The sequence below is a fragment of the Notechis scutatus genome, chromosome 1, assembly GCF_049901735.1.
Source record: "Notechis scutatus isolate UNSWTSFEM ecotype Mainland chromosome 1, rNotScu1.2, whole genome shotgun sequence".
Classification (NCBI taxonomy): Eukaryota; Metazoa; Chordata; class Lepidosauria; order Squamata; family Elapidae; genus Notechis; species Notechis scutatus.
This window is the reverse complement of record NC_142009.1, coordinates 302,666,163-302,738,251: the sequence shown is the minus strand read 5'-3', so window position 1 is coordinate 302,738,251 and position 72,089 is coordinate 302,666,163. Positions and strand designations below refer to the sequence as shown.

General features: G+C 37.7%; 1 protein-coding gene across 2 annotated transcripts; it reads right to left on the bottom strand.

The window, feature by feature from the left end:
* Window positions 1-16,350: 16,350 nt before the first annotated feature.
* TUNAR (transmembrane neural differentiation associated intracellular calcium regulator) lies at window positions 16,351-69,934 on the bottom strand. Of its 2 annotated transcripts, XM_087952136.1 has the most exons (3): window positions 69,342-69,923; window positions 58,603-58,880; window positions 16,351-18,431 (listed from the first exon to the last, which is right to left on the bottom strand). In XM_087952136.1, exons 2-3 carry the CDS (start codon window positions 58,639-58,641, stop codon window positions 18,246-18,248), a joined length of 225 nt encoding a protein of 74 aa, XP_087808262.1. In that variant the 5' UTR covers window positions 58,642-58,880; window positions 69,342-69,923; the 3' UTR covers window positions 16,351-18,245. The 2 variants fall into 2 exon arrangements, with proteins under 2 accessions (XP_087808262.1, XP_087808263.1); XM_087952137.1 differs by lacking the exon at window positions 58,603-58,880 and having other exon boundaries at window positions 69,342-69,934.
* Between the last annotated feature and the right edge of the window lie 2,155 nt (window positions 69,935-72,089).

The window sequence follows — 72,089 nt, the reverse complement described above, 5'->3', positions numbered from 1 at the left end:
GATACGTAGTGTGGGTTCCAGACTGATGAACTGTATTCGAGTATTGGTCTAGCAAATGTTTTGTATGCTCTGGTTAGTAGTGTGATATTACCAGAGAAAAAGCTACGTAGGATTAGGTTAACAACTCTTAATGCCTTTTTGGCTATGTAGTTGCAGTGTGCTCTAGCACTTAGATCATTAGAGGTGAGTATTCCAAGGTCCTTTACAGAGCTTGGGTCATCAACAAGATCTTGACTATTCAGCTTGTATTTTATTTTCTGATTTTTTTGCCAATATGTAAGACAGAGCATTTATTTGTTGAGATTTGAAGTTGCCATTTGTTTGACCATTCGGATACATAGTCAAGATCTTTTTGTAGGGTAGCAGTATTGTCTGTGGTATTGAACAGCTTTACATCATCAGCGAAGAGAACGCAATTGCTCTTAATATGATCACAGAGGTCGTTTATGTAGAGTATGAAGAGAGTTGGTCCTAGAACACTGCCTTGGGGAACACCACTAAATCATGTTTATATATTGTGGAGCATTCTACAAAACCCAAGTCAATAAAGAAACCATAGCTTAGTGTGATGTACAAACCCAGACTTAATGATAGACCACCAAAATTTAATCTTCCTTTTCATTACTCCACACTAGATCAGCTTCTGAATGTTCTGCATTCATAATAACCTCATTTATTTATGGTTTGAATTTTTCTAAACAGGACTTTGTAAAATTAGCAACAGATACATTTGCTTGAGGTATTTTTCCCCCTAGGAAAGTAAGACAGTGACCTGACACCTGCTCTACATTTGGTGAGAAACTCATGATAAATTGATGTAGTCTTAGCTAGCTAATAACTCCCCAAACAGGTGCAGTTAGATTAGTTCTAAATCACCTTGAGAACAATGGAAAACTGAACTCAGTAGCTAGCTAGCAAAAGAATCTCCTGGGAGGGTAACTCTTAAATTACTCAAAGTGACAGAATTGGAGGCATTGTTTGCAGTGCTCTCTGAAAGGAGATAGGAAAGATGGAAGTTTTCAATACATTTCCATTCTGGGAAAATAAGAGCAAAAGAGGATTTATAGGTTATGAAGGGTAAGGTATACACTAAAACAAAAATAACAACAGAGAATGAAAAAATCTCTATTGCACAGAGGAAAGCAAATGAGAAACATTCAAGGCAATCTTTTAGCTTTTGTCTGAGATTCCTGAACTATGATCTGAAATCTGAGATGTTGCCATGGAAGGAATAGAGAAACGAACCTGGATGCTAGCACACTGTCCAGCTATATTTTCCACTTCCACTTCCTCTTCCTCTTCCTCCTCCTCCTCCTCCTGATTTTTTTTTGAAGGATGCATTTTTAAATGTAAGTTTGTAAACTCTGAGTGAAACAAAGGTGCTCTTGAAAATAGATATATATCCAGTTGTCAGAAAGATGGGTGTGAATTATGGTTGCCTGAGCTGTGAGTAGTTGCCTACAGATTTAATAGTAAAGACATCTCCTAGTCACATTCAAGCCCTATAGATTGGTTATTGGTTTTGTTACTATCACATGCTCTGTAATAGCAGATTTGTGATGCACTTAGAAGGTAAAATTATTCATCATCTTGCTGATTTGAACCAAATATTGATACACTAAGGCCTCTCTTTTAGTCTACACTAAGGTCTCTCTCTTAGTCTAATCGTATGCAATCACCTTCAGTTTTTGTGGATATGGATTTCTCATATTTGTAGCTGTCTAGTCTATTATATGCTATCTTGATCCCTGTTCATCTTGACTACTCTGAGTTAGTAAATGAGGATGGATTCAGTGAATGAATTTATGATGAGGTAAGCACATTTTTGTATGATGGAAAGGTACCTCTGGTCTGAAGGGAAATGATCTGCCCACTCACTCCTGAACAAACTCTCCCTTAACAAAGACTTAAATTGCAAATATTGTCTAATCAAAAAGATGCTTGAGAGATATTGTTAATCCAGCTGCAGAACTTCATGGAGACCAATTTTCTACTTTTTTCAGCCTGGATTCTTGCCTAACTTTGGGACAGAAACAGGGAAAGTCATTTTGATGGATCACCTGCTGTAGGAGAGAAGCAATGAAAATGTAACTATTTTGATTCTGTTTGATTTCTCAGCAGCTTTTGATAAAAAATATCCACTTATAGTTTCCTCCTGGACTGTCTTCATGAATTGTGTTACAGTTGTTCTGCTCCCATGTGTTTGGATAGTCCCAGACATTTCTGCAGGCATCTCATCTTGCATTCCACTGAAGCTTGCTCAGCACAACTCTTCAAAAGTAGGGACCACCTTGCAGGATTTATAGTCTGGGTGGATTTTTTTTCTTTTTGATGCTGAAGAAGTCTTTTTGTGATACAAGGTAAAACCTACTGCAGCATCGATGTCCCTACACCTGGAATATCCCAATTAAAACTATGTAGAGAGAACTCCATTGAAACAGCCATTGAGAAATAGCCCTTGGGCCCAGGCTGCCAGTTTTTTCTAGCTACCTGGGAGAATAAAGTAATATAAAATAAAATTGTCATTTACTTCAGAGGTGTCCAACCTTGGCCAATTTGCAGACTTCAACTTCCAACATTACAGAATGCTGGCTGGGTGAATTCTGGGAGTTGAAATCCAGAAAATCATAGTTGTTAAGATTGGAACCCCTGATTTACTTCAGTTGCTTTGTTTTAACTCTACTATATTTTAATATGTGGGGCTTGAGGGAAATGCCAGGATGGGGATTAAGATGAAGAGGGGGAAAAAACGTGCCTTCCATTTTGAGAAACAACAGCTATAAATAAATTTGTAAGATTTCAGAACTAGTGTTTTTATGGTTACACGCATTTTAAATTTCAGTCACCCTAGAGCTGAGTGATGGAAAAATACTTGCTTATTGATTGCTTCTTTATTTAGTTTCTAGGCAGTGGAATCCCAGCACTAGGATTAATTGTTTCCAGTGAGTTGTAAAATTCTGAAGCTGAACAAAAGGCTAAGTGAATCTTCTAGAGACTGATTTTTACTAGAGGAAGAGAGATTGCATCTGAGGAACTGGCTCAGCAGACCTGGGACTTCATTTAGACTTGTTTTCCCACTATATTTACTTTGATTAATAAGTCATTATTTCTTTTCATCTGCCTTCCCCTTGCCACTTGATGTAGGTATGTTTGAATACAAAATACAATAAAACTTGTATAAAAATGCTTGAAATATTACCTAATTACTGATTTGAAGTCTTTCACTCAGTGGTGGGATTCAAAATTTTTCACTACTGGTTCTTGGTGGGCTTGGTGGACCTGGTGTGGCTTGGTGGGTGTGGTAGGGGAGGGATACTGCAAAGTCCCCATTCCCTCCCACCCCACCAACCTGCTTTCCAGCTCCATTCTCCTGTGCAGGGCAACAAAAGAAGACCCAGCCAATCAGCTGGGACTCAGGAGGCAGAGAATGGATAGGTGCAGGGGCAGTCAGAGATGGCATTTGCCGGTTCTCTGAACTACTCAAAATTTCTGCTACTGGTTCCCCAGAACTGGTCAGAACCTGCTGAATACCACCTCTGCTTTGACTCCCCCTCCTCAATCACATATTTATTCTGATTTTTTTTTTAAAAAAAGAATTGAAATGTTTTGGATCTGGAAAAAAAAATATTGGGTGAGTTTGTGATTATTGGACATCTTAGAAGGGACCCTCCCTAGTTTCTTTGTCTATAGAGGTGACAGGGGAGAAATGTACTTTCAGTCTGGCAAGATTCAGATATGGTAATGGTACAATGAAATAGAATTTGTTCATCTTGTCTGGACTACCTTGCAAGGCTGAGAGTATTACTGCTTGACCTATGTAGATATCCTCACATTAAACTGTGCTATCAAGGAAGAGTGTATTATTGGATGAAAATAAGTCAAGAGAGAGATTAATTATTGGAGGTTGGTGAGAAATAACGGATATGATTATCTCCATCTGATACTACTTTTTAATTTTTGTCACTTATTTATTTAGATTTTTTGTGGTCAAAGTACTGGAACTTTGGCCTGATCCAGGGAGACTATTGTGATCCTGTTCCACTATGTGTCAAGAGAGAAAAACCAGGCACCTTTAAACATATTTAATGGTATGGATCTCATCTGGGAGGGACTGCATTTTGATAACAGTGTTGAACCTAGAGAGGCTCTGGGAAAAGGCAAAATCCCAAAATCCCTAGCAGAATCCCAAAAACCAGGGAGCAAAGTCTGGCAATAAGGTCAAAAATAAAAAGTGACATGTGATGAATGGTGCTGGAGTGGGAACTAAAATAAGAATGGAATCAAGTTAGAACTTGACATTTATAAAAGGCTTCTTTGAGTGGGCAGGTTTTATTATGGTTTTAGGCTGAAATTTTCAATTCTCAAAGGTGATTTAGTGAAAAGATGGTTTTTGTGGATTACTGCAATGTACTTTATAAGGGGCTGCCCTTCACAAGCTACATGATACACCCGCACAAGCAATTATGGGTGCATCCTGCTATGTGCAAACATTATTTCTGGTATGAGAACTTCACTGTTATTAGTGACTTTCAAGGTTTTGGTATCTCCTATAAAGCCTTTCATGGCATAGGGCTTCTCTCAGCTGCCTCTGATCTCCTGAGCAGTTACTCAAAAAGCAACAGAACTCACACTTTGATGCAGTCACGTTTCTGCTTTATTTTGAGAACTCAGAATTAACAGCAGCAAGAACGGACACTCCATGAAAAGCCAGCGCTGAGAGCTAGATTCTCTCAGTGCTTTAACTATCTCTTCAGTAATCCATCATTAGGTTATCCAGCATCCGCCCAGAGTGGTTAAAGCCACACCCTCCTAATATCCGCCCACCATTCTGTCTCTCTTATCACCCCCCCAACTTTGCTTCCCTTATCACACCCCCATTTCTATAGCCAAAACCACCTATTCCACTCTATCTCTCTCCTATGCTATCCTGTCACCTCTGTGTTCCCCCGTGCATTCCAACCCCTGCATTCCTCGCAGCTGCCTTCATTAGTCCAGCCTGGCTCTCTCTCTCTCTCTCTCTCTCTCTGTGTGTGTGTGCCCTTCCATTTTGCAGCAGCTCTGATGGATTTCGTGACAGATCGACGAGTGCTGGATCGCCAGGTAATTGGTGCTTAGTCCCGGTCTTCTGGACAGCAGCAGCCTGCCGTCAGCAACCCCTCATGCCCCATTGATATGTCTGGCTCCAAATGGGTCAGAAAGCACCTGCAGCCTGACATACGCCCCCCTCTACCATGGATCCGTCTGGAAGACAAAAGGGACCAACATGAGATATATAGCCAAGACATTTCCCTCTCCCACCCGCCTTAGTGGGGTATGTTTTATAGAAACGGTGTTGTAATCATGGAGCTGCCATATGTTTGTGATCCACCCAGGATGCCTCATAACAGGATACTCTTTCCACTTAACTAGGTATTGAAGCCTGCCCCTCCGTCAGCGAGTATCAAGGATACTGTCTACCTCATAACGGTCATCCTGCACAGGCCCTGTGGTGTCTGTTTCTAAGTTCATCTCAGTAGCTGGTTTCAGCAAACTACTGTGGAACACTGGGTGGACTCATTTAAATCATGAGGGTAACTGTAACTGGATAGTCACCAGATTTATTACCCGTACTATTGGGAAAGGACCGACATATTTAGGGCCCAATTTTTTACATGGCAACCCCATGTTCAGATACTTCATTGATAGATATACACGATCCCTGATGTTGAACAGTGTGTGATCTGTCTTTTTTTATCAGCCTATGGGATCACTTCTCTTGCATCATTTCAGACCATGCCAAAAGATCCAGCAGTGTGGGTGTGTTTTATGTTCCATTCATTAAACAATGACATCTGACATTGGATGGTATGCAAATATTTTTACTACTGGTTCTGTGGGGTTTTTTGCCTCCTGGGCCTCAAGGAAGCTGCCTGTGTAAAGCAGAAAGACAGTGAGGAGGTTCCTGGCACAGCTGATCATCAGAACAGCTGATCATCAGGAGGAAAAAAAAAGAAATACTAGTTCGGCTGTTTTTTTACTACCAGTTAGGCCAAAAGGCAACAATTTTTAATACTGGTTTGCCCGAACCAGGCCAAACCAGTAGAATACCACCACTGATCTGACAGGACCTACAAAATATATGTTCTCTGTCATGGTATCTGCTGCTTGGAACAATACCATCCAGGACTTCTAGCTCACCCACTCTTGCACACTTTTAAATTGGTTTTGCAAATTAGGGTATTTTTTCATCAAGTTCTGGAATGAATTGATCCGGTTTGCCCATCTGGTGTATTGTATATGTTTCTGTTAAGATGTGCTTGTCTCCCTGTACCCCTCTCCAATTAGTTACTATTATGCTATTCTTTGTTTTTAAATATATATTTGCTTTTCATCTGGATACTCCCCAGAGTCATTATTAAACTGAGTGGCTGAATCAATCAATCAATCAATCGTCTTTCTCAAATTCCATATGTGAGGATAAAATGTGTCTCTAGAAAAGAGGATTAATAATATTACGAGCTTTGGGGCTATTTAATCTGTTGTCTAGGTGGTTGCTTGAGGTAGACAACAATGCCTTCTGGTGGTTCTTTATCTAACCCTAACTCTAATTCAAATGCATTAGGAGAGTGTCATCTTGTATAGTTTCCATACATTAAAATTTAGTTCTCATCTAAATTTTTAACATATTAGTGACACTATATGTTGGACAGGTCTGATTATACACAGACTAGACTGTCCTAGGAATGGCAGCCATAAGATATGTCAACAAAAACATAGATATTTGCTTGAGGCCGTATGCAAGATAGGAGTGATACAATGCAGCTTGATTGTAAGCTTAAACTGAATCTAGACTCTGCCATCTGCTTCGGGCTTCCAAAAAACCCCACATTTTAATATTGAAAAATGGGCTGGGTTTTAGGGATCCATATTTCAAAGATTTCAATTTACTGCAGAGTATTCAGATCTCCGCCCATCTGGGTGGGATCATTTGTTATAGCACATTTGCCAATTATTTGCTCAAAATTCCACTCCAATTTATGAGAAGTCTTGATTTGATTTTTCAGCCTCAGGCTTGTTCTTTCATTCTGTGTGTTTTCAATTTCTTCCTCTGCCTCCTGCTAGACACACAAACACACACACACACACACACACACACACACACACACACAAGTTTGTATGTATAAGCACACACAAAGAGAACTCCTTAAAATGGTGGAAAAGAGTCTCTTATTTCAGAATAAAAATAGAGGTTTCACACTGATTTCATCTTAAAAATATAGCTCCAATGAAGGTTAGCAGATAAAATTAAAATTAAAAGACACTGGGATTAATATTCAAGTGGTTTAAGATTTGTTGATTTGTTTTTCTTCTTGTTGTTGTACTTATTCGGTATCAGTAATACATAAATAGATGAGATACAAATGCACACAGAGTCCCAGACTACCTCTTACAATGAAGAACAAAAATTGAGATCAGGAAGCACAGAAAAAGTAGCATGCTATATTGTGACTAATATTGGTTAGATCTCAGCTGGAGATCAGACATGTTGGCTGAGAGAATTAGGGGCACACAGAGAAGTTCTCTTGCATTTTGTTCTACTGGCTTTTATTCAATTTACTAAACAGACTTTGTTTTTGGAAATTCATTCAAAGCATAAGAGAATTTTAATAAAATTAGTGTAGGTAAAGTATTGTGTGGTTATCCTTAGTATGTGATGAAGTGACCAAGGAGTGTCTTTCCTTTGGCATATTGTCATTTTTAGTTAGTTAGTTTGTATCCTACCTTTATTATTTTTACAAATAATTTAAGGAAGCTGTTATATTTGGAGAGTAATGGAGACCAGACATCTGACCAGTGACTTCAACTCTTTATTAACAGTAAATAGAACAGATGGTATGCAAATATTTTACTACCGGTTCTGTGGGGTTTTTGCCTCCTGGGCCTCAAGGAAGCTGCCTGTGTAAAGCAGAAAGACAGTGAGGAGGTTCCTGGCACAGCTGATCATCAGAACAGCTGATCATCAGGAGGAAAAAAAAGAAATACTAGTTCGGCTGTTTTTACTACCAGTTAGGCCAAAAGGCAACAATTTTTAATACTGGTTTGCCGAACCAGGCCAAACCAGTAGAATACCACCACTGATCTGACAGGACCTACAAAATATATGTTCTCTGTCATGGTATCTGCTGCTTGGAACAATACCATCCAGGACTTCTAGCTCACCCACTCTTGCACACTTTTAAATTGGTTTTGCAAATTAGGGTATTTTTTCATCAAGTTCTGGAATGAATTGATCCGGTTTGCCCATCTGGTGTATTGTATATGTTTCTGTTAAGATGTGCTTGTCTCCCTGTACCCCTCTCCAATTAGTTACTATTATGCTATTCTTTGTTTTTAAATATATATTTGCTTTTCATCTGGATACTCCCCAGAGTCATTATTAAACTGAGTGGCTGAATCAATCAATCAATCAATCAATCGTCTTTCTTAAATTCCATATGTGAGGATAAAATGTGTCTCTAGAAAAGAGGATTAATAATATTACGAGCTTTGGGGCTATTTAATCTGTTGTCTAGGTGGTTGCTTGAGGTAGACAACAATGCCTTCTGGTGGTTCTTTATCTAACCCTAACTCTAATTCAAATGCATTAGGAGAGTGTCATCTTGTATAGTTTCCATACATTAAAATTTAGTTCTCATCTAAATTTTTAACATATTAGTGACACTATATGTTGGACAGGTCTGATTATACACAGACTAGACTGTCCTAGGAATGGCAGCCATAAGATATGTCAACAAAAACATAGATATTTGCTTGAGGCCGTATGCAAGATAGGAGTGATACAATGCAGCTTGATTGTAAGCTTAAACTGAATCTAGACTCTGCCATCTGCTTCGGCTTCCAAAAACCCCACATTTTAATATTGAAAAATGGGCTGGGTTTTAGGATCCATATTTCAAAGATTTCAATTTACTGCAGAGTATTCAGTTCTCCACTCATCTGGGTGGGATCATTTGTTATAGCACATTTGCCAATTATTTGCTCAAAATTCCACTCCAATTTATGAGAAGTCTTGATTTGATTTTTCAGCCTCAGGCTTGTTCTTTCATTCTGTGTGTTTTCAATTTCTTCCTCTGCCTCCTGCTAGACACACAAACACAAACACACACACACACACACACAAGTTTGTATGTATAAGCACACACAAAGAGAACTCCTTAAAATGGTGGAAAAGAGTCTCTTATTTCAGAATAAAAAAGAGGTTTCACACTGATTTCAGCTTAAAAATATAGCTCCAATGAAGGTTAGCAGATAAAATTAAAATTAAAAGACACTGGGATTAATATTCAAGTGGTTTAAGATTTGTTGATTTGTTTTTCTTCTTGTTGTACTTATTCAGTATCAGTAATACATAAATAGATGAGATACAAATGCACACAGTCCCAGACTACCTCTTACAATGAAGAACAAAAATTGAGATCAGGAAGCACAGAAAAAGTAGCATGCTATATTGTGACTAATATTGGTTAGATCTCAGCTGGAGATCAGACATGTTGGCTGAGAGAATTAGGGGCACACAGAGAAGTTCTCTTGCATTTTGTTCTACTGGCTTTTATTCAATTTGGAAATTCATTCAAAGCATAAGAGAATTTTAATAAAATTAGTGTAGGTAAAGTATTGTGTGGTTATCCTTAGTATGTGATGAGGTGACCAAGGAGTGTCTTTCCTTTGGCATATTGTCATTTTTAGTTAGTTAGTTAGTTTGTATCCTACCTTTATTATTTTTACAAATAATTTAAGGAAGCAAACATATCTAACACCTCTTCCCCCTTTTATTTTCCCCCACAACCTTATGAGGTGGGTTGGGCTGAGAGCAAGTGACTGGCCTAAAGTCACACAACCATCTCACTAGCAGCCAGAGGTGGTATTCAGCAGATTCTGACCAGTTCTGGAGAACCGGTAGCGGAAATTTTGAGTAGTTCGGAGAACCAGCAAATACCACCTATGACTGGCCCTGCCCCCATCTATTCTCTGTCTTCTGACTCCCAGCTGATTGGCTGGGTCTTTCCCTGCACAGGAGAACGGAGCTGGAAAGCAGGTTAGTGGGGTGGGGAGCGAATGGGATTTTGCAGTAACCTTCCCCCAGGAGTGGGGAGGGAATGGGGATTTTGCAGTATTTTCCCCTGCCATGCCCACCAAGCCACGCCCATCAAATCATGCCCTCCAAGCCACACCATGCCCATCAAGCCATGCTCACAGAACCAGTAGTAAAAAAATTTGAATCCCGCCACTGCTAACAGCACAAAGTTTCCCTGGTTTTCTGCATTTTCCTAAAATTTCAAAGAAAGACATCAAGACAGAACTTCTCCCACTGGGCTTTTTCCACAGCATTTTCAATATAAAAGATTTCAGGGTGATTCCCCAAAGGAAAACTTCACAAGGGAGCTTCTCGTCAACATTTTCACCTAAGCCTGGAGAAGGTCCTCAGTCCAAGTAGTACAAAGTGATGATGAAGCTAAATAAAATTGCAAGTCTTTTCCCCCCTGAGGTTCCTGAGTTTTTACAAAATCATAAAGAAAGTAATGGAATAAAATCTATTGGTGTCACTTGACCTGTTTTGTTGGCAAATTTTGCTAGCTGTCTGAACAAACAGCACAATATTAGTATCTCACAGTTCACATCCCATTGCAACTCTATCTCTTATCACAGGTATATTACAAGACAAAAGATATGACAATATTATGATTTAGGAGAAGGGTTTTCAACATTTTTCTTTGCCTGGATATTTTGATGTTGACTGTATGTAAGGGAACTGGGAGAAAATATAGGCATGTTTTTCATATATGATTCCCATATATATGATTTGATTAGTCTCTGAAGAGTATATTACTGACAAAGCTGTGAATGGTTGTTTTCTTTTTTCTTTTGCAAATCAATAAAGTGACAATGGAAGACTCTTCCCTCCCTCCATTCTTTATTCATATTTTCCCCATTCAAAATATGTGGGGAAATTTGCAACATTATCTAGCTTGGCCTTTAAAATAATTTACCTTACCATGCTAAATTCCAGAAAGCTAAATTCCAAATAGTGCATATTAGCACTGGAAAGCTTTTTCTCTGTGAAGGAGCAACCTGCCCTCCCTTGCTTATCTGTTTGTGGGGCTATAACTGTAATAGTCCATTCATTGTGTGACAATGTGGCCTTCCCATGGTGAATGTACCAGTGCTAGTCCTTTTGTGGGGCAAAACTAGTTCCTTTTATATTATGTGTGGGAGAATCTGGGCTGGCTAAGATAGTTTTCCTTTGTCATGTTGTGCATCTTGCATTGCAGCATGCTTTGAATCACAGAATAGCAAACAAAGCCACACAGTCATCAGATTGTATCCTTTGATAGCTCCCCCATGCTTGGTTGGCAAAATGCTTTTTCAACATTAAGCTTCTTAGCACCCCATTGAGAAAAAGATGCATTCTTATCCAAAATGAAGAGAGGTTAACTGCCTTTCCCTTGGCATGCAGGGAACAAAAGGTAAACACAAACCAAATTATAATATTTTTTGTGGTTGCTTCTCAGCTCTAAAATGTAACCAAAGTTTGTACCTGTCAGACAGATCAAACAGATAATCAGAGTTGGAAGGGACCTTGTAGGTCATCTAGTCCAACCCCCCATCCAAGCGGGAGACAAATGACATTTCTGACAAATGGCAGTCCAATCTCTTCTTGAAAGTCTCAAGTGATGGCGCTCCCACAACTTCCAAGGGCAAGCTGTTCCATTGGTTGATTGTTCTCACTTTCAGAAAGTTTCTCCTCATTTCCAGGTTAAATATCTCCTTGTTCAGTTTCCATCCATTATTCCTTGTTTGGCCTACAGGTGCTTTGGAAAATAGCTTGACCCCTTCCTCCCTGTGGCAGCCCCTCAAATATTGGAAGACCGCTATCATGTCTCCCCTCTTCAATTTCCATTTGCCCATCTCTATATGACTATAAGCCCTAAACTGTCCATCAAATCAAAGAAAACATTTCTTATTCATGCAAATCTATTTATTCTGCATACCTTATTTATTTCTGCTTCTATATTCTTCTGAACCCAATCAATAAAACTTGCTATAGCTTTAACAACTGTTTCTGTATATCTTCACCAGACTCCTCTGGAATTGCTCTAAATCTCAAATAAAAATTGTTTTTTTCTCAATTCCAGTAATGCCAAATTATCTATTTTTATCTATTTCTCTTTCTAGCTCTCTGTCCATAATTTCTGTCTTACTCTCCAAAATTTCCACTTCATCATCAATTTGTCTTTCCTCATCCCCATTTTGTCTTCTTGTGTCCTTAACACTTCCATCTCAAAGGGCACACTGTAATCAGCATCACACTCTGGCTCTCATTAACTTTATCTTTTGTTTTATAAAATCCACCAATTGTCTTCATTCTTTAATAATAGACAGAAAACATTCCCACAAAGGTCAGGTTCATTTCTCTGTTTTAATTTCAATAGAAAGCATTCCTCCCCTCCAAAAAAGTTTCAGAATAATTATCCCCTTTATCCATTTTAAACTTCTCCCATTTACTCCTTCTTAAGCTTTTTGCCAAAAGTTTTTAAACCTTTAAACTTTTATTCCTTTCACTTACCAAGTGGAAGTCTCTTATCTTTCTGCACAAAAAATCTCTGCTTAGCTGTAATTTAATTGCATTCAAAAACATTTAAGAAAGTGATCCTTGTGTGACCGTTGTGTTCATACAGGTTGCATTACAGCTGTAAGCTTGACTGAAATCCTTCAGTTCTCAGCCACTCAACTCACAAGTCAACTGCAAAAACCAGAGTTAGATTTTCTCTATTTTACACGTCAAAAGTTCCTAATTCTGGCCAGGTCATCTTATCTCAGCAGTGAGCTGACAATAACATAGAGGCTCTGCTTTGATAATTAATACTGTCAAAATACTCTGTACTTTTGAGTTGGAGTAAAGGTGATGTACAGAAGAACATGAGCCTTGGTGGCACAGTGGTAAGAGTGCAGTACTGCAGGCTATTTCTGCTGACTGTCAGCTGCCTGCAATTTGGCAGTTCAAATCCCATCAAGCTCAAGGTTGACTCAGCCTTTCATCCTTCCAAGGTGGGTAAAAATGAGGAGCCAACATTGTTGGGGGCAATATGCTGACTCTAAACAACTTAGAAAGGGCTGTAAAGCACTATGAAGTGATATATAAATCCAAGTGCTATTGGTATGTTAGAACCTCATCCATTAGCTGAAATAGGAAGATATTTCTATTTGCATTGACTTGATACAAGGAATAAAGTTGAAATGTGTTCTTTCTTGGTAGAAGCTTTTCACTCTTGTTCTATGCTTCATGGAAGGCTCCCAAACTAAAGACAGTCATGAGAAGAAAGTAAATAGATACACCATAGGGCCAACTCTTGTATTTGTGGATTTTTCTAGCGTGCATATGATAGCCTTATTTCAGGCCCAACACTACATGCACAAAGCGTCAAACTCTTCACAGAGCATGATTAAGAAGCAAATAATACAAAGAATTTGATGAGGTGTTTTAATGCAAAAATTGTAGAGTACAAAATTTTGGAAACTATAGTAGAAATCTTTGGTGTTCATTTATTATTAAATTCATTAAGGCAGCAAGTGTTTGAGCATTTTAATACTCTTCTTCTCAAGGTTTTTGAAGTCCAGCTTCAGCTGTACTTGAGGTAAGTGCTATGAATTTATCTTCTATTTGCTGGTTGTTTAAATCTAATAGAAAGTAATGCTTCAATCTGCCTTCCATATCTAGGTCCACTTCAAAATTGTTAGATTTCAGTTCTCCGAATTCGTAGCCCCTTTGGTCTAAGACTTGGAGAGGGGTTATGGAACTTAAATGAAGAGCACAATGAAGAGAAGATCTGATGCCTTTCTTTTCTCCAGCTTGGACAGTCATCATCATCATCATCATTATTAACAACTGCACAGTCAGGCAGATGTTTAGACTGGAGTTGGCATTTTTATTCACCTATTAAGTCCTTCTCAAGGACCTAAGATAGGCAGATGTTGTTTGATGTGTTAAAGGTATTTCAGGATGTAAGCTACCACTACTACTATTATTATTAGGGTTAATCTTCAATTTGATTCACAGTCTGGGACTGGCAAAAACCTAACAGGTTAAGTACTAACCAATGACCTAAAAGCTGTTAAGGTAGCTTCTGAGTATATAGGCAGTTCTGACTAGGGTGGGTTTTTTTCAGTCATGATATTCAAGTCTAATAAGTTCAAAATATCCACGTATCTAGGCCAGGGATATCAAACTCAATTTTATTGAGGGCTCCATCAGAGTTGTGTTTGACCTTGTGGGTGTGTATGTGGCAGTGAGGCCCTCCTAAGCTCCATTTTCACTGGCAGAGGATTTCAGGAGGCTGTGGCAGCCGCACCATGGGCTGGTCTCTTGCTGTATCCAGGGTGTCCCTGTGGGCCAGATCTAAGCACCCCGCAGGCCGGATTTAGCCCCCAGGCCTTGAGTTTGATATCCCTAATCTAGGCAGCCCTTTTGGTACTGCTCCAAGGGCTCCTATTACTATTGGTACAACCATTGATTTATTCCTCCACAATCGCTCAACTTCAATTTGCAAATAATGACATTTGGTTATTTTTTCTAGTTCTTTCTCAATTTGTGCATTGATATTGCAACATCAATGGACCGGTCTTCTTTCTTTTCCACAATAGTGATATCAGATATATTGTAGGCCAGGTGTCTGTCTTTTTGCATTCAAAAGTCCCATTCAAAACCTATTGGCTACCTAATTCTAGTGGATTCTTTAATAGTATGATTAATTATTAACAATTTTTAATTTACTTATAGTTCACAGATGATGGTCTCAGGAAGAGCAAGCTCCTCGGTAACTTGGATGTTTTTTAGATGTAAGGACTTTTTATAGAAGATAGCAACACCACGTCCTCTACGAATTTCATGATCTGATTGGTAAACATGATAGTCTCTTAGTGTAGTAATGGAGTCAGGGAGAGATGCGTTGAGCCATGTTTCACAGACAAATATGATGTTGAATTTAGCCATATTTAGTAAGAGGAGAAATTCAGGTATTTTATTCACAAGGCTTCTTGCATTGAGTAGCTTGCATTTAAGGCCAGCAGTAGTTGGAATTGAGGTAGTTAGGGGCATGCGTTTCCCTAACTAGAGTACAGACAGGATATATTGGTTCTTTTAAAAACCTGAGGAAGGAACCTACTATATATACTTATAGATAAGCTTCCCTTGCCTTTACTTTCCAAAGAGCTGGGAAGAGTTCTTTCCAAGATGCTCTCTCCACCCACATTCTTTCTGTCAGCTGAAATATCTCTTGTCTGACTATTATCTATTCTGCAACTCCACCTCCTGTCTCCCAAGGCCATGCTAACACCCCATTACAGTGTCCTGAAAACTGTAGGGTAGTTATCAGAAATCAGTATGATTTCAAAATACTGGACAATCTCCTCTTTTGTCTTGTAACTACTTCAATGGATAAAGAGAAAGCCATAGATACAATATATCTTGATTTCAGTAAAACATTTGCAAGAGAACTCCATGCCATTTTGATTAGCAACTTAATTAAATGCTGGATAGATGGGTCTAGGACTAGGATTTTAGCAAGTTAATGACATGGCAACTCAATAATTTCAATGGTTACTTATCAATTTAAAGAACAGAATTGAATGAATGGGCTGCCACAAAGTTGAGTCTTCAATGTTTTTATTAAAGACTTGGATGAAGTGATGAAGGAAATGCTTATCAGATTTGCAGATGAAACAAAACTGATTGTGATATATACTGAACTCAAAATGATCTTGATGGAGTGAAGTTATATTTTGAATATAACAGGGTGAAATTTAATAGACGCAAATTCAAAGTTCAAAAACAATTAAATGAACAGGAATAATGTGGAGAATACTTGGCTTAACAATAGTGCTTCTGAAAAAGATAGAAATCAACATCATATAAATATGAGTCAGAACTGTGATGTAGTTGCAAAAAGAGCAAATGTTATTTAGGTAGTTTCAACAAAAAATATAGATTCACGATCAAAGGAAGTAATCATTTCACTGCATTCTGCATTGGTCAGCCTCAGACTATTGCATCCTATTCTAGGCATCACATTTGCAGAATGATTCAGAGAAACTGGAACAAGTTCAGTAAACCATAGTGAGAATAATCAGGAGACTATAAACTATTATTAAGAGACATTGAAGGAGCTAGATATACTCAACCCCAAGAAGATAAAACTGGCATGATGGCCCTGTTTCAAAGGCTGAAATGATGCCCCACAGATGAAAGAGAAACCACGCCCTCTATTTTTTGAGTGCAGAGGATGGATAAATAGATTTAAGTTAGGAAGGCAGATTCAAACTTTTTAATATTATGTTTGACAGTCTATTAAATAAGGGACATGGTGTTTTCTTGCTCATTAAATTTGTTCAAGCGATGGATAGAAATCCATCTTCTTGGATGCTTGAATAAGGTGATGGAACCAAACAGTGTTTTCAAGATGAGGTCAAAATAGGCAAGAGGAGGGACGTGGTGTTCAGATCCAAACCCAACTCCTTTTGAATGTGCAGGTTATCAGCATTCAGAAAAGCAGCAAGGCTTGGAGCACAATTTCACATTTAACATATTTCCTATCTGATTTCCTTACTGTGTGGACATCATTGGCTAGAGCTCAAGTAATCTAAATTTGCTATTTCAAATGTATAGTTCTATGGGTTTAATCTGTCTAAAACTGACTGTGAAAAAGCTCTAGTTTACAGACTTAGATAGCAAAGGTTAGGAAATTTGTCCTTTTCAGTCTCTGAAAAGCTATTATCATTTGGAAACACTAGTACTGAAAAAAGATTCTGAGATGAAAACCACTGAAAATCACAAAATGTCTTCTTAATCTCTTACCATTGGTTATGCTGGTGAAGATTGATGGGAACTGAACTTCAACAATCTCTGAATACTCAACTGATCATTTGAAGGGAATTTTGCATAACAGGTACAAAATATGATCATTTGGATGTGGTCATTTGCTTCAAGTGAGAATTCTGATTTGTTCTATGATCCATTTGCTTCCTTGGCTACCATTTCGTTTATTTATTTATAAAACTTATAGACCACCCATTTTACCTCAAGGTAACTCTGGATGGTTTACAATCATGAAAAATAATTTTAAAAATATATAAACTAAAAACATACATAAAAACATAAATAGGTTAGTACAAAATCCATGGTATTATCAGGAATTTTCTCCTACACCAAAGTTCAAAAATGTTAATATGCTTTTCATCTTACTTCTCCAAAATCCAACTTTTGCTTCCATAGAATGCCACAGGGAACATCGTTGCTTTCACGGTTCTGAACTTTGTAGATATAGACCCTCATGATATCTGGATATCTTTTGCAAGGCCTTCATGGCCACTCAATTGAGTGCTAGTCCACAGCATATTAAGTTAATTAATATGCTGTAGACTAGCATATTAACTCCTTGATTTCTGTTAACATTAGACAAAGGACATTACACATGCAGTTTTGAAAAATGTGTGGTGGAAGAGATGGCAGTTATTTCATGGGATAGAATTAGGTTGATCAAATAATGTAAGCATGGCCAATGAGTTTACTTCATGCTAAAAATATAGCACATTTATTAAAAATATATATTTATAAACATTGGTATGAATGGATACTGATGTCAAGATAATAAGAGAAAATGAAAAAGAAGTGATGCTACTTACTTTGTTCAAAATTTTATCTTTTGTTAGTAATAACTCAACAGAATCCATCTTTCCCCTCCTGCTTCTCATTTGTGATTGCACCATACAATTTGAATTTATAAGTTCACTTGAAGCTAAAAAGCCCACTTGCCACAACCTCACTAGAACCCCAAAGAGATGATATGACCTAATGAAACATGAAAGAAAGCTATCTAGCTATCTATGGTACAGATTTTGGCATAGAAATGCTATACATTTGTCACTATTATGATAGTGTCCAGTCTTTGGCTGAATTGAAATGCTGTTTCCCAAATCAGATATTTACATATTTGCAGACATTTCTCTAGAATGAATGAAAATAGAGAAAGAGAAAAAAAAGAAAGTTTCCATGTAACTATACGGAGCAAAAATCTGGCTCAGTTAATATGCTTCAGACTCCACTCTTTGCAAGCAATCCTTTTGCTATTATTTCATATACTAAGGAGTCAGTTCTCATTAAGTGCTTTGCCAGGGTCTCTTCTTAGATGTCATCAGCAGTTTGCCTCAGCAACTCACAATGTTGTATAAATGTACACAAAAATGATAACAATAAGGTTTAGAATTGTTCCAATAATCCCCAACAGGGCAAGAATGGATTCCTCCTTGCTCTCCTTCTCTTGATTTCCTTTTTCTTCTTCATTTCCATTAGTAATTACCATCTTGTTTGCCAGTTTCTCAAACGTTCTTCTCAGAGTAACCTACAGCATAAGGAAAGAGAGTAAAGGCTAATTGACAATTTGCAATCATAATTTAAACATTACAACACATTTCCCCACCCTGGTGTTTCCAGACAAACTAGGACCATACTCTTAGATCTGACTAAAATAGAATAGAATAGAAATAGCATGGCATAGAATTAGAATTAGAATTAGAATAGAATAGAATAGAATAGAATAGAATAGAATAGAATAGAATAGAATAGAATAGAATAGAATAGAATAGAATAGAATAGAATAGAATTCTTTATTGGCCAAGTGTGACTGGACACAAAAGGAATTTGTTTTGGGTGCATATGCTCTCAGTGTACATAAGAAAAATAAAAAATAAAAATACATTAATCAAGAATCATAAGATACAACACTGATAGTAATAGTTACTAATGAGGAATCAAATCATACTAGAAAACAAATAGAACAATATAAATTGTAAAGATACAAGCAACACAGTTATAGTCAAAAGTGGGAAGAGATAGGTACCGTATTTGCCAGCGTATAAGATGACTTTTTTGCCCTGAAAAACATGCCTCCAAGTGGGGGGGTATGGCGAGTATATAACAAAGGTCGTCTTATACGCCGGCAAATACGTTGTTGTCACTCGGTGCAAGAGTGACAGGGGCGGAGCTCCGCAACTTGCGAAGCCCCTTCAAGCCCAGCCGGAGTCTCTCTTCCTCCTCCTCCCCCCCCACCCACCCTCCACCCGGCTCAGGGCGCTTGCGGAGGCCAATCTGGAGGTGGAGTGGGGGTGGAGCAGGAGGGTCTCTGGCGGGGCCGCTTCGCCCAGCCAGCCCTGAGCCGCGTAATGGCCTGGGGAGTGGGTGGTGGGGGTGGACTGTGGCGCCCCTCCTTCTGGGCAGCAGGGCGGGGCCGGCAATTTGCTCCTCCCGCTTCTCCCTCCCTCTTTGAAAGACCGGGAGGGCTGTGCTTGGGGCGGGGGGGTGTCCTCGGGAAGTTCCTGATGGGACCCCGCTGGGCAGGGCCACCCGGCTCCCGAGCTGCTTTCCAGGGTCCCCTTGGGAAGAAAAGGGTCCGGTGGGCGGTGGAAGAAGGCGAGGGACCTCGTCCCGCCCCCTGTCCCATCCCGTCCCTCCTCTTGTCCCCTCCTCCCCTCCCCGCTTAAGAGAGAAAGATCTGCCTCCCCGGCACCGAGCTGCCACCCAGCGCCGCGTCTCCCGGCCAGTGTGCGCTTGCGACTTGGGAACCGGCCAAGCGACTTTAAAACCGAGCGGAGGCCAGAGATAGCCGGAATTACCCTCCACACCACACACACACAGAGAGAGAGAGAGAGAGAGAGAGAGAGAGTTGGCAGCTGTCCATCCCCCACCCTTGGAGTCCCAATGGCGCGCACGCGGGGGCTGCTTAAGGGAGGAGGCCTTTCACTTTCCCCTGGGGGGAGGGGGCAGGCGCGTCACTTTCACTTGCATGCCTCCAAGTGGGGGGGGGTCTTATACGGCGAGTATATAACAAACTCTATATTTTGAGTGGAAATGTTGGGGGCTCGTCTTATACGCCAAGTCGTCTTATACGCCGGCAAATACGGTACTAGGAAGGATGAGAGGAATAATAGTAATACAGTCTTAGTAAATAAGTTGACAATGTTGTGGGAATAAGTTGTTTAGCAGAGTGATGGCCTTCAGGGGAAAAACTGTCCTTGTTTCTAGTTGTTCTGGTGTGCGGTGCCCTATAGCGTCATTTTGAGGGTAGAAATTGAAACAATTTTTGTCCAGGATGTGAGGGATATTTTCACAGCCCTCTTTTTGACTCAAGAAGTATACAGGTCCTCAATGGAAGGCAGGTCTGGGTACAGAAGATAGCAAGACTATCTTTTGCACCCAGAATAAAAGCATTTCTTACTGATCATCTGAGTAAGCAACAAACTGTTCTTGTTACAGACTAGACCTAAATGCATGGAGAAGGCAGAAATTATACTCAGGGAGGCTTAAACCAGAACAGAGGCTCAGGTTATCTGCCCCTGTTTTAAATACAAATACTAAGCCCTTTGGGCCAAACCTCAGCTGAGAAAGAAATTACAAATTAATCATATCCACAGCATACAGGGAAAACCTGTATAAAATGTTCTACAGGTGGCACCTACCCCACTAGATTGGTAAAAATGTTTAATTTAAACCCTGATTGTTGGAAGTGTGGGAAAGAAAAAGGCACTTATTTTCATGTCTGGTAGACATGGCCAGAAGTGAAGAAATACTAGAATACAATCAGACAATGGCTAGAGGAAATTATAAATCAGAAAATTGAATTTAATCCAGATTTTTTTTATTAGGTATAATAACACAAAAATGTAGTAAAAAAGATAGGTACATTATACTACATATACTAACAGCTGCAAGGATTTCGTATGCGCAATTTTGGAAGGAGAAAAGGATACCATCAGAGGGCATGGTTATAAAGAAAATAATAGATTATATAGAGATGGACAGGCTAACGTTGAAAGACGTTAAAAGACAAAGAAGATTCAATATATTACAGAGCCTGGGATGCCTGTTATGAGTGGTTTCCAACATTAAATAAAATGGCAATTAGGAAAAGAATTAGGAAGTATGTAAATATGTATATATGTTATAGAAAAGATTGAAGTGTAAGATGAAATATATTGATTTGTAACAAGAGTAAGATGTAATGGTAATGGAATAAGTAATCATATATTGTAAGGAAATGTAAAAGATGTCTTGATGTTGATACCAATGCATATAGTTTTATTTTATGTTTTTAAACTTTGGAATACTAATAAAATATTTTTTTAAAAAGAGAAAGAAATTAAGGGTATATTGCCTGCTTTCGTCCGATAACTGAACTGCTATTTTCTGTATCAGCAGCCATTTCAAAATGCTTCTCAAATGCAGCCCCACTTTTCAATTTCAAAAATGTGTATCCTGTAAAGCTCTAGCAGGACAGGTGGCGTACACCTCCCAAAAACAAACAAACTTGGAGGCTTATTCTCCCACCATAGAGGCTTGCCTTCAACCAAAAAATAAAATAAAAATGAGCTATTTCTAGCAGGACTACCAGATTCTGTAACAGCTTTATTCCCTATGCCATCTGTCTGGTGAACTTGCAAGATTCATTTTTCTCGCCACGTACAGTATATGTATATATCCGAACTAGACTGTGTTGTTTCTCTGTGTCATATAACATATGTGGATATATGCATAATTTTGTATTTATTTTGTCATGTTTATGTAGTGTATATTGGAGGGGATGACTCTTTGAGAGCTGTATGCAATGAAATTTCATTTTAATGTATGCAGACTCAAAGTGGCAATAAAGTTATTCTATCTTCTAGCTAGCTAGCTAGTCATGGTTTGGCTTATTTCTTCTGTTGGACTTGAAAGCTATTGTTTTTGAAATAGTTTCTCTTCTTTTTGCATAATTATAGATGTCAGGATGATGGTGGGCAATCAAGACAATACCAGAAAAATTGATGCCCATAAAAGGGGGTAAGTCTACAGTTGTAGCTAGTACATCAAGTTTTTTAATCTTCCCGAAGGCATCCCTCCATGAACACATTGATCCAGGGATAATAGATAGGGGGAAAAAATAAACTTCTTAAAATAAAAAGATTAAAATAGCAGCTTCAAAAAGAGACAAACAGAAGATCAAATCCACAAGCTAAACAGCTAGACTTTGCAAACAGGAAAAATTAAGCCTGAAGACTTTCCTGAAAGAACCCACTGTTCTGTTAGCATCTCCCTAGAAAAGCACATTGTTAGGGAAGATAGTCTACCTTCTCAGCACCACACTTTACAAATCTTGGTTATAAATCCTTGTCTCAGAGCTCATAGATAGAACCACGGATGTAATTTGTGAGGCAAAGTTGTCATGAGCTTTGTCAATATTAGGGCAAAGCAGACTGACTAGGATATGTTTCAATGAGATGTTTTGTCTTATGGAGCTTTACTATTGTATAATCAAGAAAGCATGAGATAGAAACCATATTCCTCAATAACTTATTTTGCTTCACTGTCAAAAGCATCTACGCAAAGGGAGAGAACATGCAGAACCCTGTTAGACAAAATGATGGGACAGACTTGATTACTTTTTGTATAGTATTCTCTGCCTAGAATTTTCAGAACTATAGACTTGCAACTTGAAAAAAAAACTCTCTCATTTATGTGCTGCCCACTTGAATTGACTCTGAGAGGCCGAGACATAAAAAACATAAGTTGAAACAACAATCAAAATTGTTTAAAACCTGGGGTGTCCACATTGCAGCCCTGGTCAAAAGGGTCCAGCAGAGATTATACTGCCTGAGGCTTCTCAGAAAACAACAACTGAAAGAGAAACTGCTGTTGACCTTCTACCACTGCACCATAGAGAGAATTTTAACATACTGCATCTCTGTATGGTTTGCTAATTGCACAGTGGCAGATAGGAAAGCACTCCAGAGGGTTAATGTCATTGCCCAAAAGATCATTGGTTGCCCTCTCCCCTCTTTGGAAGAGCTTTATAACTACCGCTGCCTTAAGAAAGTTCAAAACATTCTCAAAGATCCATCTCATCCTGGGAACCTTTTTTTTTTAACTATTACCATCTGGCAGACAGTACAGAATAATAAAAACAAGGACTAATAGGCTGAAAAACAGCTTCTATCCCAGGGCAGTAGCTCTTTTGAATTCTGCTGTATACTGCAGTGTTGGTATGGTGTCGGGGGTTTCCGGTTCACTGTGTGAAGGGTGAAGGATATGTGTTTGTGTTTATTTTCATGCTCATGATGTGCACTGAAGATGGTGTTTGATTTCGTTGTACGAGGTGCAATGACAATAAAGTAAACTAAAAGGAAAAAAAAGATAGCTGAACAAACAACAAACACAATGAAAGCAAAACCAACCCATAAAAGCACACAATGCCTTTAGATGCATCTAAAAGAAAGTGAAATTGTGGCTGGCTCTTTGGGTATCTTGGAGGATGCTGTTCCAGAAGCCAGAAGGCATGACAGAGAAGGCATGCCTTCTCAGTCCAATCAAAAACTGCTGTTTGATAGATGGGATTCAAATCATGTGAACTCTGTTAGATCTTACAGGATGGATAAGTACTACAGGAGAAAGGGAGCACCATGAGAAAGGTTGTTAATCAACAGCAGATGCAATAAGGGCAGAATAAGCATGTTTTGCACAGCAAATGACTGCATATAGGAACAATCCAATTCCAATCTAAGGTCAGTGTAACCTGGTCATTCCAGGTGGAGACTAAGTTGAACTGTCCAATTAACCCCAGCTGAGGTGGGGGAGTCAACAAATTGCTTCTGAAACTCAGCAGGCTTCTGAGCCAACAGGTCTTATCTTACCAGCAGGTCAAAAAGTAATCAGAGAGTTGTCCGACAATAACCAAAGGACTGTTGTTGATGTCCTCCATCTTTAAATTTCATTGCAATTGTCTCAGGATATAAACTAGATCTAGTATATGTGAATCAGATCCCTGATGATCTGGGGAAAGGTTCATAGTTGCAGTGATGGTCATGAACTCCTAAACAGGATGTGACTCAAATGGCAGGTTGAATTCCAGAATTAACAGTCCATTACCAACTAACTCCTTGACATACAATAGGCTGCCACACAGATGGATCTAATAGCCACCAGCCTATCTGCTCCTTCAAACCCAGCAATTGTCTTACAATCTGCATGGTAATTCTGAAAGTTGTTAAAGCCTCCCAGGTGACAAATGTCACACAACAGCATCCTAGGGAAATGGGTAGTGCCACACTTGAAACTCAGGTTGAGTATTTCAGAAGGAAACAGTCAGTGTTTTCCAGTGCCCTTTCAGTATTTTCCAATAAAGAATCCCCCAATGTTTCCAAGTGCCCTTTCAGAGGCAGTGCTGTGCAACTAGTAAGACAGATGAAGTCAGTCTTCTATATACTGATTTGGTATTTAGCAGCAACAGCTGGAGAGTAGGACAACTGAGGACCCAGTGACCAAATACATTTACTGGGAGATAGCAAATGAAATCAGTCTCAAAAATAAGTTTTATCTACCACATGAGGGTCTGCCTCCAGATTTTCATTGTTCCTCCTTCTGCTCATTACAAGTTCTTACTCCCCCTGCCATAACAAAACTCCCACAAACCTTGCCCTACTTCCCAAGTCATAAGCTCTATCTAGCACACACTCAACTCCAAAACTAATCATGTACGCTTGGAAAGCAACTGTGGCAAAATATTTCTTGGACAATGCATGGATTTCACACTGGAATTCCACACAGACACACATGCACAATAAAAACATGACCATTAACTGACTTTCTCTTTTATTACCTACCTACTCTGAACATAAAGTAAAACATGAACAGTTTGATAAATGACAAGAAGTCATTGTTTTCAGGAAATTCTTTTGGTCACAGTAAAATGAAATTTTATCATAAGACCAGCAATGACATTTGAAATGCAGGCATTCAGCCTACATCCCAATGTACTAAGTTAAATATTTATTGTGACACTGTGCTGGGATGCCAGATTTTGTCACACCAAAATACTTAGCCTCAGCCAGAGAACTAATGTTTTTAGAAATCAGGAGTTGGATACTTGTAGGTATTTTCTATGAAATTATTATATTTATTTTTTGAAATAATAGAATTGGAATTGTCTTTGGAGGCATCTGATCCATCTCTTTGCTGTTTACTATATAACTCAATAACATTTTGGCTGTCTCCCAAAATAAGTAATATAGAAGCAATAGAATCTGGATATTTCCTCAAGAAATTTAAGTTATGTCCTAATTATGTTTACAAGTATATCTGGAAATAAACCAAGTATGGAAAGTACCATCCTAGCTAAAGCTGAACTCCACAATGCCAAAGGAATAAAAATAGATGTAATAATATTATACACATTGCCATGTTTTCAAAAAATTCACAGTGGGAACAGTCATGTACAATACCTGTGCACTAAGAATAAACAAGTACAACTTTATGCAAAATGAAAAATATGTTTTGGTTCAAACTCGAAACAGAGATTTTCATTCCAAAACTTTTATGCTGGCTACAGCTTAACAGAAACAAAGGTTGAAATATATAGTAGTTTGGGCTGTCACAAGGAAGAGGGGATAAACCTATTTTCCAAAGAATCTGAAGCAGTGGTGGGTTGCAATGTAGGTTATCACCGGTTCGGTGGGCGTGGCTTGGTGGGCATGCTTTGTGCGTGTGCACACACTTTGAGCATATGCAGAGGCTTTTCTGCTCACCTCCTGCAATCCTGTGCTCTCCCTGTAGCTGCAGCAGCTGATGTGTGGTAATCTGCTGTGCCGTGCGAAGCAGCTGTGCTTCTAAAGCAGGGAATAAAAGTCAGTATGGGAAGCTGGGCAGGCCGGTGGGCCCAACAGCAGCTCCTCAGAGAGAACCGGTTTGGTCTCTGCTGATCTTCGGCGCTACCAGTACGCCAGAACGGGGCCAAACTGGTAGAATAGCACCACTGATCTGAAGGCAATACAAGAAGCAATGGATAGAAACTAATCAAGAAGAGAACCAACCTAGAACTAAGGAGAATTTCCCTGACAGTTAGAACAATTAATCAGTGGAACGACTTGTCTCCACAAATGGTGGATGCTCCAACTTTGGAGGGTTTTAAGAAGAGATTGGACAACCTCAGTGGAGGTGTTCAAGGAGTCCTGCTTGAGCAAAGGGTTGGACTAGAAGACCTCCAAGAAGACCTCCAAGGTCCCTTCCTAGTCTGTTATTCTCTTTTTAGTCTCTGTGAAATCAAAACTTAAAATAGATATTTTGGCTGAAGGAAACAGTAGGATTCAGAACAAGGGTCTTGGGCTGCAAAACATGAAACTCTTATAGATCCAATAACCTGAACATAATCTTCCCTAAATAAAAACCAATCATTTGCCCTAGTTTTATAGGTATTTTAACTGAAAGGAATGTGAGGACAGAGCTACTAATTCTATATTTTTGATCTGATACAGAAACCTCCCAGCAAATCACCTTCTTCAAAGAACAAGGACATCTTGGCAACACATAGTCATTTCATTGTTTATTAAAAGGAGAGAGGAACATGTAACACCAACCGAATATTTAAAATTCATTTGAAGATCTACATTTATTTATTGGCAGGGAGGGAGGGAGGAAGGCAGGCAGGCAGGAATGCTGCTGTCAAGAAGAGAGCCCACATCCTGAGAAACACAAAAATTCCCGTCTGGTTGTCATTATTTGTATCTTAAGTGCCAATTGCTTTAACATCTTCAGAACTCAGTAGTAATTGTGAATCCTTCATTCACCCTTGCTTTGCAAAATTCTTTTAAACTTGAAATAAAATGACAATAAACAGGCTAAACTAATAATTTCAGTTAGAATTTTGTAGCAATTCACTATCAACTACATACACAGTATATAAAGGCATGAATAGCATACACACTCCTTTATTTAAGCATAGCAGGCAACCAGCGTGTCATATTTTGCATTTTTAATTGTACTCTGAGGTCTCCACAACAAACATGATAAAACAGGCTGAAATACAGAGGGCAAAGATGAACACAAAAGTTAAAAACTCTAAAAGAGTCAATCAAACCAAAACAAGCCATCACTATAACATTTGGGAGCTGGGTGGGGATATATGATGACTTCCTGAGTTACAGCTTATGTTCTTTTTCATCTTCATCTGAGTTTTCAGAGTGCCTTTGAAGATATTTAAATACCAAGGATATTCCCCAAACCCCAAAAACTTTAATCTTAGACTGTCTATCCCTTTCCTAAGAGGTCTGTAGGGGGCGTGCTTAAGCACACCAACGTGCCTACCATCCCTGTCCTATTGTTTCTTTTATTTATTTATTTTTATTTTTCTTATATGTAACCATGTATTCATAACTATGTTTTTACTTATACCTATTATCTTGTAAGCAATTGACAAAAACAAACAAACAAACAAACAAACAAACAAACAAACAAACAAACAAATAAATAAATAATATGCCAAATACATAGGACACATTATCTTGCTGGGACCATTACAGTAAATCTGCAGAAATGGTTTGCAGAAATGGTTTGTTCATCAGAGACTTGGAATCAGTAGTAAACATTATATGCTTGAAATTCAGAGATGTTATTAAAAAGTGAAAAATTGAAAACGGGACATAACTTTATGTGAAAATCTCTTGTTGGCTGGTACATATTTGACAAAGGAACTTGTTAGAATGCAAAGAAGGCAGCTGATGGAATCTGAAGCTTTCACAAGTTTAATAGTATATTAGAATTAAAATCAAAATGCATTACTACTTTCTGCATTTATTATCACATGTGTGGAATAAGCACAAATGCATACCTTTCAAATGCCATTTGCAATAGTCACAATGCTTTTCTTTTGAAAACTTCTGCTTTCTCCTTGGAATCTTCACAAAAGGATTCCCAAAATTCCAATTCACAGCAGTAATTTACTTTTTAGCTAGACAGGAAGTGGCCCAATGAGTGACAAAGAATTGTCATCTATTTTCTTCTGGCTAGGCTCTGTGGTTTGTTAGCCAGTGAATTGTTCCATCCTGCACATGTACGTTGCGAGTGCCAGCCCCCTCTGTTTGACCAAGCCAGATGAGAGCTGAGAACCAGCAACATCAACCAACTCAGCCATGCATGAAGATAAAGTAGGGCTGAAGCAGTGATGAGAGAGTAGAGAGAGTAGAGAGCAAGAGTGAATGAATCTCAGCACAATTCATGTATTGCACTGAATAGATAAACTCACCTGGAATCTTTTCCAATATAAGCCTCACTCAGTGGAGGTGTTCAAGGACAGTAAGATAGTTAGGTGACCCATGCAATGTCTTCTACTCTTAACCTTCCCTTTCAGTTGCTAGGAGATTGAAAGGGACAGCTAGGGGAGCCACATAGGTCTTATCCAATGTGCCTCTCAGGAGCCAGGCACTCCTCTCAAAATGATTTGCTCTGATGAGATCAATGTGACTCAAGTTCAGCACTTATCCTTCGCTATTGGCCATTTCTGAGCAAATGAACACATTGCTGCTATGTGGTTGTTTTAGAGAAAAGGTAAAGAGTTAGCCATTAACCCTCTTCCAGTGTTAAGTCAGGAAAGTCCAACAGGAAGGCATTTATTATAAGAAAGACAAGTAGCTCTACCAAATCAGCAATTAGGCATGAATAGCATGATTATACTGTACTATTATAGCAATAGCAATAACACTTAGACTTATATGCCACTTCATATGCTTTACAGAACTCTCTTAGTAGTTTACAGAGTCAGCATATTGCCCCCAACAATCTGGGCCCTCATTTTACCAACCTCGGAAGGATGGAAGGCTGAGTCAACCTTGAGCCGGTCAGAATCGAACTCCTGGCAGTGCAAGGCAGAGTTAGCTTGCAATACTGCATTCAAACCACTGCACTACCAAAGCTCTTATGATGCTGGTTATCCTCTCAGGATACTGGTTGGTAGACAAGAGACTAGACAACTAAGTATGATCAGACCTTGGCCCTGGGTATCCAAAATGAGAGCTGGTCCTATCTCCTTATTTAATCTAACTCAGGAGAAAAACCAGAACATGTTGCGCTCTTGGACAAACCAATAAAAACTAGACCTCTTCTTCTCCATGGCAAAGTGCCAAGCATTCTACCTTAAGTTGAAATAGGTGTGCTTTGGCCTGCCAAAGAGAATCCTAAGATAAAAGTAAGGTCCTGGATGCAACTTAGTTTGGTATCCTCCAACTGGGCAGCTATCCAACTATCCTCCAACAGTTTGAAGTAAGCACTCTTGGTCCTGGGAGATATTGTCAGCATAGGAAATCAGTTCTCTGAACAATAGATGGATAGAATTAGGTGGAATGGTGAAGTTGGTACATGAGAGAATCCAGTTTCCTCCACCAGGCTAATCATCCAAAGTCACTATCTGCACATTATCTGATGCCTTTGTAGCATCTGACAGCTACTTCAATTACTCTACCGCAGGGGTCCCCAAACGTGGCAACTTTAAGACTTGTACACTTCAACTCGAAATCCACAAGTCTTAAAGTTGCCAAGTTTGGGGACCTCTGATCTACAGGAATCCTCAGCACAGGTATCTTTAGAACAAGCTGGCAATATAGGTTGCCAAGTTTTGCCAGAGGTGGGAACTCACAGCATCTGAAACAGAACTGGAAAGTTTAACACAGTTTTATCTGGAATATCCATATTTAAGATCATATCTAAAACCATCCAGCTCTGTTTCATCTCCAGACCAAACCTCTGAAAAATGCATGCTTTGGTTTGGGCACAGGTCATTTGAAACCAGAAGTTTATGTCTGGAAAGTTTCAAACATCCTGTCATGACCCAGGGCATGGCACAAAGGCAACACAGTCAAATAAGCAAGAAGAGTCCCTTTATTATCTCTAACTTTGTCCCCAATGTCCAGGTTACCTTCAGCTGGAGAAAAACTCTCCCGGGAACAGCCTTTAAGTGGAGGAAATTCAATCTGAAAACAAAGTAGATACAAACTGTAACTAAAAATCCAAACAAACCACGCTGCGGTAATTAACTTGATAGGGCAGGAGTAGGAATTGCAGACTTGAAAGCAAACACAGTTGGGAAGATGTCAGGAACACAGATAAGCCTCGATGATACCAGATAAAGGACCTTGGAATACTCACCTCTAATGATCTAAGTGCTAGAGCCCACTGCAACTACATAGCCAAAAAGGCATTAAGAGTTGTTAACCTAATCCTACGTAGCTTTTTCTCTGGTAATATCACACTACTAACCAGAGCATACAAAACATTTGCTAGACCAATACTTGAATACAGTTCATCAGTCTGGAACCCACATTACGTATCTGATATTAGCACAATTGAGAAAGTCCAGAAATATTTCACAAGAAGAGTTCTCCACTCCTCTACTCGTTGTAGAATACCTTATGCCACCAGACTTGAAATTCTAGAACTTGAAAACCTTGAATTACGCCGTCTTCGGTCTGACTTAAGCATGGTATATAAAATCATACATTGCAATGTCCTACCTGTCAATGAATACTTCAGCTTCAACCATAACAACACAAGAGCACACAATAGATATAAACTCAAAGTAAACCGCACCAAACTTGATTGCAGGAAATACGACTTCAGCAATAGAGTGGTCAATGTCTGGAATACTCTACCCGACTCTGTAGTTTCTTCCCCAAACCCCAAAAACTTTAACCTTAGACTGTCTACTATTGACCTCACCCCTTTCCTAAGAGGCCTGTAGGGGGCGTGCATAAGCGCACCAACGTGCCTACCGTCCCTGTCCTATTGTTTCTCTTATTCTTTTATTTTTCTTATATGTACCCATTTCATGTATTCACAACTATGTATACATTTATACTTATTATCTTGTAAACAATTGGCAAATCAAATAAATAAATAAAATAAATAGATAATTCATGATTTTCTCCCAACAAGTTGCTGTGTGCAGCTTCCCTTTTTAAACACTGTGTTCCCAGCTGCAGCTAATGAAGGGAATCAGGGCTCTTTCCTCCCCCATAAGCCACACAATTCATGTTGCTCCCTTCTCCATTCCTCTCTGCATGCCCTAGAATGAAGAGGGGGTGAGCCTAGGTCTTCCTCTGAATTCCCTCTCCCTTGCTCTATCTCTCCCTTGCTCTATCTCTCCCCTTCTCTGCCCAGCTGGACTGTGCCCTTCCCCAGTTTCTTCCACAGCCAACGGAGCCACACTGCCACCCCCTGTCAGCTGCTTGGCCTTCCCCTCTGAATCAGATTCCGACAGGGGCATGACACATCCCTACAACTTTGCTTTTTGAGGTCGACTCTGAGTATGATTCAACCCTTTATTACTTAGAAGTTCTCAAATCACATCAAATTAGAACAATTCCTCAGAACAGGTCAACTGAAAAAAATAAATTGCCAGGCATCCTTTTTTAAAGAAAAAAGAAAAAAGAAAGGATGGCGTTGGGGACAGCCTTTTCTTATTGTGAAATAAGAAACATTATAAGGGAACAAAATCAAATTTGTAAGAGAGGGGAGAAGATTAATAGCAACCAACCAGAATGAACATGAGGATTGGTAAAGGATGCCTGTGTGGGAAAATTGTCTGTCCAAGTTCAATGAGGGAGATCATGGACAATTTTCACTTCTTCTCATATATCAGATCTGTATTTCTTATTTGCTAATCTGTCAGGCAACAATACACTCCCTCATTACCAAAACTATGAGAAAGGAGGGTACCAATTTGAATTGCCCATATTAATTTATATGTAGTGATGGACATTAAGAAAAGATTATTATAATTTAGATAGAAATTAATGCATATCCCCATCAATGCAATTATGGCTGAATTAGCTATGTACCTGCTCAGTTTGCTTTCTACAACCAACTATTAGTTAGCAACTTCAAGCCCCTAATATCAGGGACAAAACCAATAATGACCTGTGGCAACTCTTCCAAGCGGAATGCTCTATTGTTTCACATCCAAAGACAAAATCTTGCATGACTGAGAACAATACTACCTGCATTAATAACATACTCTGAGAATTATTAAGGAGAGGCTGTCTTCACCCTATTTCTCTCACACAAAACATCTGGGCCTCTCACTCCTCTGGAATGCAATCCCTCCATTCAGGAGATCCACTTCCTAACTATATTCCATCACATCCAAGCTTGAAAGCTTAAAAAGAACTGGACTTATACTGGGTAGTTTTTCAATTTATTTTGTTTGCACTTTAATACAAAACAATATAACTTATAATTCTTGAACCAAAATGTGAATAAAAATACAACTGTTCTTTACATTTTTTGCAGTTTTGAGAATGTGGCAATGGAATTCTCCAATTTAAAAAGATGTACAAAGCTTTTTTGTATATTTGGGGAAAAATGTGTATCTAGTCACAATTGCACACAAAATTGTGTACCTAGGTGAAAATGTACATAAAATACATATATTAGCACTAAGTAAAATTGCCTACAAAATGAACACATAGGAGGATTATTCATAGCACTATTCATGTGGGGAAACATAAACAAAAATATGGAATTTGCATCAAACTTATTTAAAAAAAACAACCGGAACCTATTGATGTAAGACTAGCACTTTTAACAAAATTAAAATTCCTTATTAACTGTTTTCCAAATATTTCCAAATATTAGCACTTTAATGTATATCAATTATTACTTTCAATGTTTTGAAATTTTTGTTGAATATTTCTTATTTTTGTTGTGTTGGGAGCTGTTTCATCTTCTATATTAATTAATTTTAGAGCAATAGTTTAATTATTTAACATGGCTATCTGGAACAGTAGTTCTTAACCTCAGCAACATTAAGATGTCCAGACTTCAACTTCCAGAATTGCTCACTGGGAAATTCTGGGAGTTGAAGCACACACATCTTAATATCTCTGAGGTTGAGAAACATTCATCTAAAATAATGAACAAAATAAGCTGTGATAATAATGAAGTGGTAGAAAGTGAAACAAAACTGTGGTCAGAGGGTTTTCAAGGCTGACATATTACATGGTTAGTATCCTTTTTGCTCTGTGCTCTGTTTACTGAATAAAGCATTTTCTTTCTAAATTAACTATCACAGTCATGCTTTTAATGGGTGATAATAGTATTTCTTCCCACCATCAATTTTTTTTCGAATACAAGGGCCACTCATAGCATTTTTAATTGGTTGGCTTCTCTATTCCTCTATTATCTGTTACTTACTCTCTCTTTTTTTTTTTGTAGTTAGCAATTTTTGTTGCTCATCAGGCTTCTGTGCTTTCAACAGTGCATAACAACTAGAAAATAAACGTGTCCCACAGGGAGATTAGTTCATAATAGATGCTTCATTTGCTGAACTTACATATTTCAATGAAGCTTTTACATGTGCAAGGAGGTTTTCAAGAGAACAATACACAATAACAATATAGTGCATACATAGTATAGTCACAGATGGTTCAAAATTCTAGAAAATGATATGCCTCTCCAGCAACACAGACCTCTGCACAATCCAAGACCCTAATTCAGGGGTGTCAAACTCAAGGCCCGGGGGCTGGATCCGGCCCATGGGGTGCTTAAATCCGGCCCATGGGGCCACTATGGACACAGTGAACGACTGGCCCATGGTGCCTCTGCCAGTGAAAAAAGGATGTGGCCTCCTAAGTTCTGTTTTTGCTGGCAGAAGATTGCAGGAGCTCAGGAGCCATTTTCACTGGCGGAGTGCTCAGGCCGCCATAGGCAGCCCCAACATGAGTGATGTCAAGCTGGCTATGCCCACCTGGCTACACCTGCCTCAGCCCTCTGAGGTCAAACACAACCCTGATGTGGCCCTCAATGAAATCAACCCTGCCCTAATCAATAGTTTCCCTGACAATTAGGAACATGTAATACAGCCTTCCTTCAGATTTGCAGCTGGATATTTAGAGGCCAAGGGAAAAAAGAGGCAGAAGCCACAAGCATGTCTTGTGACACCCCCCACACACACACACTTTGCAGTCCTTTACAAGTACAACTGAATGTCTGAAGTAGATAATTGTTGCTATTGGGCATATAAATGAAGTCAGGAAGATGAAAAAAGACCAAGAGGGTTTTAATCTATGAACATGTAGCAAAACTAGGATATCCTGCCAACTCTTACCTTCCTAATTCCAAATTCTGCTTAGTCTTGATGCTTTCAAACTTGGGAAAATAAGCTCCATTAATAATTGTACAGTCTTATGATCACTTTTTAAAATTACTCAATCAATTAATTCTCAATTAAATGCATAGCTTGCAAGTGGGGGACTGGGTAACTTCCATTTTCAGAATGCAAACCTTACACTCACTAGTACTGATGGTGTTACCTAGTTGGATAATCATTGACTACAGAAAACCAAATTCAGAGAGCAAGAAGGACTCCATAGATACAAGAGGTATTATGTACCAGCTTTCCAACTTCATTTAGTAGTAGTCAACTATTTTTAATGGTAACAATTATTAATTTAAAGTAAATATTTAATGCCTACTCAGGTTTTTTGGTGTTTCCAGGGAATCCCTATCCTTGTTGGCCCTTGTTGTGGGAAACCTGATAGCAACAGTATGAAGGCTTATTTATAAGATTTGTACACCTCCTGAACTCCAGTGATTCTGGATAGTTAACCACTGTTCCTTCCTTGATACTTTTTGATTTTTCAGTTTAACCTACAGCTCTGATATTCTCTTAAGGTGTCCCATTGTGCAAGCTTAACTTGGCTTTACTTCACTTCCCAATGCAGACAAAGTCAGTCAGGTATTATTCCTTGTTGAGTAGAGTTCATTGGATTTGTGAAATTCATAGTCTTCCAGATACAGATACAATGAAAATCATGCTTTGACCTCTGCCCAATCACATTCACATATGAGTAGCGATTTTAATATAACATTCTAGGTGTCATAGAGTGGGTAAAAGACCAATAGGGACTGTAGAGTAAAGAAAAAGAATATATAGAAGACATGAAAGCAACTGTGATCTCAGGTGATTTCATATAAAATATCTCTGCCACAAAACTTTTCTGAGTGGATAATGAATGATATAAGACAATGGTTGATTCCAGTCTAAATGACATATTTTAATATACTGTATAAGTCAACATGGAGACCATGTCATCTCAAGATTAAATAGGTAGTCCTTGACTTACGACCACAATTGAGCCCAGAATTTATGTTGCTAAGTGAGAAATTTGTTAAGTGAGTTTTGCCCCATTGTATGACTTTTCTTTGTTAAATGAATCTGGCTTCCCCATTGACTTTGCTTGTCAGAAGGTCACAAAAGGTGATCACATCACCCCAGGATACTGCAACCATCCTAAATATGAACCAGTTGCCCAGCATTCAAATTTTGATTATGTCACCATCGGGATGCTGCAACAGTCATAAGTGTGAAAAAGGGTCATAAGTTTTTTCAGTGCTGTTGTAACTTTGAACAGTCCGCAAACAAAACAGTTGTAAGTTGAGAAGTACCTATAGTAGGTTGTACTACCATATCCTGTGCAAAACAGAAAGAAAACCAAGATTTCTTGTAAGAAGTTAATATAGATGTTTACCTCCTGTTAGCATTTCTACAATCCTGGTCTCACTAAACATTTTGTGCTTGAGTAATGTAAAAAGTGAATTTACGTTTGACGTGGAATGCTTGCTTCACATTAGCAATTAAACATTTGATGCTCCTTTCAAGGATCACTCAATTGCTCTTGTTCCCTTTGATTGCAATTGGTAGGCTGATGAATATAAAATCTTTCTTTTGGAAAGGTTGGCTTGGTCTCTGTCACCTTAGATTATTTACAACTTAATGCCACCTATCCATGATAGAATGACTCAGAGGCTCTCTTAAGCAGAAGGTAATAAAATGTTAACCCTTTACACCCGGCCTTTGAAACATTGGAAAGGATATCATAATGTGCTGTATTGTTTTTTTCTTTAATCCTGAATTGCTTTCATGTAGGCTTCATGCCATTGCTTCCTCATTCTTTTTTTAAAATTAAGACTTCAAGGCCTGTTGTTAGTACCTACTCCTAAATAAAGTTGTATAGAAGATGCAGAAGTGAAACCTGCTTTTTTTATTTGGAAATAAGTGCCACAGCATTCACTAGCATTTGTTGCCAAATATAACTGCATAAGACTGCAGTGTGGCTGGAGGCTTTTTCCCTGACAGGAGAAAGGAGGGGAAAAAACCCTACTGACAGAGGAATTCAGGCATTAAATGTCTTGATTTGCAGAGCAGCTCTATTAAAAAGACTAAGCAGCACATAAGAGGAGGGGGAAAATCTCCCAACTTAGTATTTAGATTTTTTTAAAAATAGGGCATGGGCCAAACAAACTCATTTAAAATCACAGCAGGGCTGAAATTTAGGTTGAAGAGTTTTTTTTTCTAAAAGAATATTTGTCCACTGAATTGAAAAATTCAGTTTTAAATATTAGTTTGTCTATTAAATCCAACAATGAGCTCTCCTTTCACAGGTCTCCAATATATTTTGTTTCATGAAGGCCTCTCCTGAGATGCATAAGCCCACTCTGTGTTGTAATTAGATGGGCTGCCTTGTTATATGTTCTGTGCACAGAGTGAAGAGGAAAAAATATGTGAAGAAAATGTGAAGAAAAAATATGTGAAGAGGTAAACATACTTCAGCCTAGCTGTGAGGAGGCCAGGTTTAGAACCATCTGCTATGTTCGAAGATCTAGCTGCTTTCTACTATCCACAGGGATGAGCAAAATTGGCTTGTCTACTTGTTGCTTAATTGTTGTTTGAGCACTTTCTCTCTAAAAAAGAAAGTTGCTTCTTTCCTGCATGAGCACACAAATAAAGCTGATTTGCCACTGGCAATCAGAATTTAGTTTAACTTTCTCCAATCAGTGACTTTCTAGTTATGTTAGATTAGATCACCCTCATGCTCAGCCAACAAGCTTTTAGAATACCTTGAGCTTGGCACTTCTTTGCAGACATTTCATTAACTTCTAGGGTAACTTCTTAAGCATTATAAACTAGCACTGAAGATATTACTTACAGTATGTGGATAATGAAATGCCTGTAAATGAAAAATCAAACTCAGAAAACTGTCATAACCCAACACCAGAAACTTGTGATAGATTGATTCACTTCTACCTTGGTTATCTTCCAATTTGGCCAATCCAAAGGATTGTTTGTCAACAAATTAGAGTTTATATTTCACATTTCCCAAATGACCACCACGGTTGGGGATTATGAAAATGTTATTTCATTGTGTCTGGATGACACAAAGACAGGAGAGTCTGCTGTACTTTGTGGGAATCAGCTATCAGCTGCCTGCTTCTGGAACTATTGTGTATACAAGATTTCAAATCTGGAATATGAACACTTTTTAGGAAACTACCTGTGAATCTCTATACAAAACCTGAAGCAGTTAACATAAAGGAGATACAAATATAATAAAAATATCACCCACAACTATGTATATTTATTAGAGACATATGATATACAGTGTAAACATTTTATGTATTATTGGTAATAATAATTTATGATGTAATTTATAAAGTGTTATGTTTATCATTTAAATATTATTGATAGATGAAATATGAAGCAATTTATAAGTATATAAGTAAATATGATAAAAATAATCAATTCAACAGCACAAAGTCACCCAGCATAGGAAAATCTCTTTAGATACATGCTTAAAGAAATTTGTTTGCAACTCATCTCCTATCCTTTGCCTTTTACTTTTCTGTCGCTAAGAGTCTCAGAACAGCACGTAAGAGAAAAGGATTTTGCAAGATTCTCTGCCTTTGAGCAAGATTGCCAGTTTAAGTTAAGCAAGCAATTATAGGCATACAAAACATTTGTTCCTTACCTTTAATTCAAAATTAAGAGATATTCTACAACTGAAGTTACCTTGCCCTGTCAGAAAGCCAAAAAGGGTAGAGGAAAAAGTTTTTTTCTCTTCCCACCTTTAGAAAGATGATACTAAGTCTTCTAGTAAACCCACTGACTGTCAGAGGGTGTGATTTGTCCTACCTGTCAATGAATACTTCAGCTTCAACCATAACAACACAAGAGCACACAATAGATACAAACTCAAAGTAAACCGCACCAAACTTGATTGCAGGAAATACGACTTCAGCAACAGAGTGGTCAATGTCTGGAATACTCTACCCGACTCTGTAGTCTCTTCCCAAACCCCAAAAACTTTAACCTTAGACTGTCTACTATTGACCTCACCCCTTTCCTAAGAGGCCTGTAGGGCGTGCATAAAGCGCACCAACGTGCCTACCGTCCCTGTCCTATTGTTTCTCTTATTCTTTTATTTTTCTTATATGTACCCATTTCATGTATTCACAACTATGTATACATTTATACTTATTATCTTGTAAACAATTGGCAAATCAAATAAATAAATAAATAAAAATAAAAATGGTGTAAGGATCCTCTTAAAGTTAACGCAATTTACAAAGCACCACCGCCTCTCTGTTTCAGGCTTCAGCAGGCTTCACCTCAAAATACTGTATCTCAACCAAGCTGATAATCTGACTCACACATTATCTCTATGACAGTGGCAGTATGATCTGAAGTTTATTTATTTATTTGATATGTCAATCGCTTACAAGATAATAGGTATAAGTATATACATAGTTATGAATACATGAAATGGGTACATGTAAGAAAAATAAAAGAAACAATAGGACAGGGATGGTAGGCACGTTGGTGCACTTATGCATGCCCCCTACAGACCTCTTAGGACAGGGGTGAGGTCAATAGTAGACAGTTTAAGGTTAAAGTTTTTGGGGTTTGGGGAAGAAACCACAGAGTCAGGTAGAGTATTCCAGACATTGACCACTCTGTTGCTGAAGTTGTATTTCCTGCAGTCAAGTTTGGTGCAGTTTACCTTGAGTTTGTATCTATTGTGTGTTCTTGCATTGTTTTGGTTGAAGGTGAAGTATTCGTTGACAAGTAGGACTTTGCAGTGTATAATTTTATATACTATACTTAGATTGGACCAAAGACAGCATAGTTCTAGGTTTTCTAGGTCTAGAATTTCAAGTCTGGTGGCATCAGGTATTCTGCAATGAGTAGAGGAGTGGATAACTCTTCTTGTGAAATATTTCTGGACTTTCTCAACTGTGCTAATATTAGATACGTAATGTGGGTTCCAGACTGATGAGCTGTATTTGAGTATTGATCTAGCAAATGTTTTGTATGCTCTAGTTAGTAGTGTGATATTACCAGAGAAAAAGCTACATAGGATTAGGTTAACAACTCTTAATGCCTTTTTGGCTATGTAGTTACAGTGGGCTCTAGCACTTAGAACATTAGAGATGAGTATTCCAAGGTCCTTTACAGAGCTTGGATCATCAACAAGGTCTTGACTATTCAACTTGTATTTTATTTTCTGATTTTTTTTTGCCAATATGTAAGACAGAGCATTTATTTGTTGAGATTTGAAGTTGCCATTTGTTTGACCATTCTGATACATAGTCAAGATCTTTTTGAAGGGTAGCAGTCTGTGGTATTGAACAGCTTTATATCATCAGCGAAGAGAACGCAGTTGCTCTTAATATGATCACAGAGGCCATTTATGTAGAGAATGAAGAGAGTTGGTCCTAGAACACTGCCTTGGGGGACACCACTATTGACAGGTACAGAATTTGATAGAACACTTCCAATTTTGACCATTTGTTGTCTGTTTGACAGGAATGCTTCTATCCAGTTATGCAGTTGTCCAGAGATACGATAAGATTTTAGTTTTAGTAGTAGTTTGTTGTGTATCACTGAATCAAAGGCTTTACAGAAGTTGGGGGAATATTATCATCAGACTCTTGTTAAAGATGGAGCAGTCCCTGTTAGCCTTGGTATTTTACTTGGGTGCCTCCTAACTGGTTTGATCAAACACCTGATGAACTTCTGGTGCACAATTGGACTGAGACTATGTGACTGCACTCTTGAATCAGATCATTCCTACACAGACTCTTTCTGCCCATGGATTCTGGGAATCATTTGGAACTTCTAAAATGAACAAATTTTAGAGCAGTGCTGGAGGAAGATGAAGAGCAAGTCTGACCCAGCCCTTCTGGCAATGAAGTTGGCAAAAAGTACTTATTTCTCTATCCTTATTGTATCTCTGAATGGCATAAAATATGGCAAAACTATTTTGGGAGGCTGAATCCCTCTCACAGATAAGGAACAGTCATGGGACCCTGTGCAGATCCATTGTGTGGATTATTATAAGTTTCTGTCAGATAAAGTTTTTTTGATTATATGAACCTATTGCAGATAGATTTTGGTGATTTATGGAACCAAGGTAGCATTGATGCATTGTTGATGACTTCTGGTCAATCCTACTACATTTCTGAATCCGCAAAAAATAAATATTTATAATATTTCATTTTTTGAATGTCTTCTAAATTAGAAAAAAAATTACAGCCTTGGAAGTTTTGGGTTGAATTTGATTTTACATTGATAATGAAAGGCTGTCAGCATCTGATCTAAACAATCATTTTTTTGTTTAGGAAACAGTAATATAAACATTTGTTTTTGAGAAATCCACTGACTTTAATGAGATTTAGTTATAGCTAAACATATATAAGGTAGGGCAGTATTCATTTGTAAAAAGTACTTATTTCTCTAATATGGTATTTGGCATTCTACCAAATATCATATTGTAAGTTAGCAGAAAAAGGTAAAACAGCTTGCAATTTAATCAACAGAAACTTTTATTTGTTGTTGTAACAACAGTCATCTTAATCTTTTCTTTTTTTGTACAGTTTGTGCCAGAAACAAATAGCTTTCTATATTAAAGTGCTCTTAATTCTCAATCCCACAATTTAAATGTGTCCTTATACTGACCTCCAATGATTAAGATTAAAAAGCCAGATGCATCAACCAATTAAGGCTATAACTCTATATATTCTTATCTGAAGGTTAATATAGTTCACTAAAATGGGATTGAATTCCAAGTAAATAAAACAAAGGATTGGAGTGTCTAAATACAATCTTAAACTTAGTGGGGAGTATGTCCTGAAAGAAATAATCTTCCAAAGATTAATTGACCAACCAAACTGATTAAAGTTTGCAGCTCTCAAGTTTGTATCAACAGAGGTTAAATTAGTGCTTCCTTTTAAAGTACTATTTGCCATTTGCATTCCAAGAGAACTTGCCAACTACTTAAATGCCTGGGCTGCAAATATCTGGGAGGCCATTAGATGACAGCAAAGAGTTCTTATCTCTTTGTTGCCTTCTCATTGTACCCAGATAAAATTTACTTCCCTACCCCCCAATCATAGACTCAAGAACTCATTAATATATATGATTTATCCTTTTTGACATATAGGGAATTGTTCACACATGGACCAACGGAAAATGGAACAATCTTAACTCTCCTTGTAGAACTAATTTAAATTCTCCATCATCTCTTGTAGTACAGCAAAATTATGTAACAGCTTTGTAATTCGCCAGTTGCATTACAATATGGTGAGTAGAATCATCTGAACATTTATTGAGATGTATACCTATGCAGCCACTCCTGTTCTCTACTTCTGGACAAAGCTATGCTGTCTGACTTTTATGATATTCTGTGGAGAAATGCTCACACATAATGAAGCCTCATCTGGCTTACAAACAGCTCCAATATTTTGCATGGGAAAGTAATATAAAAAAAATAAAACAGTTGAGGATTACTTGGAGATCCTTCTGTAGGGAGATGTGAGTTTCTCTGTAACAGTTGAAAAAGGTTTAACTGTCAGTACAATTAAATCATGGTCTATATTAAAGAACACACAACAGTATAAAGACATGAATTAAATGTACAGAGATCATAGGTGTCCAGCATAAACTGGGATGAAGAAAAAATTATGAAATGTACATCATAACATCACAACATAAAACTTGTCTTTTCATATATATGTCCCAATTTTCACATACCATGTACATACAATCAGATGGTTTGTGTCACAATGTACATTTCATAGTTTGTCCCCCTTTGCTCCCTGCCAACCTCCAGATTCCAATAGTAAGAATATGGAGCTATTATCAGAGAAATAGCTACAGCTGGAATTCTGCAAGTTGTGTTCCAACATATCCAGAGCACAGGAAACTGGAGAAGTCAATTAGAATCTTTTAATGAGACATTTGACTGCATCATTTGCCTTGAGCTTTTTATATTTCTTAGTATGGGATGTTTATTAGTATTGTGATCCCAAGGGTATTTTTCATGAATCCTGGAATTACAGTCAGCTCCTCCCCATAATAAATACTTCAATAAATAGATAAGGAGGTACTTATACAGGTGGGGGATTCAAAATTTTTAGCAAAGGGTTCTCTGCCCAGTTCCTGGGTGGGCATGGCCATGGTGGGCGTGGCCTAGTTGACCTGCACCATGGCAGGGGGTGGCATTTTTGCCCTCTCCGGACTTTGGAGGCGTTCCTCAAGCCTATGGGAGGGCAAAAACCTTCCCAGGGTCCAGAGGCTCTCTGGAAGCCAGAAATGGGCCCATTTCCAGCCTTCCTGAACTTCTGGGAAGCCCTTTTTTCACCCTCCCCGAGCCTCCACACGTGCCCTGTACTTACCTGCATCCAAACAGCCACATGGGGACTCCTGGGAAGGACAGGGCAGACGGGGCCAGCCAGGAGTGGGATTTGGGGGTTCTCCAAACTGCACAGAATCCTAGCTGGGGCTCTCCTGAGCCCCTGCAGAGCCCCAGCAGCCCAACCCCTGAACCTATGTCTTATTTCACTGTGGAACTGAGAGTTATCTTCTCCAAATCTCCTAAATCAGCAAAATCATATCAAGGCTGGAAGAAAAAACAAGAATTTGTATTTTTTTCTAATCAAGTCCTGATTATAAATCAGGTGTTGTTTCTAGAAAGAACAATGTATTTAATTAATGTGTCTTCTAATAATTTCATATCTGGTCATATTCAACCCGAGCCATCATTTAAATTGTCAGTGAACAGTATTTGCAATTCATACAAAGAGCAGCTTCAAACTGCTAATTATGTTCATGTAGACAGTTCTGTTTCTGGAAAGGTAGGACTCAGTCAAAATTGTCTGTCTGTCATCTAAGAGAAATCAACTTATGTTATGGTATATACTGGGAAACCATTCCCATCAGTATCAAACATTTTTTTCTATCATATATATATGTATGTATGTATGTATGTATGTATGTATGTATGTATGTATGTATGTATGTATGTTATTCAGCTTTGTTCAGGTATTTTCCCACGTCATTGTAGTTGTGCTTTTAAAGTTGTAAAAACGTTTCGGCAGAATCTCATCTGCCATCATCAGGCTTCTGTATAGTGTTCGTCTGTGAGTCAGACTTTCACAGCTGTTGATTTTACATCTGACAGAAGCCTGATGATGGCAGATGAGATTCTGCTGAAACGTTGCTACAACTTTAAAAGCACAACTACAATGACGGGGAAAATACCTGAACAAAGCTGAATACCATACATGTAAGTACCATGCAAAAAATTAAGAAAATATATATATATATATATATATATATATATATATATATATATATATATATATATATATATTGATACACACACACACACACACACACACACACACGATTATACATGAATGTGTGTGTGTGTGTGTGTGTATAAAAACAGAAGGCTTAGTTTCTTTATTAAAGACATCAGTTATCCACCCATGCCACATCTTCCCAGTTTGTGCACAAATAGTGCTATTAATATTCTGTGCCAGTTTCATGAAATAAATAGCTTTTCTTTAATATTTCTCAGCAGGATAGTTTTTCATTATCACATTGACTTTATTTATTAGTATTCTCAAATACCTGCATAAATACAAAATAAGTATGGTTAACTCTCCTTTGAGTTTAGCTCATCTCCTAGTGACTCTTTGGAGGGTGGAGTGGAAGGCATGCTTATCAAATCTACAGATGACACTTAAGTTCACCAGCACTTTATACAATAAAATCTTTATTCAGGAAAAAAACAACACCATCCAGTTTTATCAATGGGGCAAACTCAAATAGGATGCTGCTCATTACAGGTACAGATAGATATAGGTTGGGGGTAGTGATTGAGAGGAGAATCTAGTGGTTTAGTCAAACAATCTATAATTTTATGATTGTATAGTAATCAATTTCTATCTACCTTATCCATTGTGTTCAGCTTATTCCCATCTTCTAAAGCAACAAGGCAAAAATAAATAATAAATAAATAAGAATAAAAACAAACTTATTTTGTATGTTATAAAGCTCTTAAAAACCCACTTCAATCCTATAGTACCAATATAATCAGTAACAGATATATATTTACATTAATGACAAAGGCTGCTTATTATAACTAACCTGACATCAACTTTGGGCAAGGAAGAGGCTTAAAAAGAAGGAAAAAATATTCACTACCTTTAAAGTGGCAATTGCAGAACCCATAGCATAATACATCCAGAATAGGTGAGTCTAATCTTCTAGTGGAACTGAGATGCTTCTCCAGCAGGAGCTGGGAAGTTATTCCCTCATAAATATATCTATAAAATAAGAGCAGTTGGTGAAGGCCTGTTTCCTAAATCATTGTAAAATTTTAGTCTATTTCTAGAATTGACACCAAGAGGGAAAGGAGGAAAAAATAGAGAACTTTTGTAAAATAAGTGGTTACAATTTCATGCAGTACAGAGAAATTCCATCATCACATTAGCACTTCATGTGCAGTGGGGTTTTCTCCTCTATTTCTTTATCTCCAACTTCTTATGCCTGCTTTTAGGACAGTGTTTCTCAACCTTGCCAACTTTAAGATGTGTGGACTTAACTCCCAGAATTCACCAGCCAGCCAGTTGAAGTCCACACGCCTTAAAGTTGGTAAGGTTGAGAAACACTGATTTAGGTAGATTCTCAACTGCTATATTACATTTTGAGGAAACAAGGGAAGTGAAATCATGGGAATCATTCACTAGATATCAAAGATAACAAAAGGCACATTTTTCTTTTTTAATTACATTTATATTCTACCTTTGCACCAAAAGAAGGGCATTTAAGACATTTAAAACTAAACAAAGTTAAAAAAAAACTCTGAAACAATAACTTAAACTGAAAGCTAAACAATAAATTATAACATAATACAAGCAATATTAGAACTTCAAAGAAAACAATCCATTAAATACAATAAAAGCAGTAATAAGCAACAAATAAATCAATAAAAAGAATGAAACATAATGATAGCACTATTAAAACATTGATAGCATCCTCACTCCTGAAGTCTGTTTTTTACACCATATGCCTTCTTAGGTCAAAAATGTTTTGGGGCCTGTCAGCAAAATATTCTAAGGAGGAGCTGTAGTGGCACAGTGGTTAGAATGCAGTACTGCACACTACTTCTGCTGACTGCCAGCTGCCAGCAGTTTGGCAATTTGATTCTCACTGGTTCAAGGTTGGCTCAGCCTTCCATTCTTCCAAGGTCAGTATTGTTGGGGACAATACGCTGACTCTGCAAACTGGTTAGACAGTTTGTAAAGCACCATGAAGAGGTATATAAGTCTAAGTGCTATATAAATCTAAGTACTATTGATATTGCTAAAGAACAAGCTGGTCTGGCTACTTTTGGAAAGTCTGCTGAGTCCTCAACTCAGCCCTCTACATAGCAAAGCAGCTTCACTGCAAAATCACAAAACACTTCTAACATTCTGTTCTAGTTAAACAATGATCCACTGTCAGTGGTGGGATTCAAATATTTTTGCCACCGGTTCAATGGGCGTGTCTTGGAGGGTGCGCTTTGCATGCATGCACACACTTTGCGCATACTTGTGCACCAAACATACATTTTGCGCAGGCACAGAGGCATTTGCAGAGGCACAGAGGCGTTCTAACTTGCCTCCTGCAAACCTGCACGCTCCCAGTCACTTCAGCAGCTGCCGCGTGGCACTCTTCTGTGCTGTGCAAAGGAGCTGTGCTTCAAATTCAGTAGATAAAGGTGAGTATGGGAGCTCGGGCAGGAGGGTGGGTCCAACAGCAGAGCGGTGGAGAGAACCGGTTCAGTTTCCGCTGTTCATCGCGGCTACTGGCTTGCCAGAACCGGGCCGAACCGGTAGAATACCACCACTGTCCACTATGGTAATTTTGAATTTGGGAAACTCACAGTAATCCATTCCAGGTTAGATCCTCTTACTGTGTGTGTGTGTGTGTGTGTGTGTGTGTGGTATTGAGCTTTGTTCGGGTATTTTCCCACGTCATTATAGTTGTGCTTTCAAAGTTGTAGCAACGTTTCTGCAGAATCTCATCTGCCATCATCAGCTCATCTGCCATCATTCTGTATTGTGTTCATTTGTGAGTCAGACATTCCCAGCCTTTTCTGTTTTAAATTTGGTGCTAGCCTACTGCTGTGCCAGAATGGTTTTTTCTTCATCCTGATTGGTTGGGAGTCTTGGTCTATGTTTATTGGTCTTGGAGTTTGCTGTGTTCTGCTTGATTGGTGTTTCTAATATCTTCTGTCTGTTTTGTAGCTTTTTTTTGTCTTGATTGGCTGGCAACATTGTGTTTCCTGTATTGGAGGCTTTTAGTGCAGCTTGGCTCCGAGTAAACAGACGGCTATCATTTATTAGGAAGCTAGGTTTCATCTGGGTGCCTGGTTGGGGTATGTTTCAGCTGGAGGTATCAGGGGGAGTCTGTTTGTGCCCAGGTGTTTGCTTGGCTTGTGGTGTGGAGATTTTTTTGTTTGAAAGTGCAGGCTTCCAGATAATTGACAATCTGGTGGAGTCATCTCTTCTATTCATGCTTTCAGGTCTTTTTTCAATCTCTATGGCTTCTCTGATAATTCTGTGGCTGGGGTTTTCTATAGTGGCTAAACGCCTGGCAGACAGACACACATAAAGACACACCAAACACCTGGCAGACAAGACACACATAAAGACTGAACTATGCACCCTGACTAAAGTACTGACAGCCAACGGCTTCCACAAAAGCAAAATCACTGGCTTGATCCACAAAAACACACTGAGACATAATGGAGACCTAGAAGATGAACAGACCTATGCAACAGCTGTCCTGCCCTACATAAGAGGTTCTACAGACAAAATCAGTAAGATACTACACAGGCATCACATCAAGACTGCCTTCAAAACAGACAGAAAAATAGCAGCCATCCTAAGAAACCCCAAAGATAAAATTGACCTGGAAAACCAAGGCATATATGAAGTCCCCTGTGCATCATGCTCTGCCACATACATTGGACAGACCAATAGAAGAATAAGTACCTGCCTAGATGAACACAAAAATGCAGTAAAAAAGCTGGAGCACACTTCCTCACTAGTCCAACACATGAAAGCCACAGGTCATAGCATCAACTTCAATGGCACCAAAACCCTAGCCACGATAGAAAACTCCAGCCACAGAATTATCAGAGAAGCCATAGAGATTGAAAAAAGACCTGAAAGCATGAATAGAAGAGATGACTCCACCAGACTGTCAATTATCTGGAAACCTGCACTCTCAAACAAAAAAATATCCACACCACAAGCCAGGCAAACACCTGGGCACAAACAGACTCCCCCTGATACCTCCAGCTCAAACACACCCCAACCAGGCACCCAGATGAAACCTAGCTTCCTAATAAATGATAGCCGTCCGTTTACCTGGAGCCAAGCTGCACTAAAAGCCTCCAATACAGGAAACACAATGTTGCCAGCCAATCAAGACAAAAAAAGCTACAAAACAGACAGAAGATATTAGAAACACCAATCAAGCAGAACACAGCAAATTCCAAGACCAATAAACACAGACCAAGACTCCCAACCAATCAGGATGAAGAAAAAACCATTCTGGCACAGCAGTAGGCTAGCCCCAAATTTAAAACTGAAACGGCTGTGAAAGTCTGACTCACAGATGAACACTATACAGAAGGCTGATGATGGCAGATGAGATTCTGCCGAAATGTTGCTACAACTTTAAAAGCGCAACTATAATGACGTGGGAAAATACCCGAACAAAGCTGAATACCATACATATAAATACCCATGAAAACTTAAGAAAACACACACACACACACACACACACACACACACACACACACATATGTAGGTCTCGGTGTGTTCGGGTCTTTTCCCGTGTAAGATTGAGAGCATCTTGGCAACGTTTCGACAAGGTCCCACTCGCCATCTTCAGGCTGGTGCTTTTGGCTTCGTCCTTGTGCGGGCAAAGCTGAAAGCACCACGATATGGTATATGAACTATTAACATTTATACAATTTATTAAGATTTACACAATTTATTTGCATATTCCATTGATCCTGTGTTATGCTCTTCAGTGTAAAAATTGTCTCCTGATAAAAATGCTTTTTTAAGAGCTTAAAAATACTGATATATCCATTATTGACCTAGTTTGCTTATTGTAATCATAGAGTAAAGATTTATATGAGCAAAAATAATGTTATTAAAGTGAACTACTTTCGAAGAGAAGAAACAGAATTATGCCCCAAGCTTTAATGACTCTGCTTCCATGACAATCAAAGAGCTTGATATGACAAAACTTTTGTCCACATGAGTTGTTTTTATTCACTTGTTAGCTTCCCTTCTCTTCTTTTTTAAATAGGTGCCATAAGTCACTGTGTCTCAGTGTTAAGGTCAGTCAACAAGAATTGTATTAAAAAAAAAAGGTGAAAGGAAATATATGCTATGTTGTATATGGCTAAAACCTTATGAGATCTAAAAATGTGTGAACCTTTTTTTAAACTTTTCAATATTTCTGCATAAATATGACCCAAAATGTAGTCTGTTCTATATAAAAAAAGCTAAAACTAGATAAAGAGAACCTAGTTAAACAAATTAATTAAAAACATACTCATTTGTTGATTTATTGGAGAAAATTATTGAAAGCTACATATTTGTGTATGGCAAAACACAAAACTAGTGTGGCCCCTTGGGCAGCAATAAGCACAACTGAACATTTCTGTTAACTGTTCACCAGTCATGAACATTGGCTTGAAGGAATTTTAGCACATTCATCCTTACAGAACAGCTTCAGCTCAGGAATGTTAGAGGGCTTCCTCACATTGTTTCTTTCACAATATGTTCCTTTCACAACATCTCTATAGAATGAAAGTCAGGGCTTTGACAAGGCCAGGGATGTCAGACTCATGTTGTCACAGCGGCATCATGTGATGTATTGGGACTTTTTTTACCTTTTACTAAACTGTGCATGGGGATGGCCAGCGTGTGATGCATCTGGCCTGCAGGCAAGGAGTTTGACAGCCCCGGAGGCCATTCCAAAACATTAACTTTCTATTACTTTAACATTCTTTAGTTGCTTTTTTTTTTTTTTTTGCATTATCATGCTTTTCACTTGTGTTTTAGTTCACAGACAGATATCCCAACTTTTTGTTGTTGTTGCTGTTGTAGAATTTTCTGGTACAGTTCAGAATTCATAGTTCTATCAAGATCTGGCTGAAGGATGGTAAGCTAAGATGTCTCTGGAGAAGTGAAAAGGACAGCACAGCTAAGACTGAAGTAAATGAGGGGGCCTTGGTGCTCTTTGAGCTTGGTTGTCCCCAAAGTGCTTTTTCAGGAAGAAATTGGACTTTCTTGTTTTTTCTTCAAAGATGTTTCACTTCTCATCTAAGAAACTTCTTCAGCTTTGACAGGATAGTGGGGAATGGAAGAATTTATTTTCCTTGCAGACAGCTGTCATTTGCATCCTTTTAGAGAGTTGTTGAAACACTTGGAAGTTTATCTGTATCCTCAGGGTCACCTGAGTAGTGCTTCTGGTTCCTGTAGTCTGCAATTCACCCCCCTCTGGAAATCCATTCCTACTCCTATTCAAAGGGTGTTAGCCAATCTCATTGTACACAGGTTGTACTCTGTAAAATAAAGGTAATAAATCCCAAATTGTATAGCTTAAAGTCTGTAGAGATTCTCAGTCATCTATGATCATTCATCCATTTGAGCTTAGTTGTTGTTCTTCATGCACTTTGTTAAACAAACTAGATAACATGATCACAATGTTGATGATGATGTTACCTAGCTTGGGTAATGAAACATCTTCAAGAAAACAACCAAGCTCGGAGATTTTGCTTCATTTCAGGCTTGAGATACAAATATTGTCCTTTGTCACTGAGCTAACTGTCAAGCCAAGGGAACCTCTCCGTATAAGGAGAGTATAAGAGATTGCTCACTTGGGCTTCAGACTTCTACTCTTCATAAGGAGACTACAGAACATTGGTTGGCCCCAGGGATGAGATTTTACCAGTTCACTCTGAAGATCTTCTTTGCTTCAGTTGTGCCCACCTGCCCACCTGGGCTTTAGGCTGTCCTTTATTCCCTGCTAAAGCAACCATAGTTGCTTTGTGCAGCACAGCTGAGTGCTGCATGTCAGCAGGAGAAGGTTATTGCTTGCAGGAGAAGTTGATCTACAAGTACTGTGCATGTGCGCAAAGCACATGGTCACTGAACAGGTTGTTGTTATGCCAGTAGGATCCCACCCCTGGTTGGCCTGTGGGAGACAAGGGAAACCACCAAACTCTCACTGATGGCAGAGCCTTTAAGGACAATGGTTTCATCCAATGCCACTTTTGGATTTATAATTAAAACAATTATATGTTAAAAGAGGTCTTCCAGGAAAGAACTCTGGATAGCTACCTGGTGGGAAAAAAAGTCATCCCAAATAGGACAAAACTTAACATCTTAAAATATTTAAAAAATATAATAAATGGCAAAAGCTAAATTCAGAATTTAATTTTAAAAGGTTTTAAAGAAATCAAGGGGTCAGAAAATTTTGGAATATTAATGTTTTTGCTGAGATTTTTGAAATAACTAAATAACAAAATATATTGGTGAGACCATAAATTGTTCAGTCTATTAAGAAAGAGATGATTCATTGACATTTCCTGACATGAAGTCAGGAAAGCAAAGGCTCAGAATGAACAAAGACTTGCAACAAAAGTTAGATAATAAAAGTTTCTTTCAACATATAAATAACAAGAAAAAAGTCAAGGAAACAGTTGGTCCACTAAAAGAGAGAAGATGCCAAGGAAGTAACAGGCAGTAGAGAGAAAGCTAAGCTACTTAAGTTATTCTTTGCATGAATCTTCCAGCAAAAAGAAACTATAACCCAACCTACCCAAAACATAACTGTAAAAGACAGACTATAAATAAAAATAAAAATAAATGGTAAGAAAACATCTGTCTGATCTTGATGAATATAAATCACCAGGACCTGATGGATTACATTCCAGAGTTCTGACGGAGCTGGCAGCTGTTATCTCAGAACCATTGTACCATATATTTAAAAGTCCTGGAACACCTGGGAAATGCCAGAGGTTTGGAAAAGAGCTGATGTGATTCCCATCTTCAAAAAAACAAAAACAAAAACAGACCCAGGAAACTACAGACCAATCAGTCTAATGTATCTGGGAAAATATAGGAAAAAATAATTAAAAAACAGATCTATGAACATCTAGAAACAAATGAAATTATAACTAGTAGCCAGCACGGGTTTGTTGAAAACAGATCAGACTTGTTTGATCGGGCTTTAAATATGAAATACTTCTATAAAATTCTGAAAATTCTTCATTGATTTTTTTGCCAATACTTAGACAGACGTGACAGCAATTTTTGGATTTGTGAACGGATGAAGGAATTATGGGAAGAAATGAATTATGCATGCAAACTTATAAGGAGTCTGGAAATATTACATTTGCCTGCACTTGTTGAAGGAGGATCAGGAGCCATTTTTCAAAATTTATTTTTACATATATCTTCTTTTCTGCTCCTTTTTCTTTTTTCTTTCCTTTTTTGCACTTTTTCTTTTTCTTTTCTATTTTCCTTTCTCTTTCTGATTTCAGTTTTTATTAACTTTTAATATTGTTAATCTCGTCAATAAAAAGTATTTTTCAAAAAGAAAGAAAATATCCTGATAGTATGTAGTTTTCCTGGATGTAGTACAAAAACAGTTTATCACAATCTTCCTGTGGGATTTTATTTTTAATTTCCTAATCTGGCACAAAACACATATATTTCCTAGTAATCTCCCATCTAAAAACTTATACATTGTTAAAGTTAAACAATCTTGTTTGACTTCCTTCATGATCTGCAAGGTTGCTAATGCTAATGATGAGATGCCTATTTATGTGCATACTCTATATTCTAAGAAAACCTTCAGAGGAGCATGAAAAACTACATCCATAGTTATGTTTCTGTGTGACTTAAAATATACAATATTGTTTACTGTTGGAGGAGAAGGATCTCTATTGTGAAGCAGCTTAACTTGCTATACTAAACATTCTTACAACATTGACTAGATCTGTGCAAAGCCCAAGCATGTTCTTAGTTCCATCCCCACTAGATTCCACAGAGACTAAAAAAAGAAGAGAACCATTTCACTTAGGTAGAGTGTGAGGGATAGAATATTGCAAATCTGAAGATTTGCATGCAGTCCCAAAATACCCCTGTGTTCCACAGAGCACTGTCTTCTCCTTTGACTTGGCTCAAAGCTTCATCTATACGCTACTAAAACTCTCATTGTTATAATCTTTAATTGGGCTAGAAACATTGCATTGCAGGGCAACAAAGTTTGAACCAAGGTACCTCAAATGGGCTAACTTACAGAATGTATCCCAAATCCAAGACCCATTAGTTCCAAGGGAATAAAATTTGGGGATGTTGTGGTTGCTTTAGTGCCATTAGCTCTGCTGTACTTGGCTTGCTGTTGCTGCTGTTGCCACATGATGCTCATATTGAATATTGTATTTCCCAGCCACTCTCACAATCTCTTGCTCCCTCCCACACCCAGCAATAGCCATTTGCCTGCCTGCTGGGAAGGGAAAGGAAGCAAACGGAAAGAAAGGAATAGAGAAGGAGGAAGGAATAGGAAGGAGGGAAGGAAGTGGGGAGACAGGGTGGGAGGAAGCCCCACATACTCTTCTCAGCTAATGCTAAAGATTTTTGGTGCTTCCTGCCAGCTTCCCACAAGGAAACTCAATGGGCAAGAAGTCAGAAGTTGTTCCTGTTCCCATGCTTTCTTGTCCATATGTGATCTATTAAGTAAGGAAATAACTTTGGAGCAATGACTCAAAGAGACATGGGTTGCCTAGTCAATCTTATGGAGCTTTGATTTTAAAGAATATTGCCCTGAATGACATCAAAGGGAGCTATTTTTCAAAAGCTCCTTAGAGAGGCCTTAGTTCTTAAAGCACTCTTTGTATTATATTTCTGCATATTCAGGTGCATGTATATCAAATATAGGTGCAGTTTTTGATGAAGGAAATTGGATTGCTGCTTTTATTGGAACTTACTATTAAGTGAAGTGTCAGAAGTTAAGGAACAGTAAGGAATGGGAAAGTGTCTGGGAAAGAGTGTTGAAGTAATAATAAAGGACAGGGGAGATAGGCTAGAACAGTGGTCACCAACTGCTGGGCCACGGCCCACAAAACTTTGATGGGCCGCAGAGAAATCTCACCCCCAGAGCACCCCCCAAAGCAATTAATCCAGGCTGCGTGGGGACACAAGGCTGCACCGCCCACATGGCCCGCGGGAATCCTCCCCACCCACTCACTCCTTACCTGGCAAACTTGCCTGCTAAATTGCTATTTTTTCCTTTTTCTGACCATCAGCTGTTCTGCTGTGCCGGAGTTTTAGATTAGCTAGGAAGCAGGAAATGGTTGGATTTCTTGCTTTCTAGCTAGTCTTTAGATCTTTGGTTCTGCTTTTAAGCAGAGCCGAAACTTCCTTAGGACTGAAGATTCTATTATTCAGTGCAGACTCATGGCAAGCAAATTTTATGTGACCGACTGAGCTAGCCGGTGGCAGATAGATAGATCTTTGAATGAATCTGTGATTCTGTGAGCAACTCAATCTGCCTGCCTGTTTTGCCTGATTTTGGGTAAAAGTTGCTCTTTTTTAATAAAAAAATCAATATTTATATAAATATTTATAATATTTACATACAAGCCATGCCTAGCCAGTTACATGACCGCAAAGCCACACCCACATATTAGGCCATGCCCACAGAACCAGTCAGTGGTCCCTGGGATTTAAAATTATGAGTTTGGTGGTCCCTGAGGTTAGGAGGCTGCAACCAGTCATTGCAGAGAAAGCAGGACAGAAAGCCGGTCTTACTTCCTTTCTAACCAATGGACTTAAGATAACAATCAAAATGGCTCTTCCAACCTATTCCCTCCCACTTGTGACTGTATGACTGTAACTTTGTCGCTTGTATCCTTATGATTTATATTGATTGTTTGCTAGTGTGATTTGATTGCTTATTGTACCCTATGACTATTATTAAGTGTTGTACCTTATGATTCTTGACTCTTGATGAGTGTATCTTTTCTTTTATGTACACTGAGAACATTTGCACCAAGACAAATTCCTTGTGTGTCCAATCACACTTGGCCAATAAAGAATTCTATTCTATTCTATTCTGTTCTATTCTATTCTATTCTATTCTATTCTATTCTATTCTATTCTATTCTATTCTATTCTATTCCATTCGATTCCATTCCATTCCATTCCATTCTATGCCAGATCAGCTGCTGGTAAACCATAAACTGAGCCATGGTGACGCAGTGGTTAGAATAAAATATTGCAGGCTAATTCTGCCAACTCCCAGCAGTTGACTCAGCCTTCCATCTTTCTGAGGTCAGTAAAATGAGGATCCAGATTGCTGGGGGGCAATATGCTGATGCTTAGAGAGGATTGTAAATCACTATGGAATAGTATATAAGTCTAAGTATTATTACCATTGCTATCTTTCATTTCAGACTTCATCCTGGATGAGAATTCTATTGGTGTGTATCAGAGACATCTGACTGGGGGAAGGGGAGATGAGAGGAGTTTATTTCTCCCAACTATCTTTGTTGGGCTACTTTGAGGTGCAGAATCTTAGAACTGGAAGGCAAAGAGACATAAGAGTCCTGGCACATAGAAATTCCACTAACTAGATGTTCTAATCAATGGATTCCAAAATTTTGAGTGTGTGCTATTGTTCCTAGGATAGAGAAGGTATATAGTTATCATATAGTCCATTCTGCTGGCTAGCTGTCTCCCAAGCTAGTTAGATTAATCTTAGGCATGGTATAAATTACCCATCTTCGCCTGGGGGATTTCAGTGTTCACACTGAGGTTGCCTTGTCAGAGCTGGCTCAGAATTTCCTGCCTACAGTGATTAATTATATATCTACCCCAGCTGGTTCCTGGCATCAGCATATAGTGGAATGCACGCTGAGCTTAGTATTTTAACCAGATGGAGTTGGTGATCTGAAGACTGTGGAGCTGAATGAGACATTATTGAAATAGATTGGGTACTTGATATTATCAGCCTTAAGTGCCCTTTTCTTTTTGGTGGAGCCAGATCATCACTTTGGTTTACTAGGGACCTGAGAGGAATATCCTTATGAATTCTGTTGTGGACGGGAACTTTGGGCACTCCTCCCTAGTTGTTCTGCTCCTTGCTGGTTATGATTTTTCTGGAGGACATAGTGCATTGACCACTTTGATACGTTGATATGAAACATGTAAGTTGGTAAAATTATGTCAGGCTTATGTCTAAACCATTCAGCTCTGAAGTTAAGGAGAGAAAAGATTCAACTTTAAATGGCTGCAAATTTATATTGGGCTAAAATACCTTCAGCAGATCAGCCATGTTGCCTAAATACCATATGGTAGCCCTGTCCAAATAACACATTTGCCTTACACCACCTGCTCTGCCTGCCTCCTCAGAAACAAATTAGGGAGAAACAGCAACAGGAAAAGCCAGGCTCTCAGTTATAGAGCTCATTGCTAAACACAGCTTCTTTCCTAACCCTAATTGGCTGCAGGGGCAACTAAATCACACCAGGCTTGAAGTCAGTCCTCCTGCAAGTGCTTATAACACAATGACTGTAAATGACAAAAAAACTGTTGGCAGAACTTCTTGCACCTGAGCTCTGAATATATTGACAGACCCTGCAGCAAACATTGTTGTTCCTATTTGGGAGCACTGTTTGCATCCTTGGTGTCAGCTGTCTTCTTTTCCAGTCCTTGCCAGCCCTCCCAGCATGCAATGAAAATGCTCGTACACGTGTTCCTTTTCTCTCCCTTCTTGGCAACCTTATGAAGGGTTTGTTATGGAAAGGGGTGTCTATCTCTTCTGCAGCTATTTTTCTCCTTCATTAAAAGGCTTGCTTTTCCTACAAGGAGGTTAGATGTATTTTTCTTCTTCTGGGGAGCCCGTTGGTGAAGACTGGCCAGGTGGTGGGAGTTGGAAGGGAGCCTTCCCTTTTCTGTGAAGTGATGCTGAGAAGATACTGCATGGTGGAAACTGGGGCAGACAAGGCATCACTGGAAGGGAGGCAGCCAGAATGTGTGTGTGTGTGTGTGTGTATGTGTAGGAATATACAGCAGATTTCCCCCTCACACACACACTTTTTGACTTCCTTTTGAAGTCCTGAGCATGGATAAATGCAGCTTTTCTAGAACCAAAATATTTTACAGTACTGTTATGAAAACTGGTACAAGGACTGTCTTTCCTAGAAAAAATATAGATTAGCTTAGCTTGCGGTTGTATGTGTTGTGGGAAATCCAGCCATTGCCTTAGTATGCTATGCACACCAGGCCATCATGTAGTATTTTTAAAGAGCATTTCACACAACTACAACAACTGCAATTTGTTAACCCAGACTCTTCTTTCTGATTGAAGTTTTATATCTTCACAATTTGTGTCTTATATAAGTCTATAATGTTCATGTCATCTGTTCAGTTTTTTCCCCCCTCCATCCTTTGAACAATCCAGAATTTAATTTTGCCAAATAAACTCTTTTCTGACCTTATTCTCATGCTATGCTTTTTCAAGGTTTCAACTCAGAGTAAAACTCAGGGTTTTCAAAGGGCTTCAACTTAACAAAAGAAGAAACTATTTGAAGCTCTAGGTTGAACTCTGAGATCTTTGGTACTATCTGAGCTTGGTTGTTTCCTTGCAGATATTTCATTACCACATTGGGTAACATCAGTGCTAGTTTGGTAATGAAATGCCTGTGAGAAAAAAAAAGCAAGCTCAGAGAACATCAAGGACACTGAAGTTTTAACTTAGTGCCTTTCTCTCTTGTGCTTACATTGTAGTTCCTCATTAATAGTACATAATACTAATGACCAGGATGAATATATCCTACATTATCTGAAGGCAAATTCTCTGAAAAAGGCTCTAACACCAGGAAGATCAGAAGGAAAGAGGAAGGCCACCACCAAAAAGGTGGAGGGACTTTGTTACAGTGAAGATGAATGCACTTTTTGGAGACTTGAAAGACCAGATTAGAAAAGAAAATCTATCTGTGTGGTTGGTAGGAGTTGGAAACAACTTGATGGTGCATAATCAATCAATCAATCAATCAATCAATTATACTGACTAACATGGATCCTCTGAATCAAGCTTAGGATGGAATTTGAAATTCCTCTAAAAATGGCAGAAATGAAATGCCTCTCAACACCTGTCCTTTAGTGTTATCAGGGAAATATGTTTACAAATATGAAATCTTTCACTTAGGTCTTTTTAATTAAAATTGATTCACACATATCGTATTTTCTTATGTAAAGTTACATTCTGGCCATCCTTTTATCTGACTAATCTAGTCACAAATTTTTGCTAATTCAAAAATATACAAAGACCCAAAGTCATCTACCAAAGCATAAGATATGTTTCTTTATCAAGAGGAAATCTTCAGTTTGACGCCAAACAAATTTACCTAACTTTTGTGGGATTCAGCCTCTTTGTAGGTTTGCTTAACTTACTTTTCTCAGCTGTGAGAAAAAAGGTGTAAAGTTCATATTTTACCTACAGAACAGGCTGAAGTTACATTTGCTTCATTGTGACTTTTTTAAACATGTACCATACTGAACAGAGGAACATGTAGTGAAAATACAGCTTTTCCAGAAATTTTTGAAGATGCTATCTGGTGATTTCTGTTATAAGAAACTATAGTTGCAATTGTGGAAATTGCTGGAAAAGAGCATCTATGTGATTGATGGTTCACACATTCCTTTTGTTGTGTAGTCACGGGTATGCATGAGATCAAAATAAGTAAGGATCAGAGGTGGTATTCAGCAGGTTCTGACTAGTTCTGGAGAACCGGTAGCAGAAATGTTGAGTAGTTCGGAGAACCGGCAAATACCACCTCTGACTGGAGATTTTACAGTATCCTTCCCCTGCCATGCCCACCAAGCCATGCCCACAGAACCGGTAGTAAAAAAATATTGAATCCCACCACTGGTGAGGATGGTGGTTAATCAATCTTGAATTTTTAAAAATCCAATCATCCTCTCTTTCACCACGCCTACAGAGTCAAACATTTCATTACATCTTGCTATCTAAACAGTGAGTAACTTTATTATGGTTTTAGACCAGTTTTTACCTAGTTAGATAACTATATTTTCCTATTCACAGGGCATTTGTGGGCATATCATTTATTATATGCAGGAGGGTGAAGCTTGCGGAAGACTATTTTGAAAGTACCATGCTAGACTGACAGCAGATTTTAAAAAAACATTCTGTGACCTGTTTTTCATTTATAGTCTTAATTGAAACCAATGAACAACTCACAGATAAATGCATGGTAAGGTCACAAACTCATCATCTGAAATCTCAAACTACTACAAAACACCACACTGAAACTACTTTAAACTCAGTGTCATAAACATTTGATTGATAATGGTAAGCACTGATACCCATCAGAAGAATAATGGAAGGAAGACCATTTTACACGTGTTTTACAATTAAAATGGAAACAAGAACCATAACAAACTGGTGTATTACAAATAGCATTCTGTGTGAGGAAGGAACCAGGCCTTACCATGCAGTAGTGCATCAGGAGAAGAAAATCTGCCAGCATACCACAATGATTATTTTCAGCATAGAAACTAAATTCTCTTTGGAAGGCGTGAAGATTATCCAGTTCATCTTTCTCTGCCAAGTGGGCAGGTTTTCTCTAGGCTTCAATCTTTCACCAGTAGTCAAAGCCTTAGCATGCATCCTACTTCAGTCAGTGGGAGGAATATTTCCTCCAGCTTTGCAATGCCATTTCTCATCAGCCTGGAGAAGTTCTTCATTCTTCTGCTGGCATCAGAGAGTCTCCAAGAGAAACAGATAAAGATGGGAGGAGGGGAAGGGAAAAAAGGTAAGAGAGAAAAAAGATCTTAGTAATGGATATTGAGGCACTGTCAGCTCTTTGAAAAGGAAAGGGGCATTCTATTTTCATACTCCGAGCAATCCAATTTTATCCATTTTACCTGCAGAGAGGCAATTATTTTGTAATGAACAAACATTCACAATTCCCACTTGGCACACATTGTGCAAATACAATTCAGTTTTGTATCACCAATGAATATTACCTCAGCCATCAACGAAGAAAAGGAAAGATACCTCTAAACTTGCCCTTGCTTAGGCAGCCAAAATTGTATATTGATATTGGAAAGCAGCTGGGGAAAACAGGTATAATGCTCAATAAAATCTTCCTATCAAGAGAAAAAAAGACTACAATTCATGTGATTCAACTGCCCTGGATGGGGTTCTAATTCTGATTTCAAAAGGGTTAGGTGTCAAAAAGAGAAGTGGGGGAAGGACATCTAGAGACCGATGGATTCTTTGGGCTGCTCTCTTCCCATTACTAGTAACTTCGACTTTCCCAAATCTTTCAGCAGAGCTTGTTAACCGATTGTGGTTGCTGAACAGTTACTTTCACGACAGTCAGAATATCACTAAGGAAATGAAGATGCCAAATGTATAAGAGAGGCTTTTTTTCTCTGATCTTCAACTGTAAAGATGTATTAATGTTAATCCCCTTTCTGCCTGGTGTCTGTGGGGTCTTCAAACTTGACAGCTTTAAGACTTTCGGACTTCAACTTCCAGAATTTCTTCTCCAGTCATGTTAGCTCAGGAATTCTGGGAGTTGAAGTCCACAAGTCTTAAATTTGCCAAGTTTGAAGACTCTTGGCCTATAGCTATGCTTGTCTTAAGAATGAAAGAATTTTGACATTCACATAACTTAATACATGCATACCCAATTCCCTTGCATCTAATTATTCCTGCAGAAAGCACAGCTAAGAAGCTGTTGTGGGCTTAGGCAAATAGTAAGACTGTTGCCATTCAATTAAAGTTCTTCAGTATTCTTCAGTTTCCATATAGTTGATTCTAATTTTACAGTTAGTACCCCATCCTTATAATAGATATAGGTGTGATATTCCGTTATTAACCTGAATTTTAAGGATGCTTAGACAAGTTAATTCTTCCTATTTATTCTCTCAAGTTATGAAATAACATTTTTTGTTCCAGTCCCAGATCCTGTAACTCTTCCCCTCTTTTATTGTACCAAGTGTACAGTACCTATTAGATACTTAGTTCTCATTAATATATAACTTTTTCTGATGTCTAAACCAAACAAGGTTAGAGGGGGAGAAAGAGTTTGCAGGGCTATAAAACTTGCCCAGTGAAATCAAGCCCTTCATCAGTCAAATTCTGAGGCCCATTACTTGGGCACATTGTGGGAGATTGGTACTATACTGGTACTGTAAATGGATGGGGACAATTTCAATAAACATAAAGCTGTTTGTTTCAATCCTGGCACTTCCTTTAATGTTCTCCAGTCTTGGTATCCACCCTGCAAATTCTAAATTAGCCAGCAATACAAGAATTTCAGAAAACATATGCAGATGAATAGGTGAGAAGGGGAAAACACAGTATAAAATTTGCAAGGTCAAATACATAGTGTACACTTTAAGCATAGACATGCCCACTCCTCTTTGTAACTCACTACAACAATTGTCAAAGCAACCCATTATTTAAATGGTAAACTGGGTCAGGATTACAATTATAGTGGGAAGGTCTCAACCTCTAATGATTGAATTGTTCCTGTTATTAAAAATGGAGCCTGCTGTTCTCTGCAGAAATGGATCATTTAAAATGTTGAAATATGTCCTCTTAAAAATGAAAAATCTAATATTAATACTAGGTTAGATATACTTTGTCTGAAACTTTTTAATTGAGGCTCATATTTCGTTATGAAGCCACTTCCTTGATAAAAGCAATAGAAGAACTTTTAGATAGAACAGGACCCACGCTTTATCTACATGAGTATTGCCTAACATTACTTTGGTTCTCTAGAATCTCTGGTATAAAACCTGTATAGCTGGGATGTGTAGGACTTTTTCTCATTTTCTTTCCCCTTCCTCATTTCTTGTATAATTCACTGACACGTGACCTTTAGATTGCTTTCTGCCTGCAATTGCCCTTTTCTCTGTTCAACCATACCTTCATCTGGTGTATTTGGACTCTTGTGCCATATTTGTATGACAGACTAAACTGAAAATACTTCAGTATTTTGTATCTTTCTAAATGCAAGAGGGAAGTAGAAGGTGCATTCAGAGTTAAGTATTTACCCTTTGTTCCTTTTTTTCAGTTTGTTCTTTGTCTAGCAGATTACTAATCCACGATTGCTTCTTCTTACCCTACTTCTTAAGCAAATGGAGTCTTGGATTTTCTTCCTGATAGGATGAGTTACCTAGGCTCTGGACTTTGCCTATAATGCGTTCCCTCAAATAAATAACTTGTTATATTCATAAATTCTGCCCCACTAATTATGCATGAGATCATATTCCCACTTTCAGGAACATTCCCATGTTGCAAGAACACTTCAATCTCCAACAGTGTAAAGGTGACAATTCCTAGAACCCTGAAAAATAATTTTATTTATTTATAATAATAAACAAGCTGGCACTTCCATTGCCCCAGACACCTTTAAGTCGCTATTTTAATGACTCTCCCTCAATGAATCTTTGAGGAGGATGGTTTATTTTCCCACAATGCTTTGGAAGGTAATTAAAATGACACCTGCAGGCTTTCCAGGAAAAGGCTGCAGTGCTGCTTCGTGACTGTGTTTAGTATTCTGGTTGCCAGGCAAACCAACAGGTCTCACAATTTTAGGAACCAATCAAAGGAGGCATTTCGTCCAGTGACAAACTGGAGCCAATTCTATTGGGAAACACTGACACTAAGCATCTTCTAGCCTTCCTCTCAGAATTGATGTTTCAGCAAAATGTTTTCTGCATTTTCTAAATTTCTGCTGTTCTATTTTAGCAGGAGTCTTATAATATATATGGTATGGGGGGGGAGGGAGAGACTGGGGGAGGAATCCAGTTTTGTTTTCATCCACATATTGCAGTCTTAATTTCAATTCAAGATGTTTCTTTTTTTCATAGATTGAATTTGACTGCCTACTTTGCAGTCCTTTACAAAAATAACTTCTCAGCTTACCCCCACACTGTATCCCTGACTCAGAATCTGTGTTTGTAAAAATACCACACACTGCGGTATATACAAGAGTATCTAAATACCTTCTCACAAATGTGACAATTTTTTATTCAAAAATAGAGCTGCAATCTGTCTCTAAGATCAAAGCATCTCTTGGGGTTGAGACAGTGGAGATAAAATGAAGGGAAAGCCCTTTAGGAAATATTGAGTTCTCATGGAAAAGGACAGGATATAAATGAAAATAATCAATGGAATTTGTGAGGTGCTTTATATTCATGTCCCCAAAAAGGTGCTTTGAAGCACAAAAGGGTACAAATGTAGCTGTTTTGCAATGTTTTGATACAACAACAACATTTTCAGAATCACATTTATAAAATCTCTTGAAAGACATTGCTGCATTTTAACACAGCTTTCAAAAATAGCCCCATATACAGTGTATGGGAATTATCTAATATTGCACAAAGAATTGAATTATCATTAATGTGCAGAATAAATATCTCCAGGCTATCTCTGTGTTTGAGTGTGGTTATAACTAAAGACCCAGTCTCAAAAAATGGAAGTGGTTTTGTATCATGGCATCTCTTAGACTTTTAAATTCAGATCAATCTTTATCAAATTGTGAATCAGATATTTCAGGAGAAAATATAGATTCATCTAGAACCAAGTGCATATCAAAAACCATCTTCTAAAATTTCCTTTCAGACAACTATCCAGCCAGCCTTTAATTTTAATAAGTTCAATTAGCCCCGTTCCCACCATTTCCACACCTTCCCATGTTGTTTAGATCTTAGTCTCCTAATCATATTTATACAAAAATTTCTGAAGCCTTCTTTTAAGAAATTTTGTGTGGTTAAATCAGTTCTGATTTTTATAAATGACTTACTGTATGGAGTGAAATCCATGTTAAATTGCCATTAAACTAAGGAGGTTTTCTGACATCTTAGAGAATGAAAGCATAATTCAGAATGACCTTGACAGACAGTTCAAATACAACAGGATGATGTTTAACTATAACAAATATAAAGAGCTATATCATGGTTGAGAAAATCAAATGCACAGGTTCAGATTTGGCATGAGTACATGTTAAAGAATATAGACATTTCAGTGGACCATTAGCAGGATACAAACAAAAATTTGGTACCTCAGTTGCACTTGAAATATTCTATTCAATTCTTGGGACCACAGTTTTAAAGGAAAAAAACTGGAGCATATTTAGAGAATTAAATCCTAGAGGATTACCGCTAGGATAATCAGAGGGGAAGTCCTATGAAGAATCATCAACAGAATTGTGCATGTTTAACTAAAAAGAAGGCAAAAGAGGGAGATGTCCTCAGTTGAATGACCTAAATGATTGCTCCAGGAAAGAGGGAAACTATTTTTCTAGGGGAAAAGATCAATAGATCAAATTTAAAAGAAAGGCTGAACATTAAAAAGAATTTCCTGATAATCATGCTATCACGTGATGGATATCCTATTTACAGATTTTCAGATGGTGGCTGGGGATGATTTAGTAGATTTTTTTTATTGAACAAAGATATGGATTTGCCAACTAAAGGGCTATATTATAAGATTCTTCATTGTGTTATTGGTTATGTCCATGTTTCCTAGAACTGATAACAGCAAATCATCAAAACACAGGCCAATTTTTCAAAATATTAAAGATTTCTTCTTGGCTTAACTGTGATTCACTCTTAACTGAACTTTGTAGAACAAGCAGAAAACTTTCTTCAGATATGAAATAATGACTGATTTTACTGTAATAGAGAATTAAGTGATAGTTTTTTTAAAATGTTAAAAAGAAAATCAGCTAGATGAATTAAGGAAGAGAAATATTGCATTTTAAAAAAAATTAGCCCACAAAGATAAATTTGAGGACTTGGAAATAATATATTTTTAAAATTAAACTGAGATGAGAGAGTCATATTTGTTCTTCATTGATGATGTAGCAATAAAACCAGATTTTCTGCCAGCTATGACTTCAGCTGAAATTTGCATTGAAGCCCTCTCCTCTAATGAGCATTCCTGCATATTTTCAAAAAGTATTTATCAAAAAATCCTTTACATTGATAAGTATATATAAATATACAAAGTGGGTGCTACTTCAGCAGAACAGATTTATGAGAAGAAAATCAAATGCAAGTCTGAAGAGAAAAAAAGCTGAGGAAGGATTCAAAAAAACAAGGAGAAGCAAAGAAGTTTGCAGATGATTAAGCCATAAAGTAGAAAGAGATTTCTTCAGTACAAAGACAAAAAAATCCTGCATTTCCCTCTACCAGATCTCACTCAGTTTGATTAAAAAGCTTTTCCTTTTGAAATTTTCTCTGTGAAATTTTCACAGTGGAGAGTGATGTTTGACTTACTTCAATGCTTGGTAATTCATAGGTGAGTCTGAATGGTGGGTCTTTCATTATAATAATCTTTCAATTTGCATCCTCCCCTCCTCCCAATTCGGTGAATTCTTAAATGATTTTTTCCTAAAGGAATTCCTCCTGAAAATTTTTTCCAGGCTGAGTACTGACGACATCCAGAGAAATTATATGGTAGTAGAATAACGTGGAACAGCAATGGCATGGCAAAATAAGCTTAAAATACTGGTGAAAGAAAAATAATTTCTGATGTGCTTTGAAAATAACGCCCCACCCCCCTGAGAAATGGCAAAACAGATTTTGAGCCCTCATTAGCTTTAGCAATTCAAATGGCTACAATTGCTGCAATAAAATACTAGTTAAAAATGTCACTGTATCCATTATACTGTATTTCTGGATGAAATACTGTGTGAATAAATGATTAAAATAGTCAACATTAAATTAAAGCCAGACTATAGTACCAATGGACAAGAATATTTCTTTCATTACCTTATCTCTTCTATAATTTTCTAATTAAAGTCAAACCAACTCTGGGCAGCATAACTTTCCAAGAAGCCAGAAAATTACCCCATTATATAAATTGCCCGCAGGAAATGTATATACCCTATGTACTTTTCAGCAAGTTAACGTTATAATGTCCTATATGGTTCAATGGTTGCTTTATTGAAAAAAAGTTTAGCTCAAAAATATAGGACAAAGAAAATTGGCTCTAGAAAGAATTTGGATACACCAGCAGTTTTTGAAGAAAGTTACTGATATATAGATAGTATCATCTGTGAAATTCCACTTTCAAGCCATCTGTTATACTATAATATAAACTATGAAAATACAATATAATGTAATATAAACTATGAAAAAAGCAAATAATTATATATGTTTTATTGCAATTAACAGATTAATAGATTTAGTTGACAATTTGATTTAATAAAATCAAATATTGAAATACTTGCAAAGCGGTTTGGACCTATTTTTTTAAAAAAATTATCATCTAAATCAACTGTGTTTTAATAATATTTACTGAACCACCAAATTTTAAATTATTTTAGGATGCTACAGATAAAGACTTGTAAAAGCACCTGAAATGTTGAGAGTTTTCTCTGCACATCTCCTTCAGCTCACCAACCAATCCAGATTCTGATTATTTGTATTTCATTCCATTTCTGCAATGTTTCAGCACATTGTCTGTATTACTTATGATTAAACCTGCTTCTGACTTGGAATGCTCCCTCAGCAGTGATCTGGGATGTTAAATTGTCATTAAAATTATGTCTAGATATGTAGCTGGACCTGGATTTGAACATTATTTTACTATTTTGTGAATCAGTATGAGTACAAATAGTGGTAATGGTGAGGCCAGGTTTTTTTTTTAAATCAGGATACTTTGTTTTATTTCTGTTTTTTAAAATTAAAATAATCAGCAAAAACAACAACCTTAGCCAAAGTAGCATTAGCCATGGCTAATGTAAGACACGTTTCCAAAGTGCGCATAAAAATGGAGCTATCTCTTCCATTCTGTGTACAAAAGCTGATTTGACTGGCAGTTGAATCTTGGTTCAACATTATCCCAGATATCTTCACTATACTAATAAGGCAACATCCTTGTATCGAGAGGATACAAGGAAAGCTGAATGGCACATAGTTCTTTCCTCTCACACTTTTTTATACAGACAAGCTGATTGCCTCCACTTGTTTATTGGTGAAACTAGTCTTCCATGGCTGAATCTAATTCATACCTACAAAAGAGTTGCTATTTTCCTAAAATGGGAAAAGTCATTAAAAAATTAACATGACACCTCTAGTTTCCTTTCAAGCAATAAATAGCAATTTTTAGTGTCAGAGCTTCCATTTAGAACTGATGCACGAGGAAATAGATTAATCCCATTCCTCTGGCACCATAAAACAACCCAGTTCAGGCCTTATATCCATATAGCTGTATTTAATTTTTACTGAACATCTGTTCCTTGTATGATGAACTATTCTATAACAGTCAAGGGAAGCAGATGACTTCTGCTATCAGATCTCCTACAATATCGCCAGGAAACAGGCTTCCAATCATTTCCTAAAATTTGCAGATGAGGTTTCAGAGTGGAGGGATGTGTCTTAAACTGATGTTCTTAATCTGCTTAGCTAAAATCTATGGCACATCAGCTACCTAAAGCAGCACCCAAAACAGAAAGTGTGCTCAAAACTACCTTGCAGAAGTGATAAGTGTGTCTTCTTAGATTTTATACAGCAGCCTCTCGGAGGTGAAACAAAAAAAGTGATATTTTCATCAGTTTGGTTTTAAAATGCTCATTTCCTTAATTGCCATAAGAGGCATCCAAGTCTTCTGCTATATTCCCCCCTTTCCTGCCACATGCATAGAATTTTCCTCCATTAATGGTAGTCCACTTTATGGGCAGAGGAAAGGACTATGTTATAGGGCTGAAATGGAATCACAGTGTTCACCCAAATGATGGTATCATCATCGTCATCATCATCCATTTATTTATAACAAAAAGTACATGCAAAACTTCAGGAATACACTAGTTGAATTTGCAAGATTACCTTACAGAAACATCCAAAGTGGATCAAATTATCTCTAAATTTGACAGATGTGTTTTCTTTGTTTCTGAAGCTCATGACAGAAACAATAATCCTCCTGTGTATAATCATGTAATGACATAACATGCAGGGTATGAATTTCCTGAATCTCAAGTGTGATTGTTTGCCTCAAATTCTTTTAAACTGAAGCCAATTTGTACTTTGAAAAGATGAATGTCTTCTAACAACTTCAGCAAACTAATAGCTATAGTTGTTACATAAATGCCACATATTAAATTTGATCTTACTATGAGAGGAAATTGTATCAGTTTACTAAAGGATAAGACAACACTATACTGAATTACTATTATAAGAGTCTGTTATCACTTGTTTGTATTAGTAGGCATTATTGCTTTGACATTATAAAGAGGAAAATCTGCTTTCGTGCAGTGCAATTTATACAGATGAAACATTTTCTAAAGAATTGGGGCCATTTTTTCTGCATTGAATCAGCCTCCAGGAAAATAAAAAGAAAATTATGTTTCAAATTGAGAAATCAGTGTATGTAGTGCCAACTCCCATCATCCAAAAATAGAAATTATTGTAAAAACTGAGATTGTGAGATAAATATTCCGGACCCCTCTTTATAATATTAAATAATCTTGCTTAGACTTTCAGTGCAGATAATTTCAATACTTGAAATTGTTTGACTGAACATTAGAAGTGGAAAACTGAATTTTAAAGGTTACTTTTAAAGAAACTACTCTCATTAATAACATTAAATAGTTTGTCTTTTCTATGGAACTATTTTCATTCTCAGTTAAATTTTCAACCCTATTTTTAATAAACACACAGATTTTAATTCGCTTAATAATGTTTGCAGAAAGGGTGCTAAAGTTGTAAGCCAAAGCACACTGAGTATGCCAGAGTAAACATGCTCTGATCTGTGATGTAACTCCCTCAAGCACCATCTCTTGAAAACAGATAAGTATATTCCACTGGTTGTCTATGGATTTACTTCCAGGGAAATGTGATTAGAGTTAAACATGCATTAGAAAATTAACAGGATTAAACAAATTTCATTTTCAGATTTTTTTTATTTAATTAGTTATGCTATATTTTGCTCAGAGTCTATCAGAACCTATTAGGAAAAAGAACTAATATCAAATAAATTCCTGCAGAACTCTCATATTGTAGTTTTTATTGATAAACAGCAAAATTATATATTTTTTGTTTATTTGCTCTTTAGAAACACACTCTTTCACTTCTCGATTCTTATTTCTCTCTATCATTCTAAATTCTTTTAAATCCTTATGTTTTAATATCTCACCTCTTTTCTTTGACTTATCATGAATTAGTTTTGAACTGTAAACATGCATGAGCAGAGGTGCTAAATCATTATCCAATGGAGAAAATATAATAGTGTGTCTGCTATTAATTAAGCATATAGCTAATCATAGATTTCAGTTACAATTTGCCTCTGTTGATAGGCTGGTGTTCAGATTTCATAAGATTTCATAACTAAAATATAAGCTAATTTTAAAAAATATTCCTTTTTATAAGCAAGTATAGTTTTCTGTTTTATAAAGATACAATTAATATTTATCTTCAACATTGCCTCTTACTTATTAGCCATTCCTCTGAACTTAGTCTTAAGATGGTATCTTAAGCCTATAGTAACTTTGTTTTATAATAATTTTATGACAAAAGGTACTAAATGAAAATAGAATTGAAATATATTCTTTTTTATATTGAAAATACTTCTCTTAATTAAAACTACAGTATATACAACCTTTAAAAAAGCAATATGTGTTTTTTTTAAATCTTCATTAACCAAAAATATCTAATGATCTTTTCATTTAAAAGTATGAACCCTTAAAATATGGACCCTTAGTCTTTCAGTAGTTTCAGAGATGAATCAAGTAGCACAGATTAATTATAAACCCCATTCACAAACTTCACTTTAATCTGGGGCTTCTATTCCCCTTATCAATGTTCAAAATAATGGAATGCTGAAATGAATGGAATTCTGGTTTGGGTGAAAACCCAGTGGTGTAAAAGCTTTGGTGTAACAAAAGGTTGAGAAAGAAAATGAAAATATACATTCTAGAATCATGCAGCTCAACCCCATGTATTTTACCTAAATACAGGTACATCAGTAAGATTTATTTCAGAAGAGAAGAGTCTAATATCCTAGCATCCAAACTTATCCAGTTTAACAACACCTTTGCTTGCATAGATGATTTTAAGCATGGCTAAGATATAACAGCAAAAAAGTACCACTCCTGCAGCAGTAATCTGTTCTAAAATAATCGCCAAAGTGTTATAATAGTGGATTGTTAAGAATTAATATCATGCCATTTTCCTCTTGCAAATGAAAAGAAGCTTTAACACTCACCCATTCCACTAACAAAGGTTTAAAAAGTTTAATCCATCCGAATTTTCAGGTCTTATCCTTTCTAGGATATCAGCTCTTCAAATTAATCTGATGTGGAAAGAATAACATTCTCTCCAGCTCTTATCCCGCTTGGTTAGTGACAGCTTTTAATGGATATCAGCAGCCTTGCTGAAGTATTATTGTAATCCATCCAAGCTTCCCAAGATTGCTCAGGAGATTGAGTCTGGAATATACATCATCTTTCATTTTGGAAGCTGCTTGATGCTCTTCCCTCCTGTATGTCTCGCTTCTGAGAGGGTTGGATTATCTCAAACTGGAGGTAGCACAGACTTGGCTATTTATACAGCTTCTGCCTTGCCTGCCTGGAAAAGAGAAGGAAGAGGAGCAAATGAATCCGAACTCTTCAGAGATGCAAACTGCTTTCACAGGCGTGGGCATTTCCCAAATCAAACAGTTTGTATTCATCAAGCTGGAAGGCAGCTCCTGGGTTCGAATAAGGCAAGAAAGCAGGCAAAGATACACATGGCTGTGTGGAGATTCAATTCAGAATAACAAGAAAAAGGAACAAGTAGCAGCAGAAGAAACAGCAGGAGAGGTTGAGCATCTTGTGATTGCCTTGAATTATACTCCTTGGGGAGGGGGGATTTAAAACAAAACAAAATTGTTGAAATACAGCAAAAGGGAAAAGAATCGATTGGATCAGCTAAGCTTATACAACATACGTTTTTATTTTGCTGATGTTTAAGCCTCACAATTTTAGTGAAAAAGAGCAAGATTAGTCTGTGAGTTATGTTCTTTCTCAGTGTTTCAATGCACACTGATATCTACAGGGCTTATCCTGAGATGAAATCATTAAAATAATTAGACTAGTAAACATCAAAGTTTAAATTCATGAGAAGACCTTTTGAAATATCAAATGAAAGGATAATCAACATTCTATGATTTCTGATAAAATGATGTAGTTCTTTCTCTCTCTCTCTCTCTTTTTGCTAGAGATTGTTTGCACTACTACCTTCTAATTGGTGGAGCTAACAACCTTTCTGGCCATAGGGCTGGCCTGGAAGGAGTACTGCAATCAAACTGGTTGCTAAGTCTTACTTCAGCATTGACCTCTGCCATATCAGAGGGCAGGAATGGGCAAAAGAGGCCAGATTGAATACAGCTCTGCCCTTCGTCAAAATTAAATTGAAGAGGGGCCTAGAGAGAAAACTGTAGAGATTGCTCTCTCCTTTGGGATCCTTTACCCAAGACTACTATTTCATTCTGCATAGAAGAGAGAAGGAGGAGGAGGAGGAGGAGGAGGAGGAAAGTAACCCAATCCTCATCAAGCACACAAAGTCTTGTGCAGATAGGATTCTACTGACCAATGCTACAAATATACAAATTGGCTTTTCTAACAGATCTATGAAAATTATTGTAATATTAAAACAGAATTTCAACATATTATAAGGTAGGTTACAAAAAGCAATGAAAATATCCTTTTTCTCATATACAAATATTTATATGCAATTTTTCCATATTTTGCTACATGGCTTTTGAGTTAAGAGCGCCATCATATCTGTAGTCTGAAGAAAAACTTTATTCCAATCCATATACTAATATATTACAAATTAAATCAATTTTCTTAAAATGTGGATCTGATATCATTTTCATGTATATTTATCTGAAAGTAACTGATGTGTATCTTTGTGTGCAAGAGAGATTGAAAGACACTATTCATATATGTCAGTATCAAAACTATACTTACTTTGGAGGGAAAAATCTAAGAAAAAATGCAGAAATATAAGTAATAACTGCCTTTCATATCAGGCTATGAATTCATCTGGTCTAATATTCCATTTTCAATTGTATTGTTGAGAAAACCAGTGGGGGCTCAAGCTTGGAAGTAGCCTCAAGTCCTTGCACAACCTCAAGAGATCCAGGACTATCCCCCTTGAGCTCTATAGAGCCTTATCTATCCAATCCCAGGTTGGGTCTGAAAGTCTGGAGAGATTCCTGTATAACAGGCAGAAAAGAATAAAGTAATAAGCATTCACTCTTTTTGTCAAAGAAAAACCTTTGGGACAATCAACCTGGATGACTGAGAATCTCCATAGACATCAAGCTTGAATTCTACACATGTGGGTCTGTTGCTTGTGCATGACATGTATAGGCACCACATAATTCATCTTGTTTTGAGAAGCAGCTGCTTTCAAATGACATGATCTGATATATTCCTGAATGAGAGGAACAGAACCATTTTAAAGCTTTCAGTTCTTATGGTTGCTGAAGGGTCCAGAAGGAACAATAGAGTCAGACTTAATCTACTAATTTCCAGATAATGTTCATCCTTGATGACATTATTTGCTTTTCTCAGGATTGCCTGGAATTGAGAAATCACTTTGCCTGACAATTAAAGTTTCAGTACTGTCCTAGTTCTGCCCATCTCAGAAAAATCCAATGCAGGCTTCTTAAAAAGAAAGCCAATACTTGCCCTTTTAAAACAAAATGGCCTGCATTTTCTGAACGAAATGCTTCTAATAGCTTTCTGATTAGAAGTTACAAACCATGTTTGTAACCGTGTTTGACTAGACTAGAGTCTAAAAGTTAAGTGAGACATACTTCTCCAAACAGTGTGTCCTGAGCATGTCACAATCTGAGATTGATCCAGCCTTTTTGTTAGCTGCAGCCTCCTAAAAGTAATGGTGATTTTAGTTTATTTTATCTGATGTTCTATTCCATGGTCCAATATATTGGTGACATCTTCCT

Bases quoted from the DNA above. Each gene is read 5' to 3' on its own strand.
- TUNAR (XM_087952136.1), bottom strand. From the start codon at position 58,641: ATGCTGGCAGATTTTCTTCTCCTGATGCACTACTGCATG. The intron at 18,432-58,602 runs GTAAGGCCTGGT...CTTATGCTGTAG, and splicing joins TCCTGATGCACTACTGCATG to GTTACTCTGAGAAGAACGTT.